The 72,089-nt window shown below is 37.2% G+C and overlaps 3 protein-coding genes across 3 annotated transcripts; 1 reads left to right on the top strand and 2 right to left on the bottom strand.

Moving 5' to 3' along the window:
• Positions 1 to 15,178: 15,178 nt before the first annotated feature.
• Positions 15,179 to 16,702, bottom strand: glrx3 (glutaredoxin 3). The gene has a single exon (XM_083906893.1). The coding sequence runs from the start codon at positions 16,623 to 16,625 to the stop codon at positions 15,636 to 15,638; it is 990 nt and encodes a 329-aa protein (XP_083763019.1). The 5' UTR covers positions 16,626 to 16,702; the 3' UTR covers positions 15,179 to 15,635.
• bag6 (BCL2 associated athanogene 6) lies at positions 16,702 to 29,933 on the top strand. Its single transcript, XM_083906892.1, has 25 exons — positions 16,702 to 16,832; positions 17,384 to 17,471; positions 17,563 to 17,680; positions 17,767 to 17,984; positions 18,576 to 18,638; positions 18,837 to 18,959; positions 19,049 to 19,269; positions 19,435 to 19,567; positions 20,327 to 20,527; positions 21,329 to 21,557; positions 21,839 to 21,889; positions 22,777 to 23,123; positions 23,212 to 23,284; positions 23,375 to 23,721; positions 23,835 to 24,099; positions 24,186 to 24,355; positions 24,473 to 24,526; positions 25,114 to 25,222; positions 25,358 to 25,482; positions 25,932 to 26,066; positions 26,279 to 26,332; positions 26,499 to 26,729; positions 27,798 to 27,905; positions 27,998 to 28,144; positions 29,331 to 29,933. The coding sequence occupies exons 2-25, from the start codon at positions 17,391 to 17,393 to the stop codon at positions 29,424 to 29,426; spliced, it is 3,699 nt and encodes a 1,232-aa protein (XP_083763018.1). The 5' UTR covers positions 16,702 to 16,832; positions 17,384 to 17,390; the 3' UTR covers positions 29,427 to 29,933.
• A 32,819-nt stretch (positions 29,934 to 62,752) lies between these two features.
• Positions 62,753 to 66,634, bottom strand: LOC310941664 (tetraspanin-13-like; the record flags this gene model as incomplete). The annotated part of the gene is made up of 6 exons (XM_083906867.1): positions 62,753 to 62,827; positions 62,938 to 63,057; positions 63,402 to 63,518; positions 64,406 to 64,486; positions 65,083 to 65,250; positions 66,572 to 66,634. The coding sequence occupies 6 exons, from the start codon at positions 66,632 to 66,634 to the stop codon at positions 62,753 to 62,755; spliced, it is 624 nt and encodes a 207-aa protein (XP_083762993.1).
• Between the last annotated feature and the right edge of the window lie 5,455 nt (positions 66,635 to 72,089).

Here is a 72,089-nt window from a genome sequence, read left to right as displayed (position 1 = left end):
ACTAAGTCAATATATTGAAATACTAAGTCATTATTTTGAGGTTCTAAGTCAATATAATGAGATACTAAGTCAATATAATGAGATACTAAGTCATTATATTGAGATACTAAGTCAATATAATGAGATACTAAGTCAATATAATGAGATATTAAGTCAATATATTGAAATACTAAGTCATTATTTTGAGATACTAAGTCATTATTATGATATACTAAGTCAATATATTGAGATACTATCTCATTATATTGAGATAGCGCTTTATTTTTGCTATCATTTATTTCATAGCTAGCTTCTTCGCGTAGCATTTATAGTCCACACACTGTTTTATCGTTTCCTTAGAATTTAAGAGGCAGCATGTTTAACTGCACCATTTTCTTTAATGAAGAGGCACTTGTATTTGTTTTATTTATGCAATATGTGATAATATGCTTTTATGCAACAGTTACAACAATTCCATCTAAGCATGGATAAATGTTTACAACATAATAAATATGGAAAAGACACTTTAATGTCTCTGTTTGTCATTTCTGTCTCTGTAAAGCAGACAAAGCAGACTGTAGGAGTAGTTGGTTTTGAATTGAAAATCACTGTAAATCACTGCTGTGCAATATTCATGCTGTCTAATCTAATCAGTATTTTGATATGTCACATATGTGATTATCTCAGTGCTCACTAACACAGATTTACACAGATTTGTGAACAATATTTGAGAGAAAATGGTGATTTTGTGTATATGGAAAATGTTTTTGGGAGCAAAAACCAAAGTGTTGCGTTTATATTTTTGTTTATTGTAGTTAATTTAACCATTTAAGCCCTGATTGGGATGATTGATGATGACATTGGTGCAGTTTCAGGACGTTTATATTGTCCATAAATGCAACGTTTATCCACCACTAACTCTGTACATCGGTTTTCCTTCAGAATCGGGTCGAGGACTTTTACGTTGAGTTCTTTTTGTTGATCGTGCACAAATTCCTTTGTTTTCATTGTGCATTAAAACCTAAAAATATGTTTGTGTGGCAGTAAATAAATATGGGAGTTCTGGTCGCGTGGCGCCATGTTTAATCTCACCTGACTCTTGCTTGATACTCACTTATTCTCCCGCTCACTCCCTGACGCTCACTTCTGCCTAAAACTATTTAATTTTTTTAATCTAAAATTCCCATTTTCAGCTTCCTCTTTCCCACAGTGTCCCAGTTTCACCTGCTTGCTCCACTGTAGTGATCCGTTATATTGATTCTGGATCGATCAGAACGATGGTCACTGTTGCAGGTGAAGGTTACACAGTCACCTGACACGTCGTCATGACGTCGTCTAACCTTCTGTGACCTTTGACCACTTCCTCGGTTTCACGCTGGTCTTTTAGCAGAAGTTAAAGGGTCATTTTTGGAGGGACGGCGACGGGATTGTTTTTCAGATTTTCCCATCATGCTTCATGATTCGAAACTCCTTCTTCAAACTTTAGCTCCTGCATTTCATCGCTCTGATGTTCGGTCGTCAGTTTCTACGACGCGTTCATGTGATTATTCTTCTGTTTTTATTCGCGCTGGAAACTCGGCCGTTACAGTGATCCGCTCGGCCGACGGTCACATGATTCACTCTGAGCGTCGTCATCATGTGACCTGACCACACCCACCGTTAACCTCAGCATCAAATACAGACATAAAAACACAGAGAAACGGGGGAAGTGAATGTGTTTGACTGAAAGTCAGAGGACTGATGATGAGGAAGTGATGATGGAGACAGATATTATACATGTAATAAAACGTGTGAAACAGGAATCGTGTGAGAATTAAAACTTACTGATGTTACTGACTGCTCTAAGCTGTAATTCCCCTCTTTGGATTAAAACATTAGAATTACTGTATATAGTTATATTGTTGTAAATCTACTGTATTTAGTGCGGCTGTCAGTGCAATAAAATATGTCATGTTGTGATAAATTAAATGACCCTGCAGGTTGTAAAGCAGTTCAGGTCGCATTCATATTGAGCAGCTGCAAAATATGTGTTTGAATCAGGGATTAAAACTAACTTTTTTCACCACCGTCCCGGAAAAAATTGCAAAGAAACCAATAACATATTCACATTTAAGAAGCTAAAACAATCAGAAATCTTGTTTTAATAATGAAAAAAAGCTTCAAACCGATTATCGATGATCAAAATAGTTGTCGATTTAATTTAGTAATTGATTAATAATCGATTAATCGTTTCAGCTCTAGATTGAGGTCAACATATTTGGGAAAAGGGATGTGAATGGGTGGCTCACGATTTGATTAGATTCCGATTCTCAGGCTCACGATTCAATTCAAAATCGATTCTCAATTCAAACGATGGAATCAAAACAGTAGTTTGTCTAAGATAATGTGATAATGTGATCACACATTACACAAGATCACACAAGTTACGATTCAGAATCGTGGATGATTAGAATCACGATTCCTGGATCGATTTTCTTTTGCCTTTTTGACTTGTAAGTTCCTCTGGTTTGTACATTTAACAGAGACACCATCTTATTTCATTACGTCATTGGATTTGTTAATCCTTCCATCTTTTTTCCTTATATTCCACTTTTGTTTGACTGTGTGTGGCCTTGTACACAGCACTGATGGAGATGATGTAACAAGTGTGCGTTTATTCAAACGTTTCTGTTGCTGGAAAGTGAGGATTGTTTGGAGAAATGTTGAGTTCAAACAAACTCATGTGACACAGATGGACATTTGTTTGATTTTCTGTGTAGTTCACACACGGTTGGTCAGTTGGAAACAGGAAGTTTGGTAAATTTATGTCTAAATTTAAACACATTTTTAAGCACCAAAGTTGTAAAATGACACATATCAGTTCTCTAATGTAAAAATCTGTGATTTTCTCTGTGGACTTTGGTGCAGCAGAGTGAACGGTTTCCTGTTGGATATCCTTAACATATCATCGACTTTAGCAAACATCCGTCGTGTTAAGTGCTAAAACGAGTCCAGAATTGCAAATGAATCGTTTTAAACTCAAGGGAATTGAACTGAAAGTATTTTCAGCTCAAATGTGTGTGTGTGTGTGTGAGTGTGTTGTGAAGGGGAAGTTGTGTGTCAGTGTTGTGTGAGTGTGCAGCGTGATGCTGCAGCAAATCTGCGGCTTCCTGTTTTCCACCTGGTTCTGGTTAAATAAACCACTTAATTAGACGCGAGTGCAGCTGAGCTGTTTGTGTGTTTGTGTGTTTGTGTTATTATCTGAGGCTCTTTGTGTCTTCATGTGTCAGCAGAATGTCTTTGAACAGTAAAACACACATAGAGACATAGATGTAACAGGGAGGATGGCGCCACCATGTGATCACTATGCAAATAAAAAGTCAAGAAATTCCCTCATTGGTTTTGAAATAGTCACTTTTTTTTTTACTGATAAATCACAAACATTATAACTTAAACAAAGCATATAAAAAATAACACAACATTCATGCTCCAGACGGCTTCAAATACAGTTACGATAGTTATGATAAACTTTTCAGGACATACGTTTGTATAAGGATGTTAAATAATACATTAAATTCAACATATTGAAAATAAAAATATAGATCATGATGTAACACCGTTACTGTGGCGTCATTTCACGGTGAATCACTTGTGTTGACAGGAGCTAATTTTACATTTTTCCTCATTCTGAAAAATTGGAATTGACAATCCCAATCCCCCAATTCTTTTTTTTTTGGAATTGAAAAAATAACAGTAACAAAATGGAAATATGTCACGTTTATGTAGATTGGACATGTGATAGCACCAAACCAGGAAGTCGTGATCATATCGAGTGTTTAAATGAACACAGAATATTGTTTTAATTTCTCTGCGCGCTGCTTTATCCCCACATCCAAATAGTGATCGTTAAGACGAGGATTCACTTGGTTATTCCTGAAAAACTAATACACAACAAGTTTCCTTCATGTACGCTAAACCTGATAGATGACCTACTAGCACTTTTTTGCGTCACTCTTTAGCCCCTCCCACTCCCAATTTTCCACGCTTTTTCACCAAACCTTTTAAAAATGTAAATTTTCATGTGGTCGCAAAAATCTGTGAGTTTTGGGGTTTGTTCAGGCCCTGAAAAATGGGATTAATTTGGCGGAATAATAATAATAATAATACCAGTTTCAAGAGGGTTCTTGCACATTCGTGCTCGAACCCTAAAAATGGCGAAAGTCCAAAATTTGGAGACATTCTTAAATGAGCTTGTAGTCAAATTGCAGTAATGGCACCTTGTTTACAGACAGAACTTTGCCTGCTAACAACATATCAGTTATTATTCTCCTCGGTATTACAAAACCTGGGGAGCTAAAGTAGTCGATAAGCTCCCCAGAATGTGCTGTCTTTAAGGAAATCATGTGACGTCACTAAGCTGACGCTGTCTCCCTCCATGAGCCTGACGATCTTACCCACCCACACCGAACCCTCCGTCGCAGCAGGAAATCTGCCCTCCACCAGTTTCCTCGTGCTTCTGCCGAACGTGGGGTTCCTCTTCAGAACCACGGACCTGGTCTGGTTTTTACTCTTGCCTCTCTTGGTGAAGGTGACCTGGGCGTAGATGAAGTAGAGGCTGTCCTCGCCGCAGTGGATGGAGTCGTTGCGTAGCGAGAGCGAACAGGAACCACAGCCGGGGGATTCCTGCCAAGAACGTCCGTCCACAGCTGCAGGAGACGACACACATGAGTCTGCTTTAGTCTCATTTAGTCTCACAGAAGCAGAAACTCAGAAACAACTCAGCGTGAGGACAGTGGAGGACATGTGGGACCACTATGGTAAAGTTATTTTAATGTGATTATTTGATTATCAGATATTCTGACCTCATCTGTCAACCTGTCCATCACCATTGCAAAAAAAAAAAGGCAATCAGAGATGGCAGCCCCTTCACCCCATTCAGCCTCTGGCGCCCTCTGCTGGTCATAGTGGCAAATGCAAGTGTGGAAACACAAACGTACACACAGAGCCACCAAAAACAATAGCAGGAAAAATAGTGATAGCGTCTTAGTCACTTGTTCCTGGTCCCATTGCGGACATTTCCTGAAAATTTCATCCAAATCCGCCTGACACTTTTCGAGTTATGTTGCTAACAGTCAAACAAACGAAACATATACCTCATGACGGAGGTCAATAAAGTCATAGTTTGACCATGAGGCCTCTAAAACATCCACACCGTTCCAGTTTAAATGGTCCTGTGTCTGTGTGCAGACGTCTGTTGTCGTCGCTCTATAATCGCACTCTAAATTCAACTCAGGTTTATGTTAAAGCTCCTGTGTGAAGTGGGTTTTTATAACCACATCAAAACCAGAGCGGTGTTGTGAAGAACAAGAGAATGGAAGAATGACGGGGGTCGAATTTACTGAGTCGACACTGATTTACTCTGTTGAAATATACAGGACGTGCAGCTGCAGACATGCATCAATAATTAGAATTTAAAGCCCGTTTAAATCTGACAACAATAACATGATTTACTAAAAGAACACTTAACAATAAGGTACACAAGCATGTAAACTAACTATACAGTAATAATAAATAATTTCTATTTATTGAGACAGTGAATGATTTTGTGCACATTTTCCCTCAGACATTAACTAATGATTATTTGGACGGGGATTAAATTCAATAATTCAGTAATAAGCTCATACTGTATATATTCATTTACTTTTCTATTTTCATGATCCAAATGTTTCATATATTTCTATTATTGCACATTCATAGATGTTTAAAATGCATGTTTATTATTTAACGCCTTTACATTTCACTTTCTTTGCTGCTGTAACTCTGTAAAATCTCATGTTATCGTAGTGAAACTTATTGTATCGTAGCTAACGTTTCTGTATCGTTATATCGTATTATTGTATCGTTGTGTCTTAATTTATTGTCAGATTAGATTATTGTGATAAAAACTAAATGTTATTGGACACAATATTCAAAGGACACATCACAGATTATCTTATTTTATCTCATAGCATCGTATCATAAGTTTATTGTGTTGCATCACAGCACATTGTATTGTATCACATCTTATTTGATCTTGATCATTAGATTATCTTTATCTGTTTGTATAGATATCTGCGACTTTTAGCTCAGGCGTCGGTCGAATAATGATCAATCATAACTGATAAAATAACGGCGTATGAGACTCATTCTGTGACTCATTTGTTTGGTGATGAGGGCGAAGTGAAAGTGATCTGGGAAACTTTGTGGTTGTTTGTACAGATGATGCTGCAGCTAAAATAGTTACACACAACACAACTACACAAATACAAAGTCTGTCAACCTGAAGGTTATCACTACACAATACTGCATCATCAGTATAGGACTCTTTATTTGTGTTTTAGTGCCAAATCATAACCTACATTATCTCACTGATGCATCACTGTCAATCACTGAAAACGTGACTTTCTTAATGAATCAGTGATTTTAATGGATCGTACCATCTTCCCTCTGTATCTTCACAGCTCATCCTCGGCTCTGAGGTCAAATAACTGACTGCTTTTATTTGTCGCTGAAAACCAAACTATATTATTATAAAATGATATAATTAGGCTGATTAAGACTTTTCTGTTTGACGCTATTTATCATTAACTTTGAAAAACCCACCTCTTCCCCATGGCCCTCACTGAGATGAGAATATATCATATTATCTAACTAGATTTATTCCATATTATTATTTTACTGTTGTACTTGTATATATTTTTTTATTGTTTTGTGCATCGTTGTACCTTTTACTTTGAAAAGCACGTTCAGAGGAAGTGCAGCCGTACTTACACTTGATCAGCTGGACGTAAGACGGCGACGATCCTGAAAAACAACAGGATTCAGTTCAAGGTCAGCAAATTAAAAACCATCACAGTCTGTTCACGTGTTAGAACTGAAGTTTGAAGTTACCGGCTGATTTGAAAGAAGCCATCAGAGAGTTCACTGCAAAAGAAAAGAGTGAAGAACTGAGAGTTAAATCAATCTTTGTTTGTGTAAATAAGATCTTTCTTTTTAACTTCAATGATCAAAACCATGATTTGAACCATGATGAAACTCACTTGTTGGACTGATGTTGTCAGGAGTCGCTGTAGAAACTCTGTCCTTGAAAAGAGAGAAAAACCACTTCATTTTCTGCATTTCTGCCTCATAATTCATCTTATATTACACTTATATTACACCATATATATATATATATATATATATATATATACACAGATGTTCTCCCCGTGTCTGTGTGGGTTTCCTCTGGTTTCTCCAGTTTCCTCCCACCATCAAATCATGACTGTTGGGGTTTGTCCCTTCATGTCTCCACCTGACCTTCATATTTGGTTGTGTACTAAACGCAAAATGACAAATAAAGGCTTGTCTATCTATCTAAGCTTTGCTTTTAATGTATCTACATCCATTCATTTATTCATTTTCTACTGCTTTATCACCTGAGGACAGAACACCAGTCCATTCACCGTCAAACTCATCTAATGAATCTGTAAAATGTCATTATTTCTACATGTGATAAGTCTGCAGTGAATATAATTACAGTAATCCTGATGTTTGCTTTGAGCTGCATTATATAATAACTCTTATTCTGTCTAATACTGAAGCACTTTATGACTTTTCTCCAATGGTTTGACTCACTTCTTGAAACAGAAATGATCTTCTCAAAATAACACGGACAATTGTTCACAACACAATTTAGTTTTGCATTCTTTCCGTCATATTGCAAATGGCTGAGAACATCTTTGCATGTGATTAAGTACAGGTATAGTCTACAGTTAGCACAGTTAGCCTACAGTTAGCACAGTTAGCCTACAGTCAGCACAATTTCCAAGTGAACAGATCTTTGCTGATCTAAAGTGATGATGTTGAGTCTAAAGGTAATTTTCTCCAAAACACGTCAGCATCGTTTCATAGTGTAAATGATCACATGCACAAAAGTCAAGAACCTAATAATAACATCAATACCATAATATATGAATCTGTTTGAACATTAATAAATGGATGAATTGACAGTCAGGTTAAGTATATTGTGTTGTTGATGTATGGAAGTTACTTTATGTGTGAGAATAAAGATGGTTCCAGTTTCCTCGACAGTAAGAGTTTGATGTTAAACCTTCTAAACACTTTGTTTACACAATGCAAACGATCTTAGAGTTTTGAGAATGTGATTTCTGTTTGAAGAAGTGAGTCAAACCCATGGAGGAAAACCATGTCATTCATGATGGTGCTGCCACCTAGAGGCCACCTGGGAGTTTCAGAATTAAAATTATGAAAAAGTAGAATTTTCCAAGCTCTTTGGCACAGTTTAAACTGTTATATTATTATATATGAACTCTGAACTTTGAACATTAACGTGAACATTAACGCGTGCTGTTGTTTTCTAACCTGTGAACTAACCTCCGTCAACTTGGGTTTGATTGAAGTGAGAAACGCAGCCATTATCACCACGGCAACGGTGAGGAGACCACACCACGTCTGCAACAGCAGCAGGTGTTTGTGAGAGGACTTTGAGTGATTGTCCATCCTGTGATGATAGAAGATCAGAATTAGAATTAGAATGAATTACCCTGAAGGTATAATCACCTGATTGTACGAATTGTTGAAGAATGATCTTTATTTTAGAACATCATGTTTTACAGTCGCCCACAATGGACAAACTAAACATACTTTCAGGTTTGATGCTAACTGAAGGCTACACACAGTAGATCCTCCAACACACTTTTAAAGGAAGGGGAGGAGAGGGATCTTCAGGGATCTTCAGGGATCTTCAGAGATCTTCAGAGATATTCAGAGATCTTCAGGGATCTTCAGAGATATTCAGAGATCTTCAGGGATCTTCAGAGATCTTCAGAGATCTTCAGAGATCTTCAGGGATATTCAGAGATCTTCAGAAATCTTCAGGGATCTTCAGGGATATTCAGAGATCTTCAGAGATCGTCAGGGATCTTCAGGGATCTTCAGAGATCTTCAGAGGTCTTCAGAGATCTTCAGGGATCTTCAGAGATCTTCAGAGATCTTCAGAGATCTTCAGGGATCTTCAGAGATCTTCAGAGGTCTTCAGGGATCTTCAGAGATCTTCAGAGATCTTCAGGGATCTTCAGAGATCTTCAGAGATCTTCAGAGATCTTCAGAGATATTCAGAGATCTTCAGGGATCTTCAGAGATCTTCAGAGGTCTTCAGAGATCTTCAGAGATCTTCAGCTGTAAGATGCAACTTTGGACGATGGTTTTCCTACGGTGGATTCTGCTTCTGATGCTTCACTGAAGTTCTTTACAAACGTAAGCCTTTAACACTGTGAGTTATGGGATGTCTGGTCTTCCCTTATCTATGTTCTACTGCCTTCATATATTTGTGATGTGATTGTACTTCAAAGTACTGGAGCTGTTACTCTAGTTCCCACGATGATTCTGTTGTTTTCTGTTCCTTATGCCCACACTGACACAGGTCAGTGGATTCTCTAACATTTACATGAAACATGAGAACGATTATTAGAAAAAGTCATTTCCTCGAGTGTGAGAGTATTTTAAGCTGATTCCATCACATGCTGCTTGTTTTTAGTCATCCAATTTTTTTTTATTATGCCTTGTTTATTTATGTGTCATTGCTTTTATTCTGTGTTTTAATTGTTATTGTTGTTATTTGTGTTTCTATCTTATCTTGACCAGGTCTCCTTCTTCATCTCAGTGGGATTTACCTGCTTAAATAAAGGTAAAACTTCACCAATACCTGTTTCTAAAGTTTACACAAGAGACAGACACACTAATACCTGCTTATATGCTATTGTTGTTCTAATGAATTACAGAATCAATATCCCCCCCCCTCTATCTCTCTATAATATAAAATACACTAATAACGAAATAAATCAATAAAAACTACTGACCTTTAAGTACATGTGAACAGAGGAGAAGTCCCACAAACACTGATGAACATTACATTGTACACACTTCAGATCACAGTCACCATGTTGTTGCCTCTGTGGGATTTTTACATGAGTATGTGTGTGTGTGTGTGTGTGTGTGTGTGTGTTGTACACACTGTGGTTTTGTGTAGTGACACCAAGTGAAACTTTACTGTGACTAACGACTCATCACTGACCATGACCTCAATTCACATACTGAGACCTTTAGTGCTTCGGTCTGCATCCAGGTGGAAAACTGTAACCTTAGAGCTGCAGTGCTAAATATATAATATAGTGATATATATATACATATATATATATATGTATATATATACATACATGAATGTATTTTAAAGTCACTAATGGGAGTTTAAACCCTGATCCTTGTTGACGTGACCTTCACAAACACTTTGAACGCCCAGCTGAATTATTCAATTGTCATTACACTGTTAAATGACACTGTTAAAAACTTGTTTCATTAATATAATATATCGAGGTAATAATAACATAATACGTCGAGGGTTGGGGGTGGTATGACATCACAGGGATGGATGGATGGATGGATGGCATGACCATGTGGGCCTCATAACAGTGACTATATTTGGCCTAAAAACACAGTTCCCAAGCACAGTTTCCATGATGCCCACACACAAACGTGTACCCACTCAAAGTCTGTGGTCTTATTTCCTTTTCCAGATAACCTGGGCACTAAGTCTGCATGAGTTCAAATGATGCAGGTGTTCAGGGTTTCAGTAATGATCCTTAAGCTCCTACAAAACCAGTATATTTGTGATAACAGTGGCAGCAGAAGAGTCTTTACTGTGACACCAGAGATGTTCTGACTTCCTGTGTGTGCCACCTTTATATAGAGCTATTTTAAAGTTAATGCTCCTCTTCAAAGACAAACTCCACCCAATGTCTTATTTTGAAAATGACAAAAAAGTGTAATAATATAATTAAATAAATATTTCGAAATGTATTTTTCTAATGAAAAATAATAATAAAGTAATGAAAATAAAAAAAATTTAGAAATGTATTTTTCTAAAAAAAATTCTTATATAATAAAAAAATATTTACAAATGTATTTTAATAATAAAAAATTATAATAATTAAAATATATTTAGAAATGCATTTTCTAATAAAAATAAATAAATAAAATAATAATAATAAAACATATTTAGAAATGTAGTTTTCTAATAAAAAATAATAATAAAGTAATGATAATAAAACATATTTAGAAATTTATTTTTCTAATAAACAATAATAAAAAATATTTAGAAATGTATTTTTCTAATAAAAAAATAACAAATAATAAAATAATATAATAAAAAAATATTTAGAAATGTAATTTTCTAATACAAATAATAAAAAAATTAAATAAAAACAATTCTAATTAATTCAATAATAATAAACGGGTCTATCATTATCTAAGCTGTCAAATGTGCTAAAAGGCCTTATAATAATGATCATTTTCAACATGTTTTATAAATGACAGTAATTAAGAGTAATTAAGAATGAATGAATTATTAACATTGCACTGAAATTAGATTTAAGTCTGCAGAGAATCAGGATGATCAAACAACTCAAACTGATTCTCAAGTGAATAAAAACACTGAAAGAACAAAAACACACTCAATATCAGAGATAAAGTGAAGTAAAAGAACGTACCTGTGTGTGTGTGTGTGTGTGTGTGTGATCTCAGTGTCCAGGTGAATGTGCTTCTCTGTCAGAAACATGACAGAAGAGTTAACAGATGAGTTTTCAGGGTTTCCCCTTGAACATGGACTCAGAGTGATGTACAGAGAGCTGTGGTGAGGCTGTGGCGTAGGTGTCTTCACATGTGGACACACAGAGGTCTTTGCTCTGCAGGTGGAATGAAACTGATCCACCAACACGAGCGTTAACGTGAACCTTTCATCGTCGTGTCCGTGAAACCAAACGCGTCTTTTCCACTCAGACCAGAGCAAAGAGGGAAAAGCACCAAAGTCAAAGAATTCTCACTTCAATTCGATTGAATGTTCTTTGTGTCTGTGAGATGAAAGACGGATGTTATGTTGTTTCTGTCTGTTAGCCCACTCTCTCCACTCTCTCCACTCTCTCCACCTCCTCCACCTCCTCCACATCATCACAGTATCTTCAGCGGAGGCTGCTTTGTGGATTCACATATTTATACACAAACAACTACGACGGGGACTTTTTCTGCACATTGTTCCTTCCATCTGATATTTGATGAGAGAATTCACTGCCTATATCTGCACCACAGAGTTGATGCTGTTAACTTTAGGCAGGTTCCACTTAAAAATATCACTAAATTATGCTAATGTCTATATGAACAGTGATATTTTGTGCTAATAATCTCATGTCCTAGACTTAATGAACTCCCCTTTGACTCTCAACTCAAGATTCTGTTCAGATGAATACGTTGGTTTAACAACTCAACATTTTGTTTGTTAAATATAATTTGCATGGACTTGTTTCTGTGAAAACTAATAGCAGTTAATAGATAAATAACTAAATGTGTGGTTTAGTACTTTTGGTGTCGTTAACCCGTAAGTTTAAATGTGTTATTTAGTGACTTCAGTCCTCAGATTAAATCTCAGTGACACAAACGTCAGCACAAGACAAACATATAACAGGTTTTCTCTACACTCTTAGAAATAAGGGTTCCAAAAGGGTTCTTCTACAAGGGCTGAGGTTCTACCTGGAACCATTTGCTTCTGAAAAACCCTTTTCCTGAAGAAAATGGTTTTTCAAGTGTTCTTGGTAACACTAATGGTTCCAGTAAGAACCATTTTGATCCAGAAAACCCATTAAAAGCCCTTTCCTGAATAAAGGGTTTTAAAAGAGTTCTTGGTGGAACCCTCCAAAAGGGTTCCAGGTAGAACCTTAACCTGGAAAGGTATGGACTTTAATGTGTCTGCCATTGTCACATCCTTTCGTACACTGATGCACATTTTCTGGTCGCAAAATAATAATAATTAATTCACTGATAATTCAGTTGTATTTTTCTTTATATATTTTCTTATTTATTTAATAGTTATTGAAGTTAAACCATGTCCTACATTTCCACTTAGAGATTTATTGTCAAACTGCTGCAGTGTAAGAAACTCATCCACATCCAGAGCAATAATGTGTTTGCTGTAACTGAGTGTGTTTACATACACACTAAAAAGACGATAACGGAAAATAAAGCGTTGAAGGTGTAAACACGTCTCTAAGAAATCAGATTATTGACACAAACCTAACTGTGTTCAACAGGTTTTTAAAAAACCTTAAAGGTGAATTATGTAATAAATGATAAAATCCTCCTAATATGTCACAGAGACTCAGGAATAATGTTCATAACAAACTGAACTCGCCAACAACAACAGTACAGACTAAATATTATATTTTGCAGACTGCAAATCATGTTTATGTTTTGAAATCATGTTTTTGGCGTCATGTGGCGCCACCTACCGCCGTCTACCAATCATTGCAGTCAGTAGAGTCTCAGCTGCCGAGCAACCACGGGTTGCCAGTTACGTCAGAAAATGAAAACCTAAAAGACCTCAGTGTTTTGAATTTGAATGTAGTAACTGTTTTTGGCCACATTCTTACATATGGCGCCTTTAACAGTAATAAACTGATAATGAAATAAGTTAATTCCTTTTACACGAGCACTTGAATAACCAGATTACTACAAAAACCCGATAATAATCAGGTTTTTAGGGTGCATGTAAACGCACTCACTGTGTCCCACATTAGTCCTGGATTTAATGGACAGAAAGAGCCAACAGTTTGCTTAAAAATCACCCTAAGTTGCAGTAAAAAAGCAGTTTGATTTGGTCTTTTAACAACAGTGAATACAAATATTCAGTCATTTGTGCTCAGAAAAGATGTGAAAGTCTACATTTGAGATGTTGACGATGACAAAAACAACAGTGAAAGTATTTTTGTGTATGAAACGTTCGGGTTCCCCTGGGACATCCCCGGCTCACCAGGCTGAGTTCTCTTGGATGAAATTAAATGTCACTTTTCTTTTTGTCACACCTTATTTTTATCCTCCACACACACACACACACACACACACACACACACACAGACAGACCTACACACACCTACGTACACGCCTGAAAGTAGGCCTTTGTGTAGGTGGTTAAAGGTGCTGTCCCCGTTTTCTCTTTTGTTCCTTTGAATCAAACCTGTATCATGAAGGTGTTTGATTACCAATCAAATGAATGAGGTCCTGACAAATGCCACATAATTCCATATATATATATATATATATATATATATATATATATACGTCACTCGGTTCAATGACACGAGGAAGCGTTTGGGAAAAGACCTCTGTCCTATATATTCGTCCTTTTTCCACCACAGTTTCTGTCTCTATCTCTGTCCCAAACGCCTCAGACATCACTTCCTGTTCCTGTTTCAGGGTAAAAAGCATGTTTGCATTTCACTTTCCTTTTTCCTTTTCTAATTTTAGTGAAAAAAATATGTGGTATTTATAGCATTTCTATGTGGCACCTCTGAGCATTTCTGATAAGATTTATTTAAAATAACTTATTTCAAATGGAAAATGTACTTTTGTCATTTATATTTTATTACAGGACACAGAAATAAAGCCTTGATATAATGTTGTAATAAAATACTTTATACTTTAGTTTTACATTCTTACATTTTTATTCTTCTGCGTTCAAATATATAGCGTATTGTTTTTATTGTTTTAACATGTTTATTGTTGTCATGTGTCAGCTACGGCTTCTTAAAGTGCTTTATAAATAAAGTTGAGTTGAGTTAATTTGCACAGATTTCTTAAAATCACGCAAACCCAGTCACTAGCTCTCATAATCACACTTGAATTTGCGTGTAAAAAAGTTTTTACTTCAGCATTTTGGCATTGAATATACAATAATGATGCTTAATTTAGTGTAGAATTAGCTGTTTGTATGAAAATGTTAATTAATAGAATAAATGCAGCTGTAAAAAAACTTACAGATTCAGGTTTGTGATTCTTACTCTGCACAAGTCTGTACGATGAAGTAATATCTATAGATCTGTATCTGTGATCATTTTTATTATCCACTATGAATGTTGTGGGTTTGATTCCTGGCTTTACTGTGCCTACGTGTCCTTGAGCAAGACCACGTGAACGGGCACGAAGGATGCGTGATAGAACGTGTGCAGCTCTGATGATGTCGTAAATCCACTGCACAGCTGTAACACACTTTTGAATCAATGTTTTCCATTTTATTATCTCTGAACCCATTAGAAGCATTTGGATATTTACATTTTTTGAAAGTAGAATTTAGTGGAGCATCAACAGAATGTTCAGGTTTGTTTTGCATTGTTTAATCACACAGTTTGTACAGATGAAAAAACAAAAGTGTTGGTGTGTGAACAGTTAGAACTGAGTCAATATGAACATGTTAAATTTACAGCCTCTGTAAACACGGGGAAGACGGATTGAAGTGAGAAACACACAGTAGTCGGCTGTTCCTGCAAGAAAGGGAATTTAAAAGAAAGGACCAACGACAGGTCGGTGTCAACATATGTGAAGATGTTTTGTGCAACATATTCCCCAATAATCTCAATAAAGCCAATGTTAACTGCTGTTTTATTGTTTTATTCACAACCTAAAACAGAAGATGAATCCAGATCCAGCAGCTACAGTATCCTGGATCAGAGTATTTAGATGATTAATCCCAACTCCTCTTCGTCTTCCTGGCACTTTCGTCTCGTCTCTGCTAACACGTCAAATGGATCTAGGCGCATCTACGATTCTCCCTTCAGAACCGACACCAGGTCTCCGCTCCCGTTCAGCTCCTTGACGATGTCCAAACCTCCGATCAGCTCCCCGTTCACGTAGAGCTGGGGGTAGGTGGGCCAGTTAGAGAAGGTCTTCAGGCCCTGACGGACCTCCTCGTCCTGCAGAATATCAAAGGTGTCGTAGTCCACCGCGGTGCCGTTGAGGATCTCCAGGATCTGCCTGCTGAAGCCACACTTGGCGTTCTCCTTGTCGCCCTTCATGAAGAGCATCACCGGCCTCTGGTTGATGACGGTCTTCAGACGGTGGTCCAGCGTGACGGCCTTGGGGCAGGTGTTCTCCAGCTCTCCAGACTCAGCCAGCTCCTTCACGATGTCCAGGCCCCCGATGAGCTCTCCGTTGGCGTAGAGCTGAGGGTATGTGGGCCAGTTGGAGAAGGTCTTCAGCGCCTGTCGAACCTCTTCGTCGGACAGGATGTCAAAGGTGCTGAACTGGACGTTGTGCTCCTTGAGCAGGGAGACGATCTGTCTGCTGAAGCCGCAGCGAGGCTCCTGTGAGGAGCCCTTCATGAAGAGCATGCAGGGCGCCGCGTTGATCAGCTTCTCCAGCCGCTGGTTCACGTCTGCGCCGCCGCCGCTCCCTCCCGCAGCCGCAGCCGCAGCCGGACTCCCGCTCACCGTCAGCCGCTGCACCTTCTGGGTCAGCTGAGGAGCGTGGGCCCCGTCCAGGCTGTCCACCTTCTGCCCGGCTTTGAAGAACAGGAACGTGGGCACGGAGGAGATCTCGTAGCGCTCGGACACCTCAGGCACCGCTTCCGCCTCCAGCTTCACAAAGGTGGTGCTCGCGTGTTCTTTGGCCAGCTCCGCCATGACCTCGTTCATGTGGACACACTGAGGAGCCCAGGCCGCCTGGAAGTGAACCACGGTCAGACATTTCCCCGCTTTCTTCAGAAAGTCGTCAAACACCTGCTGAGATGTCGCTTCTACGAGGTTCGCCATTTTTTTTCCTTCACCCCTGCGCGCAGTGCTTCCGGTGGTGTTGACGCAGTGCTTCCGGTGTCGTCTTGACGTCACATCCGTAGTGCTACCTAGTAGCTTCTGGCCAAAGTACTGGAGCTACACTAGGAAGTGAATGACAACGTCTTCTTCGGTGATAAGAAGCAGCAGCGGACACTGGATAAACTGAAAGATTAGTGCGACTTTAAGGTACGGGGAAAACTGACGGGAACCGTCGACCGTGTTTTCTGTGACGTTTTACGTTGATTAGCATTTAGCTCTGGTAGCTTAGCCTTCTTTGCAAACGCCTTCATGCCTTTCAAGTTAAGCTAAGCTAACTCATGATAGTAATCCAGCGGAAAGTAACTGATAAATCGGCTGTTGAATGCTATCAGATCAACGCATAAGACATTTTTAATTTAAAATAGCTACGCGTAAGTTCACTCGTTTGATAAAACTAACGCGAACCGATTGGCAGATTACTGTTATTTCGCCGTTTGGGATTAGTGAAATCTGAATCAAGTCTGGATAAACCAAACATTTAACAGACGCGTCATTTAGCTGTAGTTTGATGAAGAAAACACCATCCTAACATTTACATAAAAACACCAGAAGGTACATCGATCGTGAGAGGGATGTGTCATCATTGTTTATCTGTGCCAATAAATAATAACAAAACCAATCCTAATACGTCATTAGCTGCTATTTGTGACTATAAATTACTGACACAACTCTTATCATTTCATACATGTTTCCATCAGGAACATCATGGAGGAACAAACTGCAGAGATAGAAGTAACAGTGAAAACATTAGACTCCCAAAGCAGGACCTTCACTGTTGGTGCTCAGGTAAAACCCATCGATACACACTCGACATAGTCGTTTTCATCTCATTGTCAGTCAGTTTGACTAAAGTCTACTCCACCATATTCGTTTGCAGTTGACAGTGAAGGAGTTCAAGGAGCACATTGCACCGTCGGTGGGTATCCCTGTAGACAAACAGAGGCTGATCTACCAAGGCAGGGTGCTACAGGATGAAAGGACTCTGGTCGACTACAGTAAGTCATCGATTCAACGACTGAATTCAACGAGACACACATTTCATGTGCGCACGTGTAACTGTAGTTCTCTCTTCTCGTTCAAGATGTGGGCGGCAAGGTGATCCATCTGGTGGAGCGAGCTCCTCCTCCTCCATCTTCTCAGCCCGGCTCAGGGTCAGGAGGAACTGCGGCGGACGGTGGGCCCTCCTCGTCCTCCCAGGGATCGTCCCAAGTGCCTCCACACGATCGTAACGCTAACAGCTATGTAATGCTGGGCACCTTCAACCTCCCCGTCAACATCATGGACCCACAGCAGATACAGGTATGTCCACTATTGATTATTACTAGTTAATGAGGCCAATAAACAATATTTGGAACTGATATGCACTCAAAATATAAAATGAAAATTTTGCAAACTCCAACACAATTTTTTTTTTAAATGCCTTTTAATGTATATCCCATGTGCAATATACTGTCTATAATGTAAATATCTAGTCCATACTGTATGTATTCTGGAAATTGTCTGTTATGTTCACTATACATTCTATGCTATTTAACTTTTTAAATAATCTTAGTGTTGATATCTTTTTATATTGTACTTTTCTTGTAAATGCATGTTTATTATTTATTATCCTTATATTTACTGTCTTGCTGCTGTGACACTGTAAATTTCCCCACTGTGGGACAAATAAAGGACAATCTTATCTTATCTTATATCAACAAATGAGCATTTTACATGAAGTGTAAATATACAATGAATATATAACATGATGTATAAGCTGTTTTCCAATTCTAGAACTTCCCTCTTATGAGCTGTGTAAGAAATAACGGCTCAGCCTTTTATTTTTTTTTATTTTTTTTTTATAAAATGTTTGTCTGCTGATTCTGAAAGTGTGTAAATTATTTTGTTTAGATGTCAGTCCAGCAGATGGTGGGAGAAAATGCCAGAAATGCTCGAGTCACTACCAGCACCGGGGTAAGTTACTACTGTTTTATGGTTTGTCAATGTTTTTAACATGAAACACTCATTTTCACCAAATGACATAAGTTAGGGTTCCACTCTGTTTAAGTTTAGAAATGCTTGTATCCAGCTATTGTCTTTAAGTTGCCCGTGGTTAATCGTTATCCCCTCTTGACGTTACCGTGTGGTGATTTGTCACCTTTTCCGTGTCAGAGCAATGGTTCTGTGAATGTTCACATTGACATGGACCAGCCAATGCAGAGTGAGCCGAGGCTGAGGCTGGTGCTGGCTGAAAACCTGCTGAGGGACGTGAACGATGTCATCCAGCGAATGGAGGTACATGTTATTATTATTATTCCTTTATCAAAGTTCAAGGGAAATGGCTGCAATAATGGTAACAAATGTGTCTGTCGTCTCGTTTTTAGGCTCGGCCGAGCGACTCTACCACCCAAACAGAAGCCACGCCTGCTGCTGCTGCTGCTGCTGCTGCTCCTCCTGTGGCACCCCCACCTCCCTCCTCTTCTTCTACCACCTCGACCCCTTCTCCTTCCCAGCCCATGGACACCTCCCCCCCTCCAACAACTCCCCCACCCCCACATGCCACTCCTGGACAGACCGAGGCACCAACAGTCCATCCTCCACCCAAGTACGACATCTTTTCATTCACTTTTGTGAGAATTTACACAAGCAGCTCTGGTATTTCATTTGACTCGACATACACCCTTGTATGTCAAGTGAACTTAACAAGGACACTCACAGAGCTAACGGAGTCTTTTATCGTGACTCCTCTTGATTTGCTTTTGTCCTGCAGTCATCCCAGTCCCACTGAGCTGACCGAGATGTTGTCTGAGCTGCGGAGGGTCGAGGAGAGACTTCAGCCATTCATCCAGAGAGCTCACACTGTACTGGAGGCAGCCACTACTGCAGAATACAATAACAATACAGTAAGACGTCCAACATATTCATATACATATACCTGAAATACAATACTATAGTCTAGTAAAGTATGAGGCCACCAGTAGCTTTAGTTTTCATGAGCATCAGTATTTTCAGTCTCCTTGTTAAGCTACATCCAGAAAATACTGGGAATATGTGCACTAAAATAATGTAATCATTAGTAAATAGTCTTATGGCAAATGATTCTGCACTTCCCAGAGTCTGTTTTTATTTATTTCTCTGTCCAGCTCATCACACACTGCCTGACACTGTGTTCCTCAGTCCTTGACTGTTGCGGATTTATCAGCTAATGCTGCATGAGCAGTGTCCTTGGGATTGTTGCCATGCAAAAAAAAATATGAAAAGACTGGTGTTTTTCTCTTGGAAATGGCTTTGCTAATGCACAATTATGATTTGTGTGATATTCTGTGATCTTTGGCATTTTAAATGGAATGATGTGAGGAACAAGCTTCCAAAAAGCTGAACGTTTTGACAGCAGATATTTCTAATATAAAAAAGTAGGACAATGTATGTTTTTAACCAGTTGCTAGAGTTAGGATCCTGCTATTGTTCACGTGTAAGTCACATTAAGTACTTCATGAAAGTCTTCTGTTTTTTAATACTGCGTACATATTTCCTGTATTTAAGATATCCTTATGTATTTGTTATTCACTGTATATAAATAGTTTTGGCCAACTTTTTATTTTAGATCATTTAGACCTTTATTAAAAAGATGGTTCAAGCTTATTGTTTATTCTCTCCAACAGGAGCGAGAGGAGGACCAGCGGACTCTTGTCCTGACGATGGAGTGTCTCCGTCTCCTTGGAAACGCCCTCGTGGCCCTCAGTGATCTGCGACTGAACCTCATGAGCCCCGTGCCCCGACACTTGCACGTGGTCCGACCCTTTTCCCACTATTCTACCCCGGTTTCTATGCCCGGAGCCGTACATCACCACATCCCAGTGCAAGTAAGTGAGCGAACACTAACCTATATCAGGATCGGGAACTCCCACGTTTAGAGAGTCATACTGACCTGTTATTACTTGAAAGATCTAGAGAGACAGTGGAGGTGAATCAGTGCTATAGTGAGCAGAATAAGACACATGTGAAGTAACTAGAGCTGAAACGATTAATCCATGAATCCATTATTAATCGATTACTAAATTAATCGGTTTGAAGCTTTTTTTCATGATTAAAACAAGATTTCTGATTGTTTTAGCTTCTTAAATGTGTATATTTTCTTGGTTTCTTTGCTCCACATAAACAAAGAAATCATTTTGGTTTGTGAACAAAACAAGACATTCGAGACCATCATCTTTTCCAGCTTTGACAAACACTGATCAACGTTTTTTAACATTTTCTGTCATTTTACGGACCGAACGATTCATCGATTAATGGAGAAAATAATCGACAGATTAATCGATTAGTTGCAGCTCTAGAAGTAAACCCTAACCCAGATATAGTCAGTCTGATCTCTGTGGATTTAAGTGCTCAGTGATCTTCCACAGGTTGAACTCTGCACCCGTCTCATTGATTTTAATGGCGTCTTTTCCAGCCATGATAGTGCTGTGAACAAACTGAGTCTCATGACATCTGGTGCTCTATTGCAACCTTTTCCAAACACCTGCTACAGTATATTCCCCCTCTCCCCCACACATGTCTATATTCGCCGACGGCCGTCCAGGTATAACGATGACTTGGAAGTGTTTCAGAACCATGGACCTCGTGTTTCATTGTAAGGCTAACTGTGATTGTCTCTCCTCCACCAGATGAACCTGGGTGCCACAGTGACTGTTGGGCCGAACAGCGCTGAGGGACAAGCCCCTAACGCTCAGTCGAGCAGCCAGCCAGAGCAGGCAGGTCAGGGACAGACCACCCCCCCACAGACTTCCCCGTCTAATCAGCAGGCAGGACAGGGACAGGGACAGGCCGGCCCCCGGGTCATCAGGATCAGCCACCAGGCAGTCCCGGTGGTCATGATGCAGATGAACACGGACGGTGTGTTGTCCCCTACCCGCCACTGATTGAATGCTCAATCTTCTAAGCCGGTTTTGGGTTAATGCTGAGTGACGCTGAAGCTTCTGTGTGTTTCATGCTCTGCTGTCACAAGCATTAACTGACTGATAACAATGAACAATTGGAATTGTCTGATTTATTGCCTTGAATCTCATAAAACCCCTCTGTCAGTGCTAATGCACGTCTATAGAGAGTTTACAGGCGTGTATATTAGTATTGTAGAAAACAGTTCAAGCTCTTTATGTTGTGTGTTGTGTGTTCAGGTCCAGGAGCAAACCCTGCAGCAGCTGGTCAGCAAATACCTGGACAACCAGGTAAAGACCACTCTTTGTTTCACAGTTTCATTCACAAAGTCTCGTCATTTTATTTCAGCGCTGCAAATAAGGATTATTTACGATTAATCTGTTGTAGGCTTGGGTAACTGAGAGGATAATATGTTGTCTGTATACAATACTTGACAATATAGTAGAAGAACACAAGCTTTTCAATTTTATTTAAATAGAAAATTAAAAAATGTTCAGCAATATGGGTTTATATAGAAACATAATACAATAATATAAATAAGAACAATAGGTCCTTGTACCGTGTCTGAGTGCATGTTACTAACAATTTTTACTTTATGGTTATCGACTGATAATTTTAAAAATTTATGGAAATTTCCAGGTCTGGATAAGTACGGAAAAATTATGGAAACATGTTTGTATTGTTTCCAGACTATTATCTCACTTTCTAAAATTAAATATACAAATCAAAACAAGTTACTAACGCAACGTAGCTGACCTGTGAATGATATGGAACTAATCGAGCTGGCTGTAGAATGGTGTCGAGTTACCATGGTTACTGTTACTGACTGTGATTCTCATTTATTTATATATATATATATATATATTTTACATACGCCACCTATTGTCGGTCACGTTTTCCGAGGGCTGACTTCATGAAAAAGAGTGCAGGATTTTAAAACCATTTATTTACATAATAAGCATCTAACAATTGGTATTCAGGTGTTTGATATTGACTGAAAAATCCTCAGAGAAGTCTGTGAATTTGAGTCTGGAAAAGTATGGAATTTTGAAATGGAAAATGTGCAGAAACTCTGTTTTACAGATTATCTGCTGTAGTCAAAAACATGAATTTCTTCACAATTAAAGTCTTTCTGCTGGTAGTTGTCACTGACTCGCTGCTCTGCTCCTGCTCTCAGGCGCCCTCCCCCCCGACTTCATGCGTAACCTCATGCAGCAGATCAGCCAGTATGCCTCCGCCGTGGCCACCAGCGCCGCCACCGCCGCCGCCACCGGCCAGCCGGTTCCACCTCAGCCCACCCCTCCCGGGTACAACTCCACCGCCAACTCCTCAACCACCACCACGGGTCCCAACACGCCCACCACCACCCCCACGGCCCCCCCTCCACCACCCCACGCCGGCCCCCAGGCCAGAGTTGTGTTCACTCGGCCTCCGTTTGCACCAAATATCCCTCCTCCAGCTTTTGGCACCCGGGGAACCACAATCAATGTGAGGGCTGCCATGCCAGGCCAGCAGCCGGGACAGGTTTGTTTGAGAGTTTCTGATATGATCCCTGTTTTTATGATGTCATAATATTGTCAACATATGACCAAACGAGAAATATTTCCCACAGCCTTTCAACCCCGCTGCTCTCAACCAAATGATTAGTGGACTAGTGGGACAACTTCTAATGCCAGGACAAGCCGGTGAGACTGAGTTATATTTATTTTAGCAGCAGTAATAACATAACCGTACATTAACCCTGTAAAATAAATCAATAACTGCTTTTTCTACAGGTGGTCCCGCGTCCTCAACATCCTCCACCACGTCCACATCCTCCTCTTCCTCTTTCTCCTCCTCCTCTCGCACCTCCTCGTCCTCCTCTTCGTCCTTTTCTTTCGCCACCTCCGGCCCGACGCCTCCTCCCACCGCAAACACTACTGCGAGTGCACCGGGCCAACCTGAGAGCAACCCCGCCGAGCCCCAGGCCCAGGAGGTGCCTCCAGACCTCAGCCAGCTCCTGGGCTCTCTCCTGGGGGTTGCCGGTGCGACCGGTGCCGGTCCCGGCGGGGCCCCCTCCATTACTGTGACCACCTCTGGTGTCCCTGCCTTTATTCAGGGAGTGAGTGAGTTCATGCAGCAGGTCAGTGTTTGAACGTGTCAGAAAATGTGTCCTCGCAGCATGTGTTTGTTTGTTTGTTTCAACTCGCTTCTATTTGAAGAAAACAAAATGACTCCTTCTAATTTAATTTCTAGGCCCAGCCCGTCTTTACTCCACCTCCTCCTCCAGCTGGAACGACTCCAGCTCCCGGTGCAGGAGGACCCACCAACCCGACTCCTAACCCCTCCGCAGCGGCCGAACCCCTCAATCCCGAGCTGTTCACGGGCATCGTCCGCGGCGTCCTCAGCACCATGATGGGCTCCCTGGGCCAAGCCCAGAACGACACGGAGAGCATCGCTCAGTTTATGCAGAGGCTCTCGCAGGCGACCAACATCTTCATCAGTCCTGAGGATCCCACCGGTGAAGAACACCACGGAGCTTTTCTTGTATTTATCACCTTAACCTTATCACCCGTTTTACTTAATGAATTTATTTTTGGTTCCCAGGGTTCTTTGGGGAGTTGCTGATGTTGGTGTGCCAGACCTTCACCATGTCAGACCTGGTGATGCTGCTTCATGGTCAGCACCAGCCTCTGAGTCGCATCCAGCCTCAGTTGTCTCAGTTCTTCACCCAGAACTACCTCAGTGGCAGAGAGCCCACTGACGCCAACATCACTGTAATTCAAATTCATTTTGCAGACGTATTACCCAGCCTTAAATGTCTATCATTGGCTCGTAAGTGTTTAGTTTTATGTTGTCCTCTCCTTTTGTTCACGGTCGTTGTCTTGTTTCAGGAGGCTGCTGAAAGTCTTGTCAACGAGCTGGAGGAGTACATCACTGAGAGCTTTGTAAGTCTGACATGTTCAATCCTCAGCCCTTAAAAATAAGGAACTAGGACTATATCAAACCAATATTTGTGTATATGGCTTATCAATAATATAACGGGTTGTTTCTCTGGCCTCATGGAAAGTTTGTTTCACTTGTATACAATTTATTTCAGATAATACCTTGTTTGTTTATTTCTTTGGCTTTTTAAAGGATATTTACTCGTCTAAGAAAGAATGAAATTGCCTATAAATATGAGTTGTGTCACAGTCCAGGGTCTGACCAGCCCTTTAAGAAGAAACTGTCACTGATTAATTAAAAACTACTTAATAATGTCCAACACCATAAAATATTATTTACCTCAAAGAAAAAGCCATTAACTAAACCTGAGTTTTGTTTTTCATTCACCATTTACGACACAAAGTCCATTTGAATACACGAGTACAAGTGAATTCACTGGAATTGGAAGAAAGTCTTTTAAATTCACCTTTAAAGGGATAATTCAGGTTTTTGAGCACTGACCTATAGTCGGCGCTCAATTCTTTTGAATACATAGATGATTTATATTTCTGTCGTGAATTGTAACGTCTCTTTTTAAAAACGCCCTCAGAGAGAGTCGTCCGTCACGGTGCTGGACGGCGTCGATATCACTCAGACCAACATGTCTTTCTTCAGACAGCAGCTGACTCGCATCGCCGGACACATTTTGCGTTGTACAGGTAAATGTTTTTGTTGTTGTTCTTCACTCTAACAATGTTTTTTGAATGAAGAAGTTACTCAAAGTGTCAAAGCAGAACATCTGCCGCTAGATTATTAGAAGGATTTTGTAATGATGTAAAATGTCTTTATTCCAGATGAATCGTTTGGGCCCAGGTTGCTGCAGATGTGTAACCAGGCGCTGTTTGAGTGTCTGGGCCTGAACCTGCACTGTCTGAGAGGAGACCAGAGAGCTCTCACTGCAGTCATCAACCACAGAATTGTAAGGACTTTTCTCTATTTATTATTATAATAATAATAATAATAATGACACATCACATTTCTGTAGGAAACTCAAAGACACTTAAAATAAATCAAAATAACAAAAGAAAAGATAACAGTACAAATAAGTTAGTGCTTTGTCATGTATACAGTCATGTGTTCATTCAGTAACATGACTGATTATCTCTAGCATTTTTTTGGCTGCAGTTTTCTGTCAAACACTGAAGTTACAGAATAAAACCTTTCAAACTTGCTGGTAGAGGAAACAAAGTAACAGTAGCAACAAACTTCCTTAATTTTCAGCAACAAGACAAAGCAGAAAACATATAATGATTTCTTTCTTATATGAAGCAAAGAAACCAGAACATGTTCACATTTAACAAGATGAATCTGAGAGAGTAGAACATTTCTTCTGTTTTAAAGCAAACGTATGTTGTTTTGCGGTTCCAGCGCAGGATGTCCAGTGACATCAGTCCCAGTCTGGTCAACTGGATGACCAGCATGATGACCATGAGGCTGCAGGTCATTCTGGAGCACATCCCCATCACACCAGAGCAGATCCAGAACTACATCGTTCACACACAGGTAATGGCTCAAAAACAAATGCAATAATTGAATGTATGGACCTTATATTTGAAACTGAGTAAGAATCTGACTTCCTGTGTGCGTTTCCTTCATCTGTTGAATGAACGAACGCAACACGTTAGATACAAACACAGCAGTCTCCTCATCTCATGGTGTTTACATCTCCTGTTACTGCGGACGGCTAATGAATATTGGATGACATTCTTTCACAGACGGATCAGTCGTCTGCGACTGCCACACAAGAGCCTGAGCGAGCACATGCTACGGTGAGCAGCAGCAGCAGCAGCAGCGCAGCAGCAGCAGCAGCAGCAGCAGCAGCAGCAGCAGCAGCAGCAGCAGCAGCAGCAGCAGCAGCAGCAGCATGTGTTCTTAAGATCCTTCCAAACAAACTCACACTTTACTTTCCTGATCGCACGGTTCTATCTGCCACAGATCGGCGACACCCACTCACCAGCTGCAGCAACCACAGCAGAGGAGGCCATGTCCGTGTCACACGACACGAGGCCGTCGCCGCGGGAGACCAGGGTGCTGCCCGGGGACCTGGGGACCTCAGGAGGCGCCGTACCTTTAGGCGGCGACATGGCGGCGGCGGCGGCAGGAGCCGAGGGAGGGAGCGAGGAGTCTGCAGGAGAGTCGGAGGCCTGGGCGGCTGCTGTTCCCCCTGTAAGAGATCACACTATACTTTAAAGTTTGATTTCTTTGTGTTTGAAAATGTGCAGAACCAGGAAACACAGGACCGTGCAAGTGGGTTTATAGGAAGTAGTTTTCTCTTCGTCATTAACTGTGGGTCCGATTCCCGGCTCTGCTCGTCTACATGCTACGCAATGTGTCCTTGGGCAAGACACTTAACCCCCACGTTGCTCCCGACGGCTGTGCCGGCATCGCGTGAACGTATGAAAGTGTGACGACTAACCGCTTGCACATTACTATGAATTTACTAGCTATCTGGATTGCGTAAAGTGGTGCACCGGAAGACTTCAGTCGTGCTTTTAGTAATTACTAAATCCTGAATTAAGTAGAGTCTAAAGTAGTAGTGCCAAATTGTTTGGAAGCCCACCTGGGTCTGTGGGCTTTTTCCCAAACCTTCTACTTTTTAAAGGCGGCAAACTGTCGTGACCCAAATGACGATATAAACCACGACGAGTGCAACTTTGTGCGTGATGTTGTGACACATCACAGTGTAGTTCACATCATTTTGAACTGGTAAACAAATCATTTCCAAGAGAAGAGTTTGTTTAACCCTTTTACAACCACGCGGATCACCGGTGACACCGCGGCGCATGCGTATTTCAAATTACCGTAACTCTGCGCTACTTCGTGCAATTTTAATCATTCGAACTGCACCTGAAAGCTGTGAAAAAACACTAAAACTGTTATTTACAAGATTAGGATTTATTTACACAGAATATACCTCTAAAACGTTGCTAAACTCCAAGAAACAGCACCAAAAAACTGAATCCTCCCTCTGTCACTCAAACGCCGCCTGCAGCTGCAGCACTCGGTCATTACCGTAATGCATGTAATGGCATCAGCACCAACAAAGCCCCGTTTTACAGCTTTCAGGGGCAGTTCGAATGATTAGAATTGCACGAAGTAGCGAGGAGTTACGGTAATTTGAAATACAGCCGTACAGAGACTTGATGTTGATGTTCAGCAACTGGATGAAGCTATGATCAAAGCGGTGTCTTCTCGTGCTCATAATCCACGTTGTGTGTGTGTGTGTGGTGTCAGGAGTGGGTTCCCATCATCCGGTGTGACATGATGACTCAGAGGAAGATGAAAGCTCAGCCTCCGATGTCTGACGCCTATTTGCAAGGAATGCCGGCTAAACGGAGAAAGGTAATGTAATCGGAATTACTCGTTACACGGTCAGAGTCGAACGTCCTCGCTGTATTTGTGCTCACACAGTTTTATTCTGTGTTTGTGTTCAGACGGGACAGGGCGGAGCCAGCCTCCTCTCCCTCTCCGACGCTGTGAGTCAGGCAGCGAGGACGGCCGGAGTGAAGCCCATCACGTCTGCTGAGAGGCTGCAGGACGACCTGGACACCGACGAGACGAAGGAAGCGTACGCAGAACAGGTAACTGAGTCACAATCAAAGTGTTTCCTGTTACTGTGACCGTATCAGCACCAGTTAATATACAGGGAAATGTTGATAGTGGGAGTTGGTGAATCCATATCTGCCCTGAAAAACCAATACTGAGAAAGCTCTAATCTTTACAGCCCTACTTTAACCTCTTCTTGCCGTCATAAAACCATGTCTAACTTTAACAAACACAGACATGCTGCGTAACCACAGAAAGGTCAGAAACTCAGCTAAAAGCTCGTATAAACCATTCTAAAGTTCACGAAACACAGACAGATCAAACCAGTGGCACTAATTATGATGTATTTGATTATGTAAACGATAAAAACACGTGTCAGCTGGACAGCGGAGAATCCACAGAGTGTGGTGACCAGTTTACTGCAAAACAGCAACTGACTTTGAAGAAATCCAAGCAGAAATGTTGTCTTACCTTTGCTGTTTATCAAAACAAAACCACCTCTAATGAAGAACTACACTTCCCAGCATGCTTTGGTGCTGCTGGGAAGTGTAGTTCTTCAAATCCCGGTCTGATTGATCATTCTGGAGCTGTGTGTAACTGAACATGCTGCAGAGTCACGGAGTTGTTGTTACTCTCCGCATTTTTTTTTGTTCAAAACAAGTTCTTTTTAGACCAATAGTGACATGTAAATAAAATGTAATGTGTTTTAATAATTTGGTACCTAAGAAATCTCAAATGGCACAGATGGTGCCAAACTGTGCCAAACCAGAGAGAACGCCTAGACATCTCTTTAATAAAACCTCTGTAATTTCACTCTGCTTCACTTCAGCAGCATCAGACTTTGCACAGCTCATGTCCACATGTTGTCACATGACCTCCATGTGTTTTTAAGCTCCTACTGCAGATTTTAAAGGTGATATTTGCTTTAAAATGCAATGTTTTTTTAGGCGAGAGAACAACAAATCCTTCATTTCTGCTGTTCCTCTGACACAGAGGCATCTACAGTGAAATCTCGCAAGTGTCATCTATAATTTGATACCAATATAATCCACATAGAGCTTGTAACGGCAGAGATTTACTCTGTTTTGTTTGGGCGTGTCATTTTAGAGCAGGGACTCGGGGAAGAAGAGGTTAAACGTATGATTTAAATGAGAATTTCTTACATTTATACAGAATAACATAACATAATCATGACTTTTTTTCCCCCGCTCTTTCTCTCAGGTTAAAACCGACATCAAGAAACGAGTGAGGGAAGACCCGGATTTTAACTCTCAGCAGTTCCCCAACTCACATCGAGCGTTCTTATCAGACTTGTAAGGAGACTGATGACGACTCTAACGCCGTCTTCATCTGTGTTGGTTTTTTTAGATCATTATTATACTTCCCTTCCACTCAGTGCAACATCATCACCCCCCCATCCACAAATGTCCTCGCTCTCTCTGTATCCCTTTTTCAAGCAGCTCTCTAGACTAAATACCTTCTGCAAATGTGACTGCTTCTTCAGCTTCTCCAGCTTCTCCAGCTTCTCCAGCGCCTATTTATTACTTTGAGTTCATTTAGGTCAAACCTTCACTGACAAAAACCACCAGGATATTGTATTAGACTGAAGTTAAATCTGGTGACTTTGAATCACTTTTAGATCTCCTGCCTGCACACGTCGTGTATTTCTTTGGCTTCCTTCTCCCCGTGTTGCTTTGTTAATAATAATAATAAGAAGAAGTTGAGTCGAGTTCTCGTGACCTATTGGTCTTGAACCTTTCTGTCAATGACGCGCAAACGTGTACTTTCATGTGATGGACTGTACAGTAAGCTTAATAAAAACCTTGATACAACACACCATTGCGTTTGTATACTATGTTGTCCAAAATTTGACAATTTTTTGAAAAAAAAAATTGGTCCAAAATTTGACAAAAACATCATGCTATACTATGTCGTCCAAAATTTGACAATTTTTTGGAAAACCATTTTTTTGGTCCAAAACTTGACAAAAACTTCATACTATACTATGTAGTATGTCATACTATACTATGTCTCCAAAATGTGACCATTTTTGGAGAAAAAATTTTGGTCCAAAATTTGACAAAAACGACATACTATACTATGTCTCCAAAATCTGACAATTTTTTTGGTCCAAAACTTGACAAAAACGTCATACTATACTATGTAGTACGTCATACTATACTATGTCGTCCAAAATTTGACAATTTTTTGAAAAAAAAAAATTGGTCCAAAATTTGACAAAAACGTCATGCTGTACTATGTTGTCCAAAATTTGACAATTTTTTAGAAAAAAAAGTTGGGACCAAAATTTGACAAAACGTTATTCTATACAATGTCATCTAAAATTTGACAATTTTGTGGGAAAAAAACAATTGTTCCAAAATTTGACAAAAACGTCATACTATACTATGTAGTACGTCATACTATACTATGTCTCCAAAATGTGACCATTTTTTGAAAAAAAAATAATTTGGTCCAAAATTTGACAAAAACGTCATACTATACTATGTCGTCCAAAATCTGACAGTTTTTTTGAACAACCTTTTTTTGGTCCAAAACTTGACAAAAACGTCATACTATACTATGTCTTGCAAAATGTGACAATTTAAAAAAATTCCAAAATTTGACAAAAACGACATACTATACTATGTCCTCTACCTCAATGTCATTCTACACTATTTTGTCCAAAATCTGACCATTTTTTGGAAAAAAACATTTTGCTCCAAAATTTGACAAAAACGTTATTCTATACTATGTCGTCCACAATTTGACAATTTTTTAGAAAAAAAAATTTGGGACCAAAATTTGACAAAACGTTATTCTATACAATGTCATCTAAAATTTGACAATTTTGTGGAAAAAATTTAACAAAAACGTCATACTATACTACGTCGTCCAAAATTTGAAAAATATTTAGAAAAAAAAATTTTGGACCAAAATTTGACAAAACGTTTTTCTATACAATGTCATCTAAAATTTGACAATTTTGTGGAAAAAAAAAATTGTTCCAAAATTTAACAAAAACGTCATACTATACTACGTCGTCCAAAATTTGAATAATATTTAGAAAAAAAAATTTTGGACCAAAATTTGACAAAACGTTTTTCTATACAATGTCATCTAAAATTTGACAATTTTGTGGAAAAAAAATTTAGTTCCAAAATTTGACAAAAACGTCATGCTATACTATGTCGTCCAAAATTTGACAATTCTTTAGAAAAAAAAATTTGGGACCAAAATTTGACAAAACGTTATTCTATACAATGTCATCTAAAATTTGACAATTTTGTGGAAAAAAAAAATTGTTCCAAAATTTGACAAAAACGTCATACTATACTACGTCGTCCAAAATTTGAAAATTTTTTAGAAAAAAAAATTTGGGACCAAAATTTGACAAAACGTTATTCTATACAATGTCATCTAAAATTTGACAATTTTGTGGGGAAAAAAAATTGTTCCAAAATTTGACAAAAACGTCATACTATACTATGTAGTACGTCATACTATACTATGTCTCCAAAATGTGACCATTTTTTGAAAAAAAAATAATTTGGTCCAAAATTTGACAAAAACGTCATACTATACTATGTCTTGCAAAATGTGACAATTTAAAAAAATTCCAAAATTTGACAAAAACGACATACTATACTATGTCCTCTACCTCAATGTCATTCTACACTATTTTGTCCAAAATCTGACAATTTTTTGGAAAAAAACATTTTGCTCCAAAATTTGACAAAAACGTTATTCTATACTATGTCGTCCTCAATTTGACAATTTTTTAGAAAAAAAAATTTGGGACCAAAATTTGACAAAACGTTATTCTATACAATGTCATCTAAAATTTGACAATTTTGTGGAAAAAAAATTTAGTTCCAAAATTTGACAAAAACGTCATGCTATACTATGTCGTCCAAAATTTGACAATTTTTTAGAAAAAAAAAGTGGGGACCAAAATTTGACAAAACGTTTTTCTATACAATGTCATCTAAAATTTGACAATTTTGAAGAAAAAAAAAAACTTGTTCCAAAATTTAACAAAAACGTCATACTATACTACGTCGTCCAAAATTTGAAATTTTTTTAGAAAAAAAAATTTTGGACCAAAATTTGACAAAACGTTTTTCTATACAATGTCATCTAAAATTTGACAATTTTGTGGAAAAAAAATTTAGTTCCAAAATTTGACAAAAACGTCATGCTATACTATGTCGTCCAAAATTTGACAATTCTTTAGAAAAAAAGAATTTGGGACCAAAATTTGACAAAACGTTATTCTATACAATGTCATCAAAAATGTGACAATTTTTTGAAAAAAAAATTGGTCCAAAATTTGACAAAAACGTCATACTATACTATGTAGTACGTCATACTATACTATGTCGTCCAAAATTTGACAATTTTTTGGAAAAAAAAATTGGTCCAAAATTTGACAAAAACGTCATGCTATACTATGTTGTCCAAAATTTGACAATTTTTTAGAAAAAAAAGTTGGGACCAAAATTTGACAAAACGTTATTCTATACAATGTCATCTAAAATTTGACAATTTTGTGGGAAAAAAACAATTGTTCCAAAATTTGACAAAAACGTCATACTATACTATGTAGTACGTCATACTATACTATGTCTCCAAAATGTGACCATTTTTTGAAAAAAAAATAATTTGGTCCAAAATTTGACAAAAACGTCATACTATACTATGTCGTCCAAAATCTGACAGTTTTTTTGAACAACCTTTTTTTGGTCCAAAACTTGACAAAAACGTCATACTATACTATGTCTTGCAAAATGTGACAATTTAAAAAAATTCCAAAATTTGACAAAAACGACATACTATACTATGTCCTCTACCTCAATGTCATTCTACACTATTTTGTCCAAAATCTGACCATTTTTTGGAAAAAAACATTTTGCTCCAAAATTTGACAAAAACGTTATTCTATACTATGTCGTCCACAATTTGACAATTTTTTAGAAAAAAAAATTTGGGACCAAAATTTGACAAAACGTTATTCTATACAATGTCATCTAAAATTTGACAATTTTGTGGAAAAAATTTAACAAAAACGTCATACTATACTACGTCGTCCAAAATTTGAAAAATATTTAGAAAAAAAAATTTTGGACCAAAATTTGACAAAACGTTTTTCTATACAATGTCATCTAAAATTTGACAATTTTGTGGAAAAAAAAAATTGTTCCAAAATTTAACAAAAACGTCATACTATACTACGTCGTCCAAAATTTGAATAATATTTAGAAAAAAAAATTTTGGACCAAAATTTGACAAAACGTTTTTCTATACAATGTCATCTAAAATTTGACAATTTTGTGGAAAAAAAATTTAGTTCCAAAATTTGACAAAAACGTCATGCTATACTATGTCGTCCAAAATTTGACAATTCTTTAGAAAAAAAAATTTGGGACCAAAATTTGACAAAACGTTATTCTATACAATGTCATCTAAAATTTGACAATTTTGTGGAAAAAAAAAATTGTTCCAAAATTTGACAAAAACGTCATACTATACTACGTCGTCCAAAATTTGAAAATTTTTTAGAAAAAAAAATTTGGGACCAAAATTTGACAAAACGTTATTCTATACAATGTCATCTAAAATTTGACAATTTTGTGGGGAAAAAAAATTGTTCCAAAATTTGACAAAAACGTCATACTATACTATGTAGTACGTCATACTATACTATGTCTCCAAAATGTGACCATTTTTTGAAAAAAAAATAATTTGGTCCAAAATTTGACAAAAACGTCATACTATACTATGTCTTGCAAAATGTGACAATTTAAAAAAATTCCAAAATTTGACAAAAACGACATACTATACTATGTCCTCTACCTCAATGTCATTCTACACTATTTTGTCCAAAATCTGACAATTTTTTGGAAAAAAACATTTTGCTCCAAAATTTGACAAAAACGTTATTCTATACTATGTCGTCCTCAATTTGACAATTTTTTAGAAAAAAAAATTTGGGACCAAAATTTGACAAAACGTTATTCTATACAATGTCATCTAAAATTTGACAATTTTGTGGAAAAAAAATTTAGTTCCAAAATTTGACAAAAACGTCATGCTATACTATGTCGTCCAAAATTTGACAATTTTTTAGAAAAAAAAAGTGGGGACCAAAATTTGACAAAACGTTTTTCTATACAATGTCATCTAAAATTTGACAATTTTGAAGAAAAAAAAAAACTTGTTCCAAAATTTAACAAAAACGTCATACTATACTACGTCGTCCAAAATTTGAAATTTTTTTAGAAAAAAAAATTTTGGACCAAAATTTGACAAAACGTTTTTCTATACAATGTCATCTAAAATTTGACAATTTTGTGGAAAAAAAATTTAGTTCCAAAATTTGACAAAAACGTCATGCTATACTATGTCGTCCAAAATTTGACAATTCTTTAGAAAAAAAGAATTTGGGACCAAAATTTGACAAAACGTTATTCTATACAATGTCATCAAAAATGTGACAATTTTTTGAAAAAAAAATTGGTCCAAAATTTGACAAAAACGTCATACTATACTATGTAGTACGTCATACTATACTATGTCGTCCAAAATTTGACAATTTTTTGGAAAAAAAAATTGGTCCAAAATTTGACAAAAACGTCATGCTATACTATGTTGTCCAAAATTTGACAATTTTTTAGAAAAAAAAGTTGGGACCAAAATTTGACAAAACGTTATTCTATACAATGTCATCTAAAATTTGACAATTTTGTGGGAAAAAAACAATTGTTCCAAAATTTGACAAAAACGTCATACTATACTATGTAGTACGTCATACTATACTATGTCTCCAAAATGTGACCATTTTTTGAAAAAAAAATAATTTGGTCCAAAATTTGACAAAAACGTCATACTATACTATGTCGTCCAAAATCTGACAGTTTTTTTGAACAACCTTTTTTTGGTCCAAAACTTGACAAAAACGTCATACTATACTATGTCTTGCAAAATGTGACAATTTAAAAAAATTCCAAAATTTGACAAAAACGACATACTATACTATGTCCTCTACCTCAATGTCATTCTACACTATTTTGTCCAAAATCTGACCATTTTTTGGAAAAAAACATTTTGCTCCAAAATTTGACAAAAACGTTATTCTATACTATGTCGTCCACAATTTGACAATTTTTTAGAAAAAAAAATTTGGGACCAAAATTTGACAAAACGTTATTCTATACAATGTCATCTAAAATTTGACAATTTTGTGGAAAAAATTTAACAAAAACGTCATACTATACTACGTCGTCCAAAATTTGAAAAATATTTAGAAAAAAAAATTTTGGACCAAAATTTGACAAAACGTTTTTCTATACAATGTCATCTAAAATTTGACAATTTTGTGGAAAAAAAAAATTGTTCCAAAATTTAACAAAAACGTCATACTATACTACGTCGTCCAAAATTTGAATAATATTTAGAAAAAAAAATTTTGGACCAAAATTTGACAAAACGTTTTTCTATACAATGTCATCTAAAATTTGACAATTTTGTGGAAAAAAAATTTAGTTCCAAAATTTGACAAAAACGTCATGCTATACTATGTCGTCCAAAATTTGACAATTCTTTAGAAAAAAAGAATTTGGGACCAAAATTTGACAAAACGTTATTCTATACAATGTCATCTAAAATTTGACAATTTTGTGGAAAAAAAAAATTGTTCCAAAATTTAACAAAAACGTCATACTATACTACGTCGTCCAAAATTTGAAATTTTTTTAGAAAAAAAAAGTTGGGACCAAAATTTGACAAAACGTTATTCTATACAATGTCATCTAAAATTTGACAATTTTGTGGGGAAAAAAAATTGTTCCAAAATTTGACAAAAACGTCATACTATACTATGTAGTACGTCATACTATACTATGTCTCCAAAATGTGACCATTTTTTGAAAAAAAAATAATTTGGTCCAAAATTTGACAAAAACGTCATACTATACTATGTCTTGCAAAATGTGACAATTTAAAAAAATTCCAAAATTTGACAAAAACGACATACTATACTATGTCCTCTACCTCAATGTCATTCTACACTATTTTGTCCAAAATCTGACAATTTTTTGGAAAAAAACATTTTGCTCCAAAATTTGACAAAAACGTTATTCTATACTATGTCGTCCTCAATTTGACAATTTTTTAGAAAAAAAAATTTGGGACCAAAATTTGACAAAACGTTATTCTATACAATGTCATCTAAAATTTGACAATTTTGTGGAAAAAAAAAATTGTTCCAAAATTTAACAAAAACGTCATGCTATACTATGTCGTCCAAAATTTGACAATTTTTTAGAAAAAAAAAGTTGGGACCAAAATTTGACAAAACGTTATTCTATACAATGTCATCTAAAATTTGACAATTTTGTTGGAAAAAAAAATTGTTCCAAAATTTGACAAAAACGTCATACTATACTATGTAGTACATCATACTATACTATGTCTCCAAAATGTGACCATTTTTGGAGAAAAAAATTTTGGTCCAAAATTTGACAAAAACGACATACTATACTATGTCTCCAAAATCTGACAATTTTTTTGGTCCAAAACTTGACAAAAACGTCATACTATACTATGTAGTACGTCATACTATACTATGTCGTCCAAAGTATGACCATTTTTTGTAAAAACTTGACAAAAACGTTTCTGAGTTGTTCTTTTCTTTTTCTGTAAATAGGTAATTATAAAAACAAAAAATAACACCCAGAGTGTTTTTGTATTTAAAAAAAAAAGAAAAGAAAAAAGAGAAATTATTATCAAACTTTTGTATTGTATTGTTTTTATTGAATTATTGTGTTAACTTGTAATAAATTATAATGTCAATATTACCTCATGATCTTCCTATTGGCTAAAAACGAGTGGAGAACACGTTTTTTTTTAAATGGCTTTTTAATGCTTTACACAAGATACAGTAAATATGAGCATTAAAGCTCAATAGCTTCCAGGTCATGTGACCTAATGACTTGAAATAATAATAATACTAATAATAATAATAATAATGCATTATATTGAAATGAGTGCAGAAACATAATAACTGTCGTTTAGAGGTAGTTTTACTATGAAAGACAAAAGTTACGTTTAAAAAGAGAAGCACGTGAGGTCACGTGGAGCGGAGGCCACGCCCCCCCAGCGGCCAGGTTAGGTATCACAGGTGACGTAAATGAGCAGGTGATTAGGCCAAAGCACTCACACCTGTGACACCTGCTGTATATAAGTCAACTCCTTCAGTGAATCATCACCTGAGCAGCTGAGCCTGAACTGAAGGTGAAGTAAAAACACTCACTTGATCCTTTTCTCTTTAATCTTCTTCACATTTTAACCTCTTTGTTTTTTCCTCCTTTTTTACAGACTCTGTGACTGAAACACTGCTCATCCACCCTGTGATGATGATGTGTGTTCGGTCAGAGACACAAACAAAACCCTGTTCAATGTTCTCAAGGTTTTTGTCAACTAAAGCTCTAATAAGTGACTTTGTTTCCCAAACCTTTGTATCTAGGACTTTGTTCCGGCTCCGTTTGATCAAGATGAACAATTGGTCTCATGGACATTTGTGATAGAATCTCACCTTTTAAGGAACATTTGAACTTGTATTACTTTCATGTCTGAACAGGTTCAGTGATCGTGACAAAACAGTCCAAACTCACGAAGGAGGTTTGTAGAAAATGACTTTATCCATTAACTTCCATCATTATTCATCAGCAGCTGAAAGAAGACGCCATGACACACGGCCTGAATCCAGCCTCTTCACTTCCGCTTCTTCTTATTCCGCTTCCGCCCGGAGTCGGCGTCACTTCCGGTTCAGCGTCACTTGGACGAGGAACAGACTGCACACAGGTGAGAGTGGACACAGAACAGGCTTTGATTTTGTTCATATCATCTTTATATTGTAATAGTTGTTAAGCTTTGTGTTTTTAACGTCTTCTCCACATCATCGTCTGCATGTTTCCTTTGTGCTAATCACATGTTAGCTTCATAATGGAGTCTTCTCTGACCATTTTGTTTTTTCACTCTCACAGGTTTCACAAGCTCCATCCTGAGTCACTGCAGCAGACTTTCATCAGGTGAATGTTTTTTAAAAACCACATTCTCAAATGTGCTCACTTGTTCACAGCAATTGTAGCAAATGGTGATTATAGCATGTTAAACTTAGTCTCTGCACCATTTTCTATAGAGAAACGGTTGTTTTTACGTCATGACACACATGCATTAAGCCAGTGCTGCCTTGAATAGTGACTTGACTGTTTTAATGTTAACTTTAATACAAGTAAAGCTACATTTCCTCTGTATTTTCTTTTTATCTCATTCAGGTGCCAAAAATGATCCTTGAGAGAAATTCAGCCAAATGAACATGATGCAGAAAGTACATCCATTCAAGTCCTTGCAGTCAGAGGTACGAGCTGTAACGCACTTTATTTATTTTCACATTCTCTTGCTCTTTATTCTTATAAACTTGTTTTTTTTTCAGGATTCCTGACTTTTCCTGCAGCAGTGGAAACTTGGACAATCTGCCAGAGAAGCAGGTAAATCTCAATCCGTCACTGTGTTTGACCACAAGATGGCGCCAGAGGACAGATTGTAATCTGCTGTTTTCCTTTATTGACCTGTTACAAATGTCCTTGACCCTTTTTTCTTGTCTTTACTTCAGACTCTGTGAATGTTTGGTGTAATGCAGGATGTGAACCACCTCAGGTACGCTTCACCAATACTGTTTGTTTGCACTTGTGTTGAATAAACATTTGCTCAAAGGCATTTAAACAAAGTTACTTGTTGGTGTTTGATTTGAGGTCAAGTGTTTAGCTTACATTTAATCTGGCTCTTTTTTTTTTTTCTCTCACATAGTCCTTCCTGTTGGCCACAAATGCAATTCATGCAACAAGCTGCTAATTTGGAAGATGCTAAGCTGTAGGTGTTTTGTTTCAGAAGCTCCATCCTGAGTCACTGCAGCAGACTTTCATCAGGTATTTGATGTTATTTTTTCCTCATGTGTTCACTTGTTCACAACAATGGTTGCAAAACTTACTCCTGCACCAACTTCTACAGAGAAATGGTTGTTTTTACATCATGGCACACAGGCGTTAAGACACTGCTGCCTTGAATAGTGACTTAAATAAATCACCATTTAATGATCAGGTAAATCTACGTTTCCTCTATATTTATGTATTTGTCTTTGTCTCATTCAGGTGCTAAACAATGATCCTCGAGAGAGAAAATCCAGGCCAATGATGTGATGCAGGAAGTACGTTTATTCAAGTCCATGCAGCTTGAGGTACGAGCTGCAACACGTAGCTTTTTATGGCTCATTCTCCTCTTGCACTTTCTTAAATGTGCATTTCTTCAGGATTCCTGTGCTGACTTTTCCTGCAGCAGTGGAAACTTGGACAACAATCTGCCAGAAAAGCAGGTAAATCCCCATCCACTCTTCTGTTTGACCACAAGATGGCGCCAGAGGACGGGCTTTAACCTTTTTCTTTATTGGTCTTTTTTCAGACTCTGAGGATGTCTGAAGGAGTCATGCAGGAAGTGAACCCTCCAATAATCTGCACAGGTACATTTCATGGAAACTGTTGTGCAGTTGTGTTGAATAAACATTTGCTCAAAGGCATTTAAAGAAAGTTACTTGTTGGTGTTTGATTTGAGGTCAAGTGTTTAGCTTATATTTAGTCTGGCTCTTTTTTTTTTTCCACTCACATAGTCCTTCCTGTTGGTCACAAATGCAATTCATGCAACAAGCTGCTAATTTGGAAGATGCTAAGCTGTAGGCTAACATCTGAAGATGTCAATTTTAAATTTCCTCCATTGTCTCCTTGCTAAATGTGGAGTAACTGACTCAAAGTTGCGTTTAAATTGCTTCAATGTGTATCAAGCTTTAGTTGTGTTTCATCTCCTTGACTCTCAGGTCTAACTTTAACTGTGTTACAAATTGTCCATGTCTCCAAGTAAGAGAGACTTATGTTGAGTCCTTGTGTCCTTCCTGTTCCTCACAATCTAAAAGAGCTTCTGATTTGAGCTAATCTGCAAGACTTTGGTCTTTAAATACTAGTGCTGTAGGCTAACACCTGAAGATGTCACTTTTAAATGTCTTCCATTGTGCTCTTGATAAATTTGGAGTATCTGAATAACGTAGATGTAGAGCTGAAACGATTAATCGATTACTAAATTAATCACCAACTACTTTGAAGCTTTTTTTCTTCATGATTAAAACAAGATTTGTGATTGTTTCAACTCTTTAGTGTTGGAGCGACTCATGTTGTGTCTAAAATACTATAGTCCACGTGTCCTTCATGTTAGCCACAATACAAACAGGCTGTTAGCTTTGAGTCATAGCAACAAGCTGCTAATGTGGAAGACCATAGTCTTTAAGTACTTGTGCTAATGTTGTTGGCTAACGTCTGAAGAAAGTCAAATGTGTTTGAATGCAGACTTATGTTGACTGTCATTGTCTCACATGGACAATCTTTATTGGTGTTCTGCTAAACAAGGTCCATTTGTCTCCTGCAGGGGTGCTGTTGAGATGATGCTCCACTTGGCTGAAGAACCAGAAGAAGACAACTGTGCACCATGATGTGAGTCTGTTGTGTTGCAGCATGTCACCACTTGTGTGGTGTTTGTGTTGAAGTTGTTGTTCTTTGTCTTCCAGAATGAAGATGGACTCTTGCAACAATAGTTTCCTCCAAACTGTGCTACAAAATAGTAAGAGATGTGGCCACACCCCCTCTTTCACTCCCTAGTTTAGTTAGTCTGCACCAGTGTTTGTGTTTAAAGTTAAATAAAAAGTCAAAAGAAGTTGAGATTTGTCTGTCTTTATTTGCTGCTTTTGTTAAAACTGAAGAAGAAGAAGAAGAAGAAGAAGAAGAAGAAGAAGAAGAAGAAGAAGAAGAAGAAGAAGAAGAAGAAGAAGAAGAAGAAGAAGAAGAAGAAGAAGAAGAAGAAGAAGAAGAAGAAGAAGAAGAAGAAGAAGAAGAAGAAGAAGAAGAAGAAGAAGAAGAAGAAGAAGAAGAAGAAGAAGAAGAAGAAGAAGAAGAAGAAGAAGAAGAAGAAGAAGAAGAAGAAGAAGAAGAAGAAGAAGAAGAAGAAGAAGAAGAAGAAGAAGAAGAAGAAGAAGAAGAAGAAGAAGAAGAAGAAGAAGAAGAAGAAGAAGAAGAAGAAGAAGAAGAAGAAGAAGAAGAAGAAGAAGAAGAAGAAGAAGAAGAAGAAGAAGAACCCTTCGAGCGTTTTTCACTAAATGTCTGGAGAGAAACATGTGTTTAGATAGTGCAATGCAGGGGTTTTTGTGTTTCAAAAATAAAAACTTCAACTATACTTTGTTTCAATTGTTCTTTCTAAACAATTCAATCACACAATTTTCTTTATGCATGAGTAAATTTATTTAAAGACAAACTATATATTATAAGTACAAACATTCAATGAACCAGTTACAACTGGAGCTAAAGACAGAATACATTCTAACAAAGAACAACCAGAGGATCTGTTGAAAGAAGTTAAAGATAAAGTGGAAAAATTATAAAGTAAACATTTACTAAAGTGACACCAAGAAAGACAATGACGGAGTTAAAAAAAAAGCTTAAGTACCAGCTCAATATAACAAACAGCTAGTGTCAGTCAGCAGAGAACACAGATTATCAGCTGAGACGACAAAGAAACCACAACAGTTAACTTTGACATCTTCAGTGATCATAGTGACAACTTTAGTGATAAGTGTAAGACTACACCACCTCTGAAGTTGTGTCACTATGATCACTGAAGACGTCTCTGTCAAAGGTTACAACTGTTACTTTGAGGTTAAACTTTGTCGTCTCAGCTGATAATCTGTGTTCACCTGCTGACAGACACAACTTCACTAAACCAAATCAATATAGCTAATAAAACAGAAATGGACTTTTAGCACAAAATATTACCAACACGAAATGTTTGTCATTAATTTTTTAGCTTTATTTAGATAAACAAATCACACTACAACAGTAAACATGTGCATTAGTTTATGGAGATGTAGGGAAGCGAGGAAGAACAGAGTTTCTTCTCCACTGTTTGGCTACATCTCCACGCTCATGGAGCAGACTAAACACAATAAAAATGGACGTGAATACTCATTGTCTCAGAGCGGTGGAAGAAGCAGCCGACGTCATGGAGAAGATGATGGACGTCTCCAGTTTCTGCAGATGAGAAGACAGGACATGGTTTAACTTGTGCTCTTTCAGAAGTCAAGTAAAAAAGGTCAGAACAGACTCGCTACATCAGTTTGTCTACATCTACTGTGTCATAGTTTAGAGGCTCACATTATTTCGATTTTACATTAAACGGCCCATTTTTACACTTTAATTTGGATATTTTGTTGTTTTGTTGCAAAAGTATATATACAAAAACATAGTAAAATTGATTATAAATGTTTATGTTTTGACAAATTTTAAAAAGTGACATTTCAGTCATTTAAAATCCGGGTGTCTACAGGTATAAACAAGTTAAATGTAAGCCTTTTTAATACCACCTCTAAACGAAAGACCAAACTTACAATGGAAATACATATCAAAAGGGGAACATTTTTACGACATATGATGCAGCTAGCTTCATACGCGCTGCAAGGCACCGACCTCAACCAACAATACTCATTATTTTTAAGCCATTTGTGATTAAACTTGCACTTTTCCATGTTGTCGAGTGGTTAATCAATGCTAACCGCCACCTGTAGACGCTTTAGCCAAGACACACACATATTTAAGGCCTTATTTTTAGGAACACAGATTGACGACTTTTTAAGGACTAGCGGCCACACTCTTATTTTTAATGATTCGTTCAATTACATCGTTTTATCTGGTGTTTTTTCACCGCGTATATGGGGAGCGACGTGAAGCTAATAAGCTAATAGCATGCTAACTAGCCACCTGGAGCCTCGTGCTAAGGACAGAAAACGATTTAACCTTAGTTCCTCCGCTGTTCATGCTGCTGCTCTGCTGCTGCTGCTGAAGTCGGAGCCACACGATGACGACGGTCTGCAAATTCGTTTAAAGTCGCTGGCAGAGATAACATTCGCTGCTAACAGCTGCTCATATGTCGATGCCAACGTGGAGACAGCTAGCAGACCTCCAGAAGACTGGAGGCGGGCGTAAACAGGGGGTATTTATAAACAAAAAAAACCGCCCAGGTAGAAAGTGACCAATCACAGACTAGAAGAACATCTGACAGCGAGTAAAGCTAAGAAAATGAGATCAAACTAAACCGGAAACACCGTGTAGTAGCGGAACATGTCAAAATAAAGGCAACGCATTTTATTACAAAGTACAATGAACATGTCAAAAGGGATGCCGTCACTTTGCGGGTAACGCAATCGCGGTGCATTGTGGGAAATGTAGTTTATGGTCAACGCACGCCTTAAAGCAGCATAGACCTATTTTAACACAGGTTTTTAAGAGCAATTAATCACTTGCTGTGCTGTCTGTTACTACATATGCTGTCACTTTTTCTAGCATTGTACATTGTTGCCTCATTTATTTATCCTGTATTTTGATTTCACTTTGTTCCTGGTCTTATTTCTATTTTTTATTTACCTTTCATTACGTTATACTGCTTCCCTTTGTGCTGCTGTGGGGGATCAATAAAATCTTATCTCGTCTTATTTGATCTCATTCCCTTGAATGGAGCTGCCTAAGGCTGTAAAAAGGAGTTCAGTTTGAGCTGACAACAGAGTTGTGTTGTGCCTCAAACACACTGAATCCTACAGCTCCCATAATACTATGCAGTATAAACATCTTTCATATATGTATATATATATATATATATATATGGAAGCAGTCACGACATTGAAATAATTTCACTATTATTTGACAATTCTCAGACAAAAAAACTATGTATAATTGTCTGGTTAATTAACAATACAATATAATCCTATCAGTTTTACTGACTGTGGTATTTTCTTTTACTCTGAAGGTGTAATTACCTTACATCCGGTATCACTGTGGTCACTGTGGTTGACTTGAGTCATCAAACCTCCGTCTTCCTTGTCTCGCCCATCGACCACTGTTTGCTACTATGACTGCGGACAACATTTCCCGAGATGCCTTGCGTGTCTCCAGGGTTGCGGCAGTCACAGATCAACCATCAGCAGCAGCAGCTAATAATCTTAGCATATATTTGATTTCAGTTTTAATAGTTGTTTTTATTTGCGTTTGTGTTGTCGGTACAGCACTTTGGTCAGATTATGTTGTTTTTTAAATGTGCAATAATAATAATAAAAAAATCTTTACTGATTTACTTAGTCTTAGGTGCTTACAGCAATATAACATATATAATAATAATAATAATAATAATAACAACAACAATACTTATTATATAGCTCTGTTACCAACAACAACGACTACCTGTTGAAGCTGTCACTACAACTATTAGTCTGCTGTGCCAAATCTACTGTACTGTAGTCTACTATACTATACTATAATAATAATAATGCATTATATTTGAAGTACTATACTATGCTATACTATACCATAGATTGCTATACTATACTATAGTCTACTATATTATACTATACTATACTGTAGTCTATCAATCAATCAATCAATCTTAATTTATATAGCCCACAGTTTACAAAACATAGTTTGTCTCACGGGACTTCACAGGGTTGGTAACATCCTCTGTCCTTAGACCTTCGACCAGGGTAAGGAAAAACTACCAGGGAAAAAAAAACCCTTGTAAAAGGGAAAAAGGGTAGAAACCTTAGGGAGAACCACAGGTGAGGGATCCACTCCCTGGACGGACAGACGTGCAGTAGATGATTACCCAAAACATACAATACACAATGACAAGAATAAAAAGTGAAAAAAAAAGTCTTTAAATGCCAGGATCATCTGGATCACTGGGTTTATCACAGTCTGTAGTGAAGACTGTTGTGGTCAGAGACTTGAGGATGACGGAGTCTTCTTTCCTGTCCTGACCTCATGTCGTTCACTGGTGTCAGCAGAACTGTAAGAGACTAAAATCAGTTAGAGATGAGCTATATGTAGATTTATGTGCTACATCTCATGGGGGGACATCGGGTAAGTGGTGAGGGATGAAAAATCGAGGACGGGGTAGAGAAAGTGCGGCTCGTGCAAAGTCTGTGTGCTCATTCTAAGTGCATGATGGGAAATTCCCCCAGTAGTCTAAGCCTATGGCAGCATAAGATAGACTATTCTAATCAGGACATACCTGATCTAGCTTCGACTATAGGCTATGTTAAAAAGGTAGGTTTTCAGTCTCACCTTAAAGGCAGAGACCGAGTCAGACTGTCTGACTGAAAGCGGAAGTTGGTTCCACAGGAGAGGAGCCTGGTAGCTAAATGTTCTACCACCGATTCTACTTCTAGTTATTTTAGGAATAACCAGTAGACCTGAGTTCAAGGAGCGCAGCGGTCTATTCGGCTGATATAAAGTGATTAAGTCACAAATGTAAGAAGGTGCCTGATTGTTCAGGGCCTTGTATGTAAGTAGAAGTATTTTAAAATCGATTCTACTTTTCACTGGGAGCCAGTGAAGAGAAGCCAGGACAGGAGTTATATGGTCACGTCGTCTGGTTCGAGTCAGTATCCGTGCTGCTGCGTTCTGGACAAGTTGAAGGCTTCTCAGGGACTTACTAGGACATCCAGACAGTAAGGAGTTACAGTAATCCAGCCTAGAGGTTATAAAGGCGTGGATAAGTTTCTCAGAGTCTTGTCTTGATATAATATTTCTAATTGTCTTGATGTTGCGAAGGTGGAAGAAGGCTGTTCTACATATATGCTTAATATGTTCATCCAGCGATAAATCCTGGTCAAACAGGACTCCTAGGTTCCTTACTGTAGTGCAAGGGACTGGAGTGTTACTGCCTAGGTTTAGAGCTCCAAGTGCTGCTCTTATATCTTTTGGCCCAAGGACCATGACCTCAGTTTTTTCTGTGTTAAGCATCAGAAAATTACGAGTCATCCACGTCTGTATGTCTATGAGACAATCCTGGAGTTTAATAGATGGGTTTGGGTCGTCCGGTCGTGCAGATACATATAGCTGAGTGTCATCTGCATAACAATGAAAATCTATGTTGTGTTTCCTGATAATGTTGCCTAATGGCAGCATGTACAGGGTAAAAAGAATAGGTCCAAGCACAGAACCCTGAGGAACTCCGTAGTTAACCTTAGTGAGTATGGAGGATTCCTCGTTTACACTAACAAACTGAAATCTGTCCGATAAATAGGACTTGAACCAGACAAGTGCAGATCCTCTAATCCCAACGTCTTGTTCTAGTCTATGTAGCAGGATCTCATGATCTATCGTATCAAATGCTGCACTGAGATCCAACAGAACCAGTATAGAAGCCAGTCCTTTTTCAGAGGCCATAAGAATATCATCTTTTACTCTAAGTAGTGCAGTCTCTGTACTGTGGTGGGTTCTAAACCCAGACTGGAACTTTTCAAATACATTATTGCTACACAGGTGATTACACAACTGTGTGGCTGCAGCTTTTTCTAAAATCTTTGAAATAAAAGGAAGGTTTGAGATCGGTCTATAGTTACTCAGAATGCTACTGTCGAGAGAAGGCTTTTTAAGTAATGGCTTAATTACTGCCATCTTAAAGGCCTTCGGGACACAGCCGCTCAGTAAAGACATATTTATTTGATCTAGTAAAATATTTCCAACTTGTGGTAGAGCCTCTCTAAGGAGTCTAGCTGGTATAGGGTCCAACTGACATGTAGTTAGTTTAGAGGAGGAGACCAGTGAGGTCAGCTCCCGGAGGCTTATAGGAATAAAATGATTCAATACATGTAAAGCTGGAGCCGCAGTTAAGTCTAGGCTCGCTGTACTAAACTGGTTGGTAATTCTATCTCTGATCGTTTCTATCTTATCGTTAAAAAATGTTATAAAGTCATTACTACTCAGCGATCGAGGGATCGATGGATTCGTTGTATCATGGCTCTCCGTCAGCCTGGCTACAGTGTTGAAAAGGAATCTGGGGTTGCTCTTATTTTTCTCTATTAACTCTGAGTAATAAGAAGTTCTTGCATGTCTAAGAGCTTTTTTATATATATCAAAACTGTTCTTCCACAAGACATAGTGACTGTCATTATGTGTGGAACGCCACGTTCTTTCTAACTTCCGTGTACTGAGCTTTAACGCTCGAGTTTGGGCTGTGTACCATGGGGCAGACTTGTCACGGGTGATAACCTTTCTCTTAAGAGGAGCAACAGTGTTTAGAACTGTTTGCAAGGTTAAATTTGTGTTATCCACTATTCCATTAAGTTCCGTGGGAGTGATGTTTCTATAGTCATCCTCTGTGATAAAACATGGCTGGAGGGCAGACGAGAGCTGTTCAGTGAATTTTTCAACTGAACTGTCGGATAAACAGCGACTGTAATAATGCTGCTGTTTAGGATCAGTAACATTAGTAAGTACAACCTCGAATGAGATCAGACAATGGTCCGATATCAAAGGATTCTCATCAAATACTACCAAGTTACGTATGTCAATACCATACGTCAAGATAAGGTCAAGTGTGTGTCCATAACGATGTGTTGGTTTGTTAACCTGCTGCTTGAAGCCAATTGATTCAAGCAAAGCTTTAAAAGACGAGCCAAGACTATTATTGGCTACGTCCACATGAATATTAAAATCACCTACTGTTATTCTGTTTAATACTTGAGTCTAACAGACTTAGAGTAAGGTGCTCAAATGATTCATAAGTACACGTGGGTCGAGAGGTGAGCGAAAGTATACAGTCAGATATAGCTGCGACCCCTCCACCTCTGCCATCTCCTCTAGGGGTATGAACATTGGTGTGGGAAGGAGGCGTTGCTTCGTTTATAGATACATAATCATTCACTTGAAGCCATGTTTCTGTTAAGCAGAGCAAGTCAAAATCCTGTTCGTGTATCAGTTCATTCACAAGCAACGCTTTTGAGCGGAGAGAACGAATATTTAACAAACCACACTTAAAACTGTTCGTTCTCGGCTCGGAGAATGTCCTCGTGTTTATTCTAACGAGGTTACTATGAATGACTCCTCTCCTGTTTCTCCGTGACTGTCTAATGTATGGAGCCCTAGAGGCAGACACTGTGTTAATCCTAAATCTATGTTCATATATAGCTTTATCTTTATATATAGCATAGTCATTATCTATAGGGGGCGACTGAACGAGTGGGAGCACAGAGAAGCGTGTTAAACTGCAACTCTGTTTCCTGGTCCCGACTGGTTCCTGGTCTACCATACTATACTATACTGTAGTCTACCATACTAAACTGTAGTCTACCATACTATACTATACTATACTGTAGTCTACCATACTAAACTATACTATACTATACCCTAGTCTACTATACTATACCCTAGTCTACTATACTATACTGTAGTCTACCATATATGTTACAAGTTTCAAGCTTGTGAAACTGAAGCAGCAAAAGATAATTGTCTTCAGTGTTCCGCTCTCTCTCCAGTCTGGGAAAACAGAGTTTTGGGAGTCATAAGTCAAGAGAGCGAACCACCATCTTTTCCTCTGAATATTGATCTCATGCATTACAAAATCAACATAATGAATAAACAATAAACATTCCCTCATGTAGTCACATTTCACGTTTCAATGTCCGTTAGCTGGTTCATATAACATTACACTACAACAATTGTCTCTGTTTCAGTCGGTGACATTTTCCTCACACACACATGCCAAAAATAACCATCATTTTATGAAAATAAACACCCCTCTTGCTTCAGGTGCAACAATCCGCAACAACTAGGCCTTATTTGTATTATATTTGTATTATCTAAATAACTATATTTTTCATACCCATGTACTGTTAAACAAAATAAATCTACCATTATATTCATATAATATATAGCAAACCCGCTTTAAATTAATGACATGAAATATATTACACATAGGGAAAACATGTTCAATTTAATTAAATCAAACCAGACAGAATCTACTCCTGCCTAACTTCCGGATAAACATAATATGTGCAATTAGTAAATAAAACAAAATAAATAATACCGGGGGTGGGGACACCTGCACAGAAAGTTACACTTACACTGTCACACGCACACACACACACACACACACACACAGACACACACAAACGGTCGCTCGCGTCGTTTACCCTTTTTTTTCTCTAACGCGATTAGAAACGTGGCTCTAAAACCCGGTTTTTCACCTCGAGAATCCGACTTCGGACCTCTCACAGATATAACATACAGTTACATACAGTATAGGAGGACCCATTTTTAAACTTTCACCGAGTACCGACCTGGGAAAACAGAGATGTGAGGGCAGAGGGAGCGGTCCCTCACCTTTGAGCTCCGGGGTGATCAGGTACCCATACTTTGGTTCCGCCTCATTTTCCTTGGTCCCCCAGCGGTTTATCTTCCGCAATAATTAATAAAATGTTACCGAAATTAAATTGTCATTGAGCTGGTTAATAAAATAATATGTAATATTAAACACTCATGTAAACAACAGACCTGGACGGTATGAAACAAAAGGTGACTAAATATACTCACATTAAGGTGTACCACATATACTATAGTATATTAAACTATACTATACCGTAGTCGACCATACTATACTATACTGTAGTCTATTATACTATACTGTAGTCTATGATACTATAATATATTACACTGTAGTCTACTATACTATACTCTACCGTAGTCTACCATACTATACTATACTGTAGTCAATTATACTATAATATTTTATACTGTAGTCTACCATACTATACTATACCATAGTCTAACATACTATACTATACTCTACTATACTCTTATTATATTACTTATTATTACATTTGGAAAAGTTATATTTTAGTCACAGCCTGACTTTCAAGTCATAGGAATAGCAAGAACATTTCAAGACTTAAAAGGGGAAGTATGGTTTTTAGCACCCTCAACCCCCAACAAATGAGTTTGTTGACGTCATATTCGACAGTCGTCTACACACGATCAAATATCACTGTTGAAATGAGTCAATGTGGCGTTAAGGATGGGACACGTTCCCCACATCTGGAACCAGAGACTAATAAGATAAGATAAATAAGACCCTAACAGAGGGATATCCTGTATTTATGACCATACTCATGCCTCGTCTTTGAGACACAATGAACATGTGTGTGTAAATAAGAATGTACGAACAACGTCTTCCACCAGGTCTTCACAGAGCGAGTCGAGTTCCTGCGTCTGGCCATCGTCACGCTCCAAGAAAGTCGTCATCTCTGGCAGTTTCGGGCCCCCGAGCATTCGCGCCCATGTATGGACGTAGTCTCTACATCTGCGCAATCATACGTTTTCATTAACAACTCACTTTTCCCGACGTTTGAACCCACGATGGCTCTCCGGCGGTCCACCTGCAGGACATCGGGAAGAGCCTCCATTACATGGACATCAGAGAGGAGCTGCAGGACGCCACGGGGTCCGCGTGACCCCCACCTCCTGTACTGCCACCTCCTGGCCGTATAAGGGAAATGTACAAAATTAATGAGTGTTTTCATTTGACTGTAACTTATTTTTGCTGTAATGAAATGTCTAAGATGTTACTTTATATATGATTTTTCAAACGTAAATGTTGACTTTTTGGTAAACTGTTGCACGTGTGACTTTACGTGTTCTTTAAACAGAAAATGTATTAACGTAAATGTTGTCGCGTACATAAGGTCATTTCTTCTTAAACTGCCGTCACTGTACGAACGTTCACTCCTGTACGAATGTTTACAGCGCTCTTAACGTGAGTTAAATAACAGTCTCTTTTGTTCATACCCTGCTCGTTTATTTCTTGTGTTCATCAAGAAATAAACACTAGCTCTTCTTTCATTATGTTGTAATTTTACAATTCTGCTTATTTATTTAAATTGAATTAAAAACCATGTGTAATTGGTGTTTAAATGAGAGTTTGTGTTTGTGTCTTTCTCATTTCTCACATGAAGATCACTGTAAACTGAACACATTTACAAAGTTGTGTTTTGGAAGCAGCCGAATAAAAAAGTCTGATACTTTCTACACAGTGAATGAACTATTTCAACAATAACATACACGTTTACAATATAGTGATAAATAGAGTTTATATTGTTTTTGTTTGGAAGTGGTTTTAGTTTAAAAAGAGAAGCACGTGAGGTCACGTGGAGCGGAGGCCACGCCCCCCCAGGCGGCCAGGTGTCACAGGTGACGTAAATGAGCAGGTGATTAGGCCAACCATCCACACCTGTGTGTGTGTGTGTGTGTGTGTGTGTGTGGTGTGTGTATATAAGTCAACTCCTTCAGATGCTTCATTCATTCTCTGCTGAGCCTCAGTGAAGCATCACCTGAGCAGCTGAGCCTGAACTGAAGGTGAAGTAAAAACACTGATCTGATCCTTTTGTCTTTAATCCTCTTCACATTTTAACGTGTCGTTTTGTGTTTTCTCAGACTCTGCGACTGAAATACTGCTCATCAACCCGGCGTGATGTCTGCTCGGTGAGTGCGAGAAACCAAACCCTGTTCATATTTTTCTGCCGCTTTTGTCAACTTCCGCTTTAATTAGTGACTTTCTTTCCAAAAACCTTGTATCTAGGATTTGTTCCGGCTCCGTTGGATCAAGTTGAACAATTCGTCTCCTCGACGTTTGTGAAAGAATCCCACCTTTTAGGAACATTTTAACTTTTATTACCTTCATCTCTTAACAGGTTCGGTTAGCGTGACGAACCAGTCCAAACTCCAGCGGTAACACCGAGACTCACGAAGGAGGTGTGTAGAAAATGACTTTAGATAGAAAACTAGTGGAATTACTTTTGTTTACGTGTGTTTTTGTCACTAACTGACATCATTATTCTTCACCAGGTGAAGGAAAGACGCCATGACACACGGCCTGAATCCAGCCTCCTCACTTCCGGTTCTTTTTATTCCGCTTCCGCCCAGAGTCGGCGTCACTTCCTGTTCAAGTGAACCTGAACAAGGGACGGACTGCACACAGGTGAGAATGACAAAATGTTTATATTGTAATAATTCTTAAACTTTGTCTTTAACGTCTTCTCTTTGCTCGGTTTCAGAATCCTGGTTAAACTGAAGGCCGTGATAAACAAGGTCCACCATTGAACTCTAGCTCCAGGTAACTACAGCATTGTCTGCATGTTTTGTTCTAATCACGTTTGCTGTCATAACGGTGTGTTCTCTAACCTTTATCTTTGTTTTTAACTCTCTCACAGGTTTCAGAAGCTCCATCCTGAGTCACTGCAGGAGACTTTCATCAGGTGACTATTTCCCATGTGCTCACAGCAATGGAAGCTAATGTGGCTTTTAGCATCTTAAACTTACTCCCTGCACCATTTTCCACAGAGAAATGATTGTTTTTACATCATGGCACACAGGTGTTAATCCACTGCTGCCTTGAATAGTGACTTAAATGTTTGGGATTTCCTTAACGGCATTAAATCACCATTTAATAAAGTTAATTTTAATGACGGGTTAAGCTACATTTCCTCTGTATTCATGTTTTTCTCTTGATCTCATTCAGGTGCCAAAGAATGATTCTAAAGACAATCCATCTATTCAAGTCCTTGCAGCCAGAGGTATGAGCTGCAAAACTCAGTTTTGTTTTTAAATTTCACATTCTCCTCTTGCAATGTATTTTTCTTTGAAACTTGTCTTTCTTCAGGATTCCTGATCCATGTGCTGACTTTTCCTGCAGCAGTGGAAGCTTGGCCAACAATCTGACAGAAGCAGATAAATCACTCATCTGTTTACCACAAGATGGCGCCAGAGGAGAGATTGTAATGTTCTGTTTACCTTAATTGACCTGGACAAAATGTGCTTGAACCTTTTTTGTCTTTATTTCAGACTCTGATGTTTGAAGGAGTCATGCAGGAAGTGAACCCTCTCAGGTACATGTCATGGAAAGTGTTTGCAGTTGTGTTGAATAAACATTTGCTCAAAGGCATTTAAACAAAGTTACTTGTTGGTGTTTATTTTAGGTCAGGCAGTTTGCAATCTATTTTTCACTCGCTACCTTAGTCGTTCCTGTTGGCCACAATCCAAAAGACACTGAACATTAGTGCTAATGCTGTAGGCTAACATGTAAAGATCTCCTTTTTAAAATGTAGTCTTGCAAAATTTAGGTTTAAATTGCTTCAAGTGTAACTTTAACTGCTTTAGAAATTGTCCAGAAGTTGGAGTGACTTAGTCCTTCCTGTTAGTCACAATCCAAAAAGGTTATTAGCTTTGAGTCATTCATGCAACAAGCTGCTAATTTGGAAGATGCTAATATCTGAAGATGCCATTTTTAAATGTCTTCCATTATCCCCTTGCTAAATTTGGAGTAAATTGCATCTTCCCTTCACTACTATAGTCCTTGTGTCTTTCCTGTTACCAACAATCCAAAAAGCCCATTAGCTTTGAGTCATTCATGCAACAGCTGCTAATTTGGAAGAAGCTAATGCTAATATCCGAAGATGCCATTTTTAAATGTCTTCCATTATCCCCTTGCTAAATTTGGAGTAAATTGCATCTTTCCTGTTACTAACAATCCAAAAAGGTGATTTGCTTTGATTCATTCATGCAACAAGCTGCTAATTTGGAAGAAGCTAATGCTAAAATCTGAAGATGCCATTTTTAAATGTCTTCCATTATCCCCTTGCTAAATTTGGAGTAAATTGCATCTTTCCTGTTACTAACAATCCAAAAAGCCCATTAGCTTTGAGTCATTCATGCAACAAGCTGCTAATTTGGAAGAAGCTAATGCTAATATCCGAAGATGCCATTTTTAAATGTCTTCCATTATCCCCTTGCTAAATTTGGAGTAAATTGCATCTTTCCTGTTACTAACAATCCAAAAAGCCCATTAGCTTTGAGTCATTCATGCAACAAGCTGCTAATTTGGAAGAAGCTAATGCTAAAATCTGAAGATGCCATTTTTAAATGTCTTCCATTATCCCCTTGCTAAATTTGGAGTAAATGGCATCTTCCCTTCACTACTATAGTCCTTGTGTCTTTCCTGTTACTAACAATCCAAAAAGGCCATTAGCTTTGAGTCATGCATGCAACATGCTGGATATTTAGAAGACTCATCTTTTAGTGCTAATGTTTGCTAACATCTGAAGAAAGTCAAATTTGTTTGACTGCAGACTTGTTGTGAATACTCAGCCCTATGACTGTCATTCATCTCTATTAGTGTTCTACTAAACAAGGGTCCATGTGTCTCATACCCTTGAGCAGCTTCCACTCATTCATGCAACAAGCTGCTAATGTTTGCTGCTAACATCTCATATCCTGGCTGAGTGACTCTTGTAGCCCTTTATCTCCCATGTTTAACTTGAATTGCTTTAGAAATTGCCCCCATGTCAGAGTGACTTATGTTGTGTCTTCTGCAGGATCTGTTGATGCTGCTCCACTTGGCTGAAGAACCAGAAGCTCCTTGAAGAGACAAGTGCACCATCATGCGAGTATGTTGTGTTGCAGCATGTCACCACGTTAGTGGTGTTTGTGTTGAACTTGTTGTTCTTTGTGTTCCAGGATGAAGATGGAGTCATGCAACAATTGTTTCCTCCAAGCTGTACTACAAATAGTAAGAGATCTGGCCAACCCCTTTCACTCCCTAGTTTAGTTAGTCTTCACCATTGTTTGCATTTGTTAAGTTAAATAAAAGGTCAAAGGAACTTGAGTTTTGTGTGTCTTTATTTGCTGGAAGAAGAAGAAGAAGAAGAAGAAGAAGAAGAAGAAGAAGAAGAAGAAGAAGAAGAAGAAGAAGAAGAAGAAGAAGAAGAAGAAAAGAAGAAGAAGAAGAAGAAGAAGAAGAAGAAGAAGAGAAGAAGAAGAAGAAGAAGAAGAAGAAGAAGAAGAAGAAGAAGAAGAAGAAGAAGAAGAAGAAGAAGAAGAAGAAGAAGAAGAAGAAGAAGAAGAAGAAGAAGAAGAAGAAGAAGAAGAAGAAGAAGAAGAAGAAGAAGAAGAAGAAGAAGAAGAAGAAGAAGAAGAAGAAGAAGAAGAAGAAGAAGAAGAAGAAGAAGAAGAAGAAGAAGAAGAAGAAGAAGAAGAAGAAGAAGAAGAAGAAGAAGAAGAAGAAGAAGAAGAAGAAGAAGAAGAAGAAGAAGAAGAGAAGAAGAAGAAGAAGAAGAAGAAGAAGAAGAAGAAGAAGAAGAAGAAGAAGAAGAAGAAGAAGAAGAAGAAGAAGAAGAAGAAGAAGAAGAAGAAGAAGAAGAAGAAGAAGAAGAAGAAGAAGAAGAAGAAGAAGAAGAAGAAGAAGAAGAAGAAGAAGAAGAGAAGAAGAAGAAGAAGAAGAAGAAGAAGAAGAAGAAGAAGAAGAAGCCTTCGAGCGTTTTTCACTAAATGTCTGGAGAGAAACATGTGTTTAGATAGTGCAATGCAGGGGTTTTTGTGTTTCAAAAATAAAAACTTCAACTATACTTTGTTTCAAATATTTTTTCAAAAAATCAACCATACAATTTGTTTTTTTATCATGAGTAAATTTATTTAAAGAAAAACTATAAGTAAAAACATTTACAAAATACATTCAATGAGCCAGTGAAGACTGGAGCTGAGGATGAAGAATATATTTAACAAACACAATAAAGAACCAGAGGAGCTGCTGAAGGAAGTAAACAACATTAGAAGAAACATTAACTATAAACAACTAAGTTAAACTTTTCAAAAAATATACTAAGTACAACAAGCAAAGAACACATTAGAACTACATGGAGAAAACATTACTAACTAAATGAAGAAGACAAGCTGCACAAACACTAACTATAACAAACAAGACTATCAGCAGCTGTTGGACACATTACAAGAATAAAGTCAATGAATCTGACAAAGTATAAAGACAATATAACAAACATCTGTCTCAGACAAAATAAAATGCTAAGTTAACTGTTAACTAACAATTGTAGAGACTTTAACTTATCATTAAAGAAGTTCTTCAGTGATAAGTTAAAGTCTCTGTAAACATGTACAAGTGTTAGTTTACAGTTCACTTTGAACATTTTCTTTGTCTTTAGACTGATGAACAATGTGACGTTATTTTGAGTTGGAAAAATAAATGAGTTTAAAAATAGATCCCAAAGAGACTTGTTTAGATGATTTAATAAATAGTGCACTTTATTTTACATTAACAGTTTAACTTGTGATCACGCATTTATTTCATTAACTGACTTAATTTTGTTTCCTCCTCGTTGATCAATTGAATCAATTGTTGAAAGACACGAACAAGTTTGTAATTGATTAATTTCTCTTTTAAATGTTGATTTACTTTAGTTTGGTGACTAACACAGACTGTGACACTGAGCTTGTGTCTCTGGTTGTTAGAGCTTTAACTGTTAAATTACTCTATTATTGTAAATTGATCCAAATCTTAACTTAAGTCACTGCAGAACTGTTAATAGTTCATGTTCAGTGAAGAGGAAATGACAATATTTAGTTCTGGTCTAATAATCGCTTAAAATGACTGACTTTTTTTAATAGAATACGTTATAATTACATTTTTCGATAAGGATTTTATGCATTTCCAAAATTGTTCTCTATTAACTCCACAAGATTATCTTAGTTTTACATTTATTTTGTGAATACTTGGTTAAAATGTGTTAAATCAAGAAACTCCGCAATTTTTAAAAGACAAGATTATTGTGTTTGAATGATGCAAAATTGTATGTGATAAAAACATAGTCAATTTTATACATTTTTTTTATTTTTATTTTTATTTTTACACAAATTGTAGAAAGTGACATTTCAGTTATTTTAAATATTAAGGAGATGGTATATAAAAACATTTCTTTAATCATTTTATTTGCCAGGTTAAGGTTGTCTAGTGACACTAATTATATATGATTTTAATAATACATACATTTAATCATTTTAATTGATTTAATTGATTTAATTGAATAAAGTGAGCATTTCCCCATAGACTTACATTACATTTGAATGGAGTTACTTTTCTAATCGTTGTTATCGCAATAATATGGTGTTAAACTGTCTGTTTTTGTACAGATTTGGTCAAAATAAATGTGTAGAAACGACATTGACTCACCGAGTCTTCATGGCGGCTCTTCTTCTTCATGGCGGCTCTTCTTCATCATGGCGGCTCTTCTTCTTCATCGTCACAACATCCGAGAACAGTTTCCTAAACAAAACACAAACAAGATCATCGTCAGTGTTTTCAACATTAAAAACAATGTGTGGATCTTCTTCATCACCGGTTATCACCACGTGTTTGTCCCCGCTGTTCCTCCTCGTGCTCCCGGGTGTCTCCTCCTCTTCCTGCTCCTGCTAGTCCCGCGTGCGCGGAACTTCCGGGTGAGAAACAGACAGCGGAAGATTCCAAATGGATTTGTTGAGAGGGGAGAGCGCGGACCGTACCAAGTTAGGAGGCATTGTTTAGTATTTTTTTAAAAACTGTTTTTCAGTCCAAAACTTGACAAAAACGTCATACTATACTATATCGTCCAAAATGTGACAATTTTTTGAAAAAAAAAATTTGGTCCAAAATTTGACAAAAACGACATACTATACTATGTCGTCCAAAATGTGACAATTTTTTGAAAAAAAAAATTTGGTCCAAAATTTGACAAAAACGACATACTATACTATGTCGTCGACCTCAACATCATTCTACACTATTTCGTCCAAAATCTGACAATTTTTTTGATAAAAAAATTTGGTCCAAAATGTGACCAAAAAGTCATACTAACCCTAACTCATACTACTAAGGACCATAAATACATAAATAAAATATCACTTATATTTAAAAAAAAAAAATGTCATGCTGTGACTGATATTATTTGTAACTTTACAGACCCTTGAATAATATCTGAATTAACAACTTAATTAAATTGAAAAACCTTGATAAATAGTTAGTTAGACATGAATTAACTGTGTGTAAATTCATATAAACAGCATTGAGTTAATTTACTGCAAAGACAAAAGTGCAACAGAGACAGGAAGTGAAAGCTCCTGTGACAAAGGTGAGTCACAACATAAAAACATGCAAATGTACAAACAAACAAACAAATTGTAAAAGTACAAACCACACACGCTTTAAAGTTAGCTTGTGTTTCGTTGTTGCTGTTGTGTGTGTAAAGTAAGGAACCCCAAGTCCCACAATGCTTCACTTCAGACATTGTTTTAAACAAAGACTGACGACTGTGGATTTCTTCATCAGGATAAAAACACTTTAGCGAGATAAACCGGCTCGTCGTGTCTGTGAGACACCTCACTGTTTAGAGACAGACCTGAAAAACTGGAAAAATTCCCTGTGAAGACGCACTGAACTTTTCCATGACGGCTGTCGTGACTTTGTTTGGATTCAATAAACCCGTCTGTAGGTGCATGCACTGCAAAATGCACCCAAATAACAAGCTTCAGACGCAGGGTTGCTCACGGGATTGGAGGGTTGGGGTTCGATTCCCAGGCTGTGTGTGAGCTGAATGTCATAACCGCAGTGGAAAGTGGTCATGGAGACGAGGAAAGCACCATATAAACACAGAACTTTCATATTATTTATTATTAGAAGAGGTCATCTCAAACATAAACACCATCATTTTTGAAATATTATCTCATTATCATGAAAGAGCAACTCATAATTATGGTCCTTTTTTAAAATGACATACACAGTTTATATATAAATACATATTTATTGAACAGTGACACTGTGACACGTGCAGTGAAGCAGCAGACGAGTTATTTGACTCCACAAACACCTCAGTGAACAGGTTCGACTGCTTGAAGACTCATTTCCCGTTCACATGAATCTCCTCAGCAGTTCAGACTGACGTCCTCGTGCTCAGGTCACGTTGTGATGAATCACATTTATTTGACGAGCGTGAACAAACGAAACATCTCAGTGTTTATTCTGCATGTTTATTCGTGAAATCCCACAATGCCAGACGATACAGGGCAAACGTATAGAAGAGGACAAACAACCAGGTTTTTAATTTGAATATAATTAAAGATGTTATAAATAAAAACAAATGAAACAAAAAAAAAACAGCTTTGTTGAGTACAGTGATGTGTGGAGCTGCAGCAGATTTGACTACATTTGAATCTTATTCTCGTCCAGTCGTTAAGACAAAGTACATTCATGTAAGTGTGTGTGTGTGTTTATCTGGGAGGAGCAGTGATGAAGGCATGTGCTCATCCTGGTGCTAACCTGCACTCTGTTTGCTAAAGGTGTGTGTGTGTGTGTGTGTATAGTCTGACTAGAGATAGTTTTTGTTTTAAGTAGTGGTCGTACTATATAAGGTAATGACACCTTAGTTGACCTCCTGCACTGAAAACCATCAAAAACGCAATATGTCGTGTTAAATTTGACTTTTTTTTGGGGGGAAACATTTTTTTGTCCAAAATTTGACAAAAACATCGTACTATACTGTGTCGTCCAAAATTAGACCTAAAAAAAAAAAAAAAAAAAAAAGTTTTGGTCCAATATTTGACAAAAACGTCATACTATATACTATGTCGTCAAAAACAAAAATAAAAATTGGTACAAATGTTTTGGTCCAAAATTTTACAAAAACTTCATACTATACTATGTCGTCCAAAATTTAATTTTTTTGGGGGGGAAATGTTGTTCAAAATTAGAAACATTTTTGGAGAAAAAAATTTGGGTCCAAAATTCGACAAAAAAGTCATACTATACTATGTCGTCCAATATTAGAAAAATGTTTGGAAAAAAATTTGGGTCCAAAATTCGACAAAAACTTCATACTATACTATATCGTCCAAAATTTGAATTTTGGAAAAATTTAAATTTTGAATTTGAATTTTCAAAATTCAAAATGTGAACTTTTTTGGGCGAAAAAACTTTAGGTCCAAAATTTGACAAAAACATCATACTATACTATGTCGTTCAAAATTAGAAAATTTTTGGGAAAACATTTTTTGGTCTAAAATTTGACAAAAACATCATACTATACTGTGTCGTCCAAAATTAGACTTAAAAAAAAAAAAAAATGTTTTGGTCCAATATTTGACAAAAACGTCATACTATATACTATGTCGTCAAAAACAAAAATAAAAATTGGTACAAATGTTTTGGTCCAAAATTTTACAAAAACTTCATACTATACTATGTCGTCCAAAATTTAATTTTTTTGGGGGGAAATTTTTTTAGGTCCAATATTTAAAAAAAACGCCATACTATACTATGTCTTTCAAAATAAGAAACATTTTTGGAGAAAAAAATTTTGGTCCAAAATTTGACAAAAACGTCATACTATACTATGTCGTCCAATATTAGAAAAATGTTTGGAAACAAATTTGGGTCCAAAATTCGACAAAAACTTCATACAATACTATATCGTCCAAAATTTGAATTTTGCAAAAATTCAAATTTTGAATTTGATTTTTGGAAAAATTCAAATTTTGAATTTGATTTTTGGAAAAATTAAAATTTTGAATTTGAATTTTCAAAATTCAAAATGTGAACTTTTTTGGGCGAAAAAACTTTAGGTCCAAAATTTGACAAAAACGTCATACTATACTATGTCGTTCAAAATTAGAAACATTTTTGGAGAAAAAATATTTTGGTCCAACATTTGACAAAAACGTCATACTATACTATGTCATTCAAAATTAGAAACACTTTGGGAGAAAAAAATTTTGGTCCGAATTTTGACAAAAACGTCATACTATACTATGTCGTCCAATATTAGAAAAATGTTTGGAAAAAAATTTGGGTCCAAAATTGGACAAAAACGACATACTATACTATATCGTCCAAAATTTGAATTTTGGAAAAATTAAAATTTTGGAAAAATTAAAATTTTGGAAAAATTAAAATTTTGGAAAAATTAAAATTTTGGAAAAATTAAAATTTTGGAAAAATTAAAATTTTGGAAAAATTAAAATTTTGGAAAAATTAAAATTTTGGAAAAATTAAAATTTTGGACAAATTAAAATTTTGGACAAATTTTGGACGAAAATGTTTGGAAAAAAATTTGGGTCCAAAATTCGACAAAAACTTCATACTATACTATATCGTCCAAAATTTTAATTTTGCAAAAAAAAAAATTGAATTTGAATTTTGGAAAAATTAAAATTTTGAATTTTGGAAAAATTAAAATTTTGAATTTGAATTTTCAAAATTCAAAATGTGAATTTTTTTGGGCGAAAAAACTTTAGGTCCAAAATTTGACAAAAACGTCATACTATACTATGTCGTTCAAAATTAGAAACATTTTTGGAGAAAAAAATTTTGGTCCAAAATTTGACAAAAACGTCATACTATACTATGTCGTTCAAAATTAGAAACATTTTTGGAGAAAAAAATGTTGGTCCAAAATTTGACAAAAACGTCATACTATACTATGTCGTCCAATATTAGAAAAATGTTTGGAAAAAAATTTGGGTCCAAAATTCGACAAAAACTTCATACTATACTATATCGTCCAAAATTTGAATTTTGGAAAAATTAAAATTTTGAATTTGAATTTTCAAAATTCAAAATGTGAACTTTTTTGGGCGAAAAAACTTTAGGTCCAAAATTTGACAAAAACGTCATACTATACTATGTCGTTCAAAATTAGAAACATTTTTGGAGAAAAAAATGTTGGTCCAAAATTTGACAAAAACGTCACACTATACTATGTTGTCCAATATTAGAAAAATGTTTGGAAAAAATTTTGGGTCCAAAATTCGACAAAAACTTCATACTATACTATATCGTCCAAAATTAGAATTTTGGAAAAATTAAAATTTTGGAAAAATTAAAATTTTGGAAAAATTAAAATTTTGGAAAAATTAAAATTTTGGAAAAATTAAAATTTTGGAAAAATTAAAATTTTGGAAAAATTAAAATTTTGGAAAAATTAAAATTTTGGAAAAATTAAAATTTTGGAAAAATTAAAATTTTGGAAAAATTAAAATTTTGAATTTGAATTTTGGAAAAATTAAAATTTTGAATTTTGGAAAAATTAAAATTTTGAATTTTGGAAAAATTAAAATTTTGAATTTGAATTTTGGAAAAATTAAAATTTTGAATTTGAATTTTGGAAAAATTAAAATTTTGAATTTTGGAAAAATTAAAATTTTGAATTTGAATTTTGGAAAAATTAAAATTTTGAATTTGAATTTTGGAAAAATTAAAATTTTGAATTTCAAAATGTGAACTTTTTTGGGCGAAAAAACTTTAGGTCCAAAATTTGACAAAAACATCATACTATACTATGTCGTTCAAAATTAGAACATTTTTGGGAAAACATTTTTTGGTCCAAAATTTGTAAAAAAAAAAATTGAATCACACACAGACTCAGTGAAAACACAACTCCCAGCAGCGACACAATGAAAAACATTATCCTCTGAACAAAAGGCTTCCCTCATAAAATCTGCACCTATCTTAATACACTATGCTCACCATCATCATCATGTCGTTTTATAAACCATTGATCACAGCACACAGGACTTGTTGATCCACTGCTGCCTCCATTACTCAGTCAGGTCGTGACTTTGGTGTTTAAAAATCCTTTGTTCAAATTGACCTCAGTGACACAAACCTTTCAGAGCAGGCAGCAGTAAACCAGCAGAGGAACCAACAGCTAAAAACACAGATTTTTCTCTACACTCTTTATGTCACAATTATTCCAGTCCCACTTCCTTTCCAACAAACGTACAGATGAGTGTTGTTGACTAAAGTCATGGCGACACAAACATTTACTCAGCAGTGCAATTTATTCCATTGAGGAGTAACTAGAGGAAGGCGCCGCTGTTCGATCGAGGATCTTTGATATTTCTGAATCTGTAGGTGAGCCAAACTCCAAGGATCTAAAACAAAAACACACATTAAAAAGTCAGTTTACCGAATAGATCGTCCTGCTCTTCCCGCTCCCGCTCATGAACCCTGTTGGCTTAGGCACCGCGGTGAGTTCACTGACCTCTGTAAAACTGAAGAAGAGTCCGATACCACCCACGAAGCGAAGAACGTCCCCGGCGTAATCCAGGATGAGGTTTGAGCAGGTGAGACAAGAAGAAGGTGAAGGATCCTTGAAGCAAGGCTGAAAAAAAGATGAAATGGATCTTTAGAGCTCTGAAACATCATGTTTCTATGAAGGTTAACGTTGTGTTACAGTAGCGGTAGCATTAGCGACAGGAAGTGTAACGTAACAGCTGGTAAATCTAGTCTGATTCCGTGATTTATCAAGCGCTAACCACAAAATCCATTGCTTGTTGGTTACCAAATGCTCTCCCGTTAGCCCGACTCCACATAACATCCATCCATGATAAAAAATAGACTTTATTGTCTAAAATACTGCGTATCGATCGATGCGTTTCCTGTCTATGTCGTTTCCTGTCAAAGATCGTTACATTAACTTAACAATAATCCAGCAGATTAACTCACAGCCGCACAGGTGCCGTTGTAGTCCACGTTAGCGTAGCCGCAGCAGTCGAGCGTTTTCTCGATGTCCTGCTGCGTCGTCGCCTCAGATCTGTTCCAGCCGACTTCCAGCAGCCGGTTCTGTGAATCAAAGACCATTGTCCTCCCGTGTGAAGTAGCAGTATGCGGCGCAGTGTAGAAATACTCAAAAAGTACACGTTCAGTGTCAAGATTCAAGCGGAACCAATCCAAAGACGTATATCTCAATACGTCGTCAAACCACGTTTTTAAAGACGGCAAAATCACCAAATTTACAGCTCGATCTGCAAAACCTTATATCATTTTGAATAATCACTTCCTAATTCAGTTCAATTTAGAGCTGAAACAATTAATCAATAACTAAATTAATCAGTTTAAAACACAAACCGATAACATTTTTTTAATGAACTTTTCACCAAGTTTCTGATCTTTCTGTGTGTTTATTATGGGATTAGATTTGTGTCAATATTTTCAAACTGCACTTCTTCAGAAGCAAGAAAAATACTGACTTAATCATTCAGAAATATATATATTATAATATATTTTATCGTTTGAAAACATCTTTTCTTTATGTCAAAACTCAGTAGCCAATCAGCTACCTCAGCTTCCTAAGGCCCGCCCACAAACAAAAAACCACGGCACATAAAACAAATCAGGAAGCACAAAGAAAAGTTTAGGAACACAAAGAAAAAATGTATTTTCAAAAAAAGTGTGAACTGTGAAAAATGTTGTTTGAACATTTTGAACCAAATCTAATTCCGTAGTTTTAATTAAACAAATAAAACGGTGTTAGTTTCATTGACAGAGCTTTGTTTGGTTTGGTCAGGAGGTCAATATTTCACCAAATTTCAAAATAAAAGTGTGTTTACAATAAAAACATGTATATATATGATGCAAAAAGAAATAGAAAAAGTCTTCATTATAACTTGATATTAAGTCAAAAGGCTTTGACTGTTGATTTCCATCAGAATGATAGTGAAGAAACTCACCTGTTGGTCTTTATTCAGAGCCAGACAAGCACATGAAATACAGAACTGCACAACGAACACGATGAAGAGGATCATCATGTACTGGGTTCATGTTCAGGACGTAACAGGAAGTCACAGGAAGTGACAGGACGTCGCAGGGAGTCGCAGGAAGTCGCAGGAAGTCACAGGAAGTCACAGGAAGCAACAGGAAGTCACAGGAAGTCACAGGAAGTCACAGGAAGTCACAGGAAGTCACAGGAAGTCACAGGGAGTCACAGGAAGTCACAGGAAGTGACAGGAAGTCACAGGAAGTCACAGGGAGTAACAGGAAGTGACAGGAAGTCACATGAAGTCGCAGGAAGTCGCAGGAAGTCACAGGACGTCACAGGAAGTCCCAGGAAGGAACAGGAAGTCACAGGAAGCAACAGGAAGCAACAGGAAGCAACATGGAGGAACAGGAAGTAGCAGGAAGTAGCAGGAAGTGACAGGAAGCCACAGGAAGCCACAGGAAGGAACAGGAAGTAGCAGGAAGTCGCAGGAAGTCACAGTATTGACCTGAGAAACATCTACAGTGAAGCGAACACAAGCCGATCAGAGGAAGAAAATCCTCACAGAGTTTTGTCTTCATTCAGCTTTTGATTATTATTATTTTTTATTCCCAGCGACTTTACTAAAAACTCCCTGAACCGAAAGGATACGAAGAAGAGCAGGATCTGGTGATGCTTCAGAGCGCCGCACAGGCCGGCGAACGCCACGACGAACAGGAAGACGCCCACGCCGATGATGGCCGCCACCACCCTGATGCTGGACACCAGGTCGAACCATTTCCCCCACGCGGCCACGCCGATCAGCAGCAGACTGACCAACTGCAGAAGAGGAAAACATACATTCATTAAACAATCATCACAGACTCTGGGAAACAGAAATAAACTTTCATCTGTTAGAAAACATCAGGTCATATTTCAGTGAAAGTTGCCGTGATAATGATTCATAAATCTAATAATAAGATTAACTTGTTTTGTGTTTCAGGTTCAACGTTCACGTCATTGTGAAGCAAACTTACAGCAGCAACACAACACGTCCTTCATTACATTAGAGACAAATGTAAGAAACTATGGTGTCGTCATTAAAGTTAATGTGTTAAAGCAGTTTTAAAACAATGAAACGTATTTGAAGCTGCATCATTAATAAGTCAAAGGAAACTGAATTTAATCTACATTTAATTTTCACGTTTTATTTAGTGCTATATTTAGAGCTATTTAGTACTTTATTTAGTACTTTATTTAGTGCTATATTTAGTGCAAATCCAGGGATGAGTGATTAACGCAGCTCTAAACTTCCCATTTAATTAAATAAACATTTAAAAAAAAAAAATTTAATTAAATGAAATGAAATGAATAACTTTAAAAGAAAAGCTGTATACGTTTCATATTAAATAGACTTTTTCCAAATTGCAAAGCTACGTAATATTATTAACACTTTAATGTGATTTACTCTCAAAAGCATCAGCTCCATGAACACAATCCTTTTTAAACAAATGGTGAGAATTTGAAAGAAAAATCTTGATACTTTATCATAAACTTTACGGTTGTTTAAATATTAATATATAAGTAAGAGTAGAACTTTATCAAAGTCTAATTCTGTCAGTGAAATATTTCTTATTCACATTATACACAAACTAAAATCACTTTAAGCTTCTATTTTCTGTCTCTGAGATGATAACAATCTTCTTTATGGACTTTTATAAATGATTATTAACTATTTACAATGTCATGATGTTGCTTTGTGGACAAAACAAGACATTTAACATCATTCAACAATGATTTACAATCATTTCCAGGTTTGATAAACAATCGTCAACATGTTTTTACAACATATTTCGTAGGATTTAAACTAAAACAAAAATAAAGAAAAGAAAAACAACGAGGGAAAGAATCACGGAAACAAACTTTACTTTTGTTTGTGTTTGTGGCTAAACACCTGTGAGGCTCCCCCTGCTGGAGCTCTCATGTAACTGCAACTACTGTTACCGTCACTTCTGATTATACACGTATTCAAATTGAACGTAAAGAGGAAACAAAAATAACAACTAAACAAATACATTATATACAAGTTTACACACATTAAGAGGACACAGTGTTAGATAGATTAGATAATGAATGACACAAATAAAAGTTATTTTCTTACCACATAAAGTATATTAATGGCGCAGAGCGCGTTCTTGGTACAAATGTAACCTCCACACACCATCGCTCCTGTCCACGCGCACACACACACACTCAGCTGTTTCTTTCACCTGAGACCAAAGCAGCGTGAGTTGCGCTTCCGGGTGACGTCATGCTGCTCGCTGATTGGTCAGTGAGTGATGACTCACACACACACACACTGACTTCGTTGCAGTTCATTTATTCTGTTAAACATTAACTTTGTGCAGCTGCAGTGAGACTCACTTATGTCTCTGATGTTGTCTCGTGTAACACACAACTGTAAGTGAATAACAACACAGGTTATTTCACAACAACAGGTAAAAGTATTATTATTTTACACTTTATTTAGTCGAGTTAGTTTTACAAATAAACTTACAGCAGTAAATACAATTAAAACAATAAAAAATAGAAACCTTTATTGTAAAATGATGACATGCAGGTGACCATTTGTTAAGATATTGATGGTTCTATTATTAATTGTAGTTATTATAATATGTATATGTATATGTATGTATATATGTTTTATATATATATAGCACTCATGACGCCGGGCTGTAAAAGTTAACATATAATAATAATAAATACAATTAATAATATTTTATTACAATTTTAATCTATACAGAAACATCAATAACTTAAAAAATTATTACTGGCATGTGATTATGTTTACAAAAATATATTTTATTGTTTTATTTGTAAAACTAACTAAACTAAATAATAATAATGATAATTATTATTATTATTTTTAAATAGTAATGTCATAATTGTACAATAAAGGTTTTTGTTTTTTATTGTTTGAACTGTATTTACTGTTATACGTTTATTTGTAAAACTTACTTTACAAAAATAGTTGTGTCATAATTTTACAATTACAAATACATTTACTTTAAGGACAAATCGATTTTCAACATTTGATCAACAATGGGTGGTTCCCCCTTGTGGCTATAAATGGTCACTACATCAAAGGCTCATTATGGTGTAACAGGAACAAGTCATGAAGAAGAAGAAGAAGAAGAAGAAGAAGCTTCACATGATATTTCACAGTAGAACAAAAGAGGAAACTAAAACCACGTCCACACCTTTACTGTGTTTTACCCTCAGAGTTAATGTTGATCACATTTGACCAGGAAACATCTTGAACTTGGAATTTTGTCGCCTGAAATCGGATTTTCCAACTCTGGAAAACCTGGAGCAACGATGGCTGACACAAACAAACAAACACAGATACTTTGACCTTTTCTCTTCTTTGTTTTCTTTTCAATTTGATCAGTTTTGCTGTTTTTCAACAGTTTTAATATATAAATAAATGTTTATCGACCAAATGAGAGGGTTATTTTCCCTCCTGCACAAACATGAGTGAACTCATCTGTCAATTTTGTTCTGACTTGTTAATCAAAAATAAGGAAGAAGGTGCGTTTCTTATCTGTTCAAATATGGAACGATTCGTTTATCTTTCAAATACGGAACAAATCCTTATTTTACAGAGTGTTGTAACCAGAGTGTAGAGCGATATTTCAGACTACAGTCAACTCACATTTATCATTTACAAGTTCTGATACGAATGTGTGAGCGCTGCTTATTACAGACACTCACGTTCACTGAAAACATGGAAAAACTGATTTTAGCCAATTAAGAAAAGACTGAAAACTGAATGTTCACCTGTTTTTTCAGACAGTGAAATAAAGCAGATCATCATCTGAATCTGATCTGAAACTCTGTTCACACACAAACGACTTCATTAAGTGACAAAATAACTGTCTTTCAACACCGTGTCAGAAAGAGGAAGCTCGTGTGTGAGCGTCACTGTCACTGTCACAGTCACAGTCATTTATCTGAACCTGAGGATAAAGAAGGACAGAATGGATGGAGCAGAGTTTACGTCTCAGAAACACAGTAAGTTTTCTGAATCTTTGAATTTCTGATCCATGACATAGAGATAAAAAATATTGTGCATTTTACTGCAGTATATTTGGAGAATGATGTATTTAAATATTAAAATGTCTTCTTCTTTGACCATTATTCAGTGTTTACTGCAGGTTAGTTCATTAGAATAGAATAGAATAGAATAGAATGAAATTAGAGTGCAACTCCTGTGGTGCATAAAAAACTATTTAAATTATCACAGTAAAAAAAAACGTCTAGGGCTGGGAAACCCCTGAGCAAGGTACACCCGATCCCCACACTCTTAGAAACAAGGGTTCCAAAAGGGTTCTTCTACAAGGGCTGAGGTTCTACCTGGAACCATTTGGGTTTTTCCAGGCTTCTTGGTGACATTAATGGTTCCAGTAAGAACCATTTTGATCCAGAGAACCATTTAAAAGCCCTTTGCTGAATAAAGGGTTTTAAAAGTGTTCTTGGTGGAACCAAAAAGGGTTCTCCTATAAGGACAAGCTGAAGAACCTTTTATGGTTCTACTGGTTTCTAAGAGTGCATTGCTCATTGTTCACTGGAGACTCTAAGTTGATTCTGTACGATTACGATGAGTAAGTTGTTGTGTTACTGTTGTCCAAGTCAAATCTATCACCCTCGGTTATTTGTAGTTGATTATTATCATGAAGAAAAGTAGTAAATGTTCTGTTTCTTGTTGTTCTGGTCAGAAAATGTAAAGAATCATGGACACGCTCTGCTTCCTGTGGTCGTTGCCGTTATGGGAATCATGTTTGTCGTGCTGTCATCAGTGGTCATCGGCCTCAGTGTCCACAGTAAGTCCATCACTCTTTATCACTCTTTATCGTCCTCTTTAAGGCACTTTGACAACACTGACATTAATGTTCTCTCTCGCTGCAGTGACCACAGTCTTTTCAGAGGAAACGAGAGAAAACGAGATTTTAACGGAGCAGAATCTCCAGATGTGGAAGGAGAACGAGGATTTACAGAAACGAACAGAAGAGTTGATCAGAGAGACAGAAGAACTGAACTGGACCTTCAGGGTCATCATGGAGTACGACCAGTTTCCAGTTAGTGATCACTGCCCAAACTCAGGTGATTTATCAGTCACTTCCTGCAGATCAGGAAAGTATGGAGCCCCCGAAGTGACATGAAAAAAAAAAAATTATGAAAAAAAAAAAATGGAAATCTGGACTTTCCAAAAAAAAAAAAAAGGGAATTTCTTTTTTTTTTTTTTGGAAAGTCGAGAATTCTATTTTTTTTTTTTGGAAACTCAAGATCTCGAGTTTCCAAAAAAAAAAAATGTTTCTTAATTTTTTAAGAAACAATGTTTCTTCAATGTTTCTGAATTTTTTTTCTCATGTAACTTCAGGGGCTCCGTAAAATTTGAAAAAAAAAATCAAATTTTTTTTTGGGATAGTTGAAAATTCACTTTTTTATTTTTTTATGGAAACTCGAGATCTTGAGTTTGAAACTCAGGATTTCAATTTTTTTTTTTTTTCGTGACTTTTTTTTTTCTCATGTCACTTCGGGGGCTCTGTAAATTTTTGAAAAAAAAAAAATGTTTTAGGTAGTCGAAATTTAATTTTTTTTAATGGAAACTCGAGATCTTCAGTTTCCAAAAAAAAAAAAAAATGTTTCTTAATTTTTTGGAAACTCGAGATCTTGAATTTGAAACTCGAGATTTCAAAAAAAAAAAAATTGTCTTTTTTTTTTTTTCTCATGTCACTTCGGGGGCTCTGTAGAAAAGGAATGCATGCTTTTTTCGTATTTAAAAAGTATAATTTTGCTGCATTCCCTTCTCGTCTAACAGTGTGCAGACCTTGTCTGGACGGCTGGATACAATTTCAGTCAAAGTGTTACCTCGTCTTTAAATCCCAATACTCATCTTTATGGCAAACGTGGCAGCAAAGTCGTGATTACTGCAGAGAAATGCAGGCAGAGCTGGTGGTGATCGAAAGTCCAGAGGAACAGGTGAGTGTTTTTAAGCATTTACACTTTTATGTTAACGATAACTGTTTCTCTGACGGTTGAATTCCTGCTGTGTCTCCACCGCAGGAATTCATCTCTAACCAAACCGAGTTCTATTACGATGAATATCACGGCTTTTGGATCGGACTCAGCAATGACAACGAGATGAGATCGTGGATGTGGGTCGACGGAAGTGACGTCACGCTGAGGTGAGCGAACATTTACAGCCACAAAATCACTTCATCCTTACTGGGTTTAGAGCTGAGAGAGGGAGTGTTTGGGGGATCAGTACCAGAACCATTCAGACCCTGTATGAACGGTAGTAAGTCGGTAACGTTTCCAGTGGAAGTTGGACTCTTCCAGGGCTGCACTTTGTCACCAATTCTGTTCATAACCTTTATGAAGAGAATTTCTAGACGCAGTTTGGTGAGCTCAGGATTGAGTCTCTGCTTTTTGCAGATGACGTCGTCCTGTTTGCTTCATCGGGTCGTGATCTTCAACTCTCACTGGAGTCGTTTGCAGCCGGGTGTGAATCGGCTGGGATGAGAATCAGGACCTCCAAATACGAGACCGACCACGGTCTGGGCGTGAGATCCTGACCCAAGTAGAAGAGTTGAAGTATCTCAGGGTCTTTACAGACTGATTAGTTTGCATCGGTTTGTCGTGGTGAGGAATCAGTTGAGCCGAAAGGCAAAGCTCTCAATTTACCCGTCGATCCAAGTTCCTATCGTCAGCTGCTGGTCACAAGCTGTGGGTAGCGACTGAAAGAAGGAGATCGCGAATACAAGAATAGAGTCGCTACTCCACATCGAGAGAAGCCAGATGAGATGGCTCGGGCACCTGGTAAGGATGCCTCCTGGAGGCTCCAGGTGAGGCCTCGGCAGGCCTGGGAACGCCTCGGGATTCCCCCCTGGAAGAGCTGGACGAAGTGGCCGCGGAGAGGGAAGTCTGGGCTTCTCTGCTAAAGCTGCTAAAGCTGCTAACCCTGCGAGCAGATCTCAGAAAAGCACTAGAAAATGGATGGATGGATATCTGGTGTTTGACCGGAAAGAGGCAGTAGATTTGCACCTGGATCTGTAAATAACATGACTATAATAATGCTCCTGATGTAGAAAATGTACAAATAAATGAACAAACGCATGCTGAAATGATCATTTTTTCCCCCTCCTCCAGTTACTGGACAGGCAATCGTGGCTACACTACATCCTGTGTTCTCAGTTTACCGTCTGCAGATCCACTGAAGAACTGGAAGAAAGTGAGCTGCTCCATGTTGAACCTGTTTATCTGTGAAACAACAGCTTTGATCAAACCAGACAACGGACTCGTTTAATGCTTCATTAAAGCTTTCATTCAGCTCGTTGATACGGTGGAATTATTATTGTTGTTGTTAAAGGAGCTCATTGTGACAAAATACTAAATAAAATAAAATAAAGAACGGAGCCAACGATGAACTAAACCTTTTGTTGGTGGGTTGTCTTTGTTGTTAAATACTGAGTTTACTCTGTAAAACGTAAGTGATTTGAGTGAATACATTGACAAATGTTCGGAAATGGATTATTTAATGAGTGAATAAACACATATTGATATATTTCACGGGTTATTTATTTCAGAAAATCAAACTGTGACACAAACATGGCCGA

This window comes from Microchirus variegatus, assembly GCF_963457635.1.
Source record: "Microchirus variegatus genome assembly, chromosome: 20".
Taxonomy (NCBI): Eukaryota; Metazoa; Chordata; class Actinopteri; order Pleuronectiformes; family Soleidae; genus Microchirus; species Microchirus variegatus.
The sequence above is the reverse complement of the archived record's forward strand: the minus strand, read 5'-3'. Positions and strand labels throughout refer to the sequence as shown.

Coding starts and splice junctions, on each gene's coding strand:
- glrx3 (XM_083906893.1), bottom strand. CDS start 16,625: ATGGCGAACCTCGTAGAAGCGACATCTCAGCAGGTGTTTGACGACTTT.
- bag6 (XM_083906892.1), top strand. CDS start 17,391: ATGGAGGAACAAACTGCAGAGATAGAAGTAACAGTGAAAACATTAGAC. Junction 17,985..18,575: donor TGGACCCACAGCAGATACAG/GTATGTCCACTA, acceptor TATTTTGTTTAG/ATGTCAGTCCAGCAGATGGT. Junction 18,960..19,048: donor ATGTCATCCAGCGAATGGAG/GTACATGTTATT, acceptor TCTCGTTTTTAG/GCTCGGCCGAGCGACTCTAC.